At 44.2% G+C, this 72,089-nt stretch overlaps 2 protein-coding genes and 1 long non-coding RNA gene across 3 annotated transcripts in view; 2 read left to right on the forward strand and 1 right to left on the reverse strand.

Annotated features, from left to right (window-relative positions):
* The first annotated feature begins 10,731 nt into the window (after window positions 1–10,731).
* LOC136452434 (uncharacterized) lies at window positions 10,732–28,231 on the forward strand. The gene is made up of 2 exons (XM_066453050.1): window positions 10,732–11,179; window positions 27,876–28,231. Exons 1-2 carry the CDS (start codon window positions 10,912–10,914, stop codon window positions 28,040–28,042), a joined length of 435 nt encoding a protein of 144 aa, XP_066309147.1. The 5' UTR covers window positions 10,732–10,911; the 3' UTR covers window positions 28,043–28,231.
* Window positions 28,232–34,039: 5,808 nt separating this feature from the next.
* On the forward strand, window positions 34,040–35,906 carry LOC136452435 (uncharacterized). The gene is made up of 2 exons (XM_066453051.1): window positions 34,040–34,893; window positions 34,998–35,906. Exons 1-2 carry the CDS (start codon window positions 34,489–34,491, stop codon window positions 35,868–35,870), a joined length of 1,278 nt encoding a protein of 425 aa, XP_066309148.1. The 5' UTR covers window positions 34,040–34,488; the 3' UTR covers window positions 35,871–35,906.
* A 33,232-nt stretch (window positions 35,907–69,138) lies between these two features.
* The window catches only part of LOC136452437 (uncharacterized), a 5,151-nt gene continuing 2,200 nt past the window's right edge, over window positions 69,139–72,089 (reverse strand). Inside the window, exons 2-4 of the long non-coding RNA XR_010758834.1 lie at window positions 71,133–71,231; window positions 69,695–69,746; window positions 69,139–69,243 (exon numbers count right to left, since the gene is read on the reverse strand). This is a non-coding gene — a long non-coding RNA (uncharacterized lncRNA). The remainder of the gene's footprint in view (window positions 69,244–69,694; window positions 69,747–71,132; window positions 71,232–72,089) is intronic.

A 72,089-nucleotide genomic window follows, 5' to 3' on the forward strand; every position in this document is an offset into this window, starting at 1 on the left:
ATATGTCTAGACTTTTGATAGAAGGACATTGGGGCGTCCATTCTCTTCCGAGCTACTACTAGTAGTGAGGGATCCATAGCTCATCGGCGCCACTAGTCCCTAACCAGTTTGTAGTCCCTACTCGCAATACTCGAAGGAGCCCAGCCCACAGTCGGCATTGAGCAAAGGTGTAGTAGCTCCATTCCTCCTCCAACCTTCATTGACCATTGATGTATGTGCTCCTGGAGATGTGAATGGGAATGCATGTGGCTTGTGTGTTGGCTATTGAGTAATCCATTTACTTGATGCGTGTACTGTTCCAGTCTCCAGATCAGGCCACGATGAAGAGGAACGCTAAGAAGGCCATGGAGAAAGAAGGTGCACAGAAAAAATTCATTTAATAAATTATAAATAGAACAAAAAAATTTGGGCCACCTGGGACTCGAACACGGGTCTTAGGGGCTAAGTTGAGTGGTCTTAACCATTGCGCCAGTAGGAGGAGTTTGAAAGAAATCTAAAAGTTATCCTACTTAACACCTGCTACACCACATCACTGCCGGTTTAGGGAATGACCCGGCAGTGATGTACCCCATCACTGTCGGTTTACAATAAAATCGGTAGTGATGAGCTATTTCCGAAGTAAATTAATAATTTATTAAATAGAACAAAAAAATTTTGCTGCCTGGGACTCGAACAAGGGTCTCGGGGGCTAAGTTTAGGGGTCTTAACCGGATGTGATAAGCGCCCAATTCAGTGCTGTGCACATCTGTTTAGAGACACTTTGACGTGTTTGCTATGATGTGCCTGATTTCTCACACTTTAGGGCACTTGCTTTGAATGCTGGTGATATCCCCGTCCTAGAAGCAAGCGAATGGTTTGCGAGCTACAATCGTGCGGATGTGGTAAAATGGTACTTATACCTGAGTTGTGGTTATTTGTTGTTTATTATTGTAATAACATTCTCTAATTTTTTTTCTTTTTCTCCGCATGCAGATTGCACTCCAAGACCTTACCTATATTGCATGTGGCTTGTGGGCCGTTATAGACCAAGCTATGGAGCAACTCGGGTATGATTGGGATTTCTGCAATGGTAACCTCGACCAGCTCACTATAGAAGAACACCAGTACTGCATAAGGATTACTAACAGGGGCAGTGGTCTGTTCAGTAGGTTACATCTATGGCTGACCATTCTTTCGGTATTGTGAGGCACGAGAGAGTACACTCATATGGGCATTGGACTTCATCGATACAAGGGGATACATAATCCGTAACATCAATTACCATATATGGCTACAGAGGCATGTTAGTGTGCTTGGCCCAATCAAACCCGACAGTGATTCCGATAGTAATTAATGTTTATTAGGTTGTTTTCAAGGTCATAGTTTAATTGGGTTCTAATTTTAATTTGTACGACTTTGTGTGTTTAATTATTGTCATGCATGTAATTCGTGTAATATTTGTTGGGCAACTAGAAATATACATTCCGGTGTCATATTCATCTCAAACTTTTTCTTAGACTTCCACATGTGCCACATGTGAAGGAAACACCTAGTTTGGGATTTTCCGGAGATGGTTTGCTACATTTCTAAGGTTTAATTGAATTTCCGTGCGACGACACCAGTTTACTTATAGGTTGAACTGAGTCTACCCACGAAAAGATTCCGGAATGGTGCTAAACTTTCACACAGGCTCTAATGTGCCCTAGGGACAAGAATTTTATGGAGGTGGATGACAAAATCTATTGGGTCCAAGATGAAATTCACCCTCTTTTGTTTCATTTGACACAGAGAAAAATATAACAAATAAAAACTGATTAAAAAACCTAAGATCTTATGTGGGGTCTTCATTTGGGTGTACATGCTTGCCAAAAAAATTCTAAGCCATTTCGACATAGGCGGAGTATACATGCTTCACAGAGGTACATGTGTCCTTTCATCGAACAATGACTATACACATAGGTTATCAAGGTTTCTGTGGTTCATACGCATTCCGGTGTCATATTGGTCTCAAACTTTTTCTTAGGCTTGCACGTGCCACGTGTGAAGGAAACATCAAGTTTGGGATTTTCCGAAGATGGTTTGCTACTTTCTGAGGTTTAATTGAATTTCCGCGCGATAAGACCGTTTAATTATAGGTTGAACTGAGTCTACCCACGAAAAGATCTGGAATGGTGCCAAACTTTTACACAGGCTCTAATGTGCCTTAGGGATAAGAATTTTGTGAAGGTGGATGACAAAATCTATTGGGTCCAAGATGAAATTCACCCTCTTTTATCTCATTCGGCATAGAGAAAAATATATTAAATAAAAAAACTGATCAGAAAAATCTAAGATCCTATGTGGGGTCTTAATTTGGGTGTACATGCTTGCCAAAATTTTTTTAAGCCATTTCGACATAGGCGGAGTATACATGCTTCACAGAGGCATATGTGCCCTTTCATCGAACCATGACTATACACATATGCTATCAAGGTTTCTGTGGTTCATATGTATTCTGGTGTTGTATTGATCTCAAACTTTTGTTAGGCTTGCACGTGCCACGTGTGAAGGAAACATCAAGTTTGGAATTTTTCAGAGATAGTTTGCTACTTTCTGAGGTTTAATTGAATTTTCACGCGACTGAGACCATTTAATTATAGGTTGAACTGAGTCTACCCATGAAAAGATTCCAGAATGGTGCCAAACTTTTACACAGGCTCTAATGTGCCCTAGGGATAAGAATTTTGTGGAGGTGGATGAAAAAATCTATTGGGTCCAAGATAAATTCACCCTCTTTTGTCTCATTCGGCTACACAGAAAAATATAATAAATAAAAAAAACTGATCAGAAAAAACCTAAGATCCCGTGTGGGGTCTTAATTTGGGTGTACATGCTTGTCAAAAAAATTTCAAGCCATTTCGATATAGGCGGAGTATACATGCTTCACAAAGGTACATGTGTCCTTTCATCGAACCATGACTATACATATAGGTTATCAATGATTTCTGGGGTTCATACGTATTCCGGTGTCGTATTGGCCTTAAACTTTTTTTTAGGCTTGCACGTGCCACGTGTGAAGGAAACACCAATGTGGGATTTTTCGAAGATGGTTTGCTACTTTCTGAGGTTTAATTGAATTTCCGCGCGACGAGACCATTTAATTATAGGTTGAACTGAGTCTACCCACAAAAAGTTCTAGAATGATGCTAAACTTTTACACAGGCTCTAATATGCCATAGGGATAAGAATTTTATGGAGGTGGATGAAAAAATCTATTAGGTCCAAAATGAAATTCACCCTCTTTTGTCTCATTCGGCACACAGAAAAATATAATAAATAAAAAAACTGATCAGAAAAATCTAAGATCCTGTGTGGGGTCTTAATTTGGGTGTATAAGCTTGCCAAAAACATTTCAAGCCATTTTGACATAGGAATACATATGCTTCTATTTATTCAGTATATAAAAGAATTTTTTTAATATATATAAATATCACTGTCGGTTTAAAAAAACCAGTATTGATGAGAATAAATCGACAGTGATACTGGTTATCACTGTCGGTTTATTTTAAAAACCGACAGTGATATATAAAAAAATAAAAAAATTGTGCCAACCCTCGGGTTCGAGCTCGGGTCTTGGGCTGTAGAGTTCAGAGACTTAACTGCTGCGCTAGTATAGGATGTGTGCCAAGGGTTATTTACTTTTTCCTTTTGACCTTTAGGTCACTTAATTAATTATAAATAGAACAAAAAAAATTGGGATGCCTAGGACTCGAACACGGGTGTTGGGGGCTAAGTTGAAGGGTGTTAACCGCTGCGCCAGTAGAAGGAGTTTGAAACAAAACGAAAAGTTATCCTACTTAATACCTAACAGCTACACAACATCACTGCCGGTTTGGGGAATGACCCGGCAGTGATGTACTCCATCACTGTCGGTTTACAATCGAAACCGACAGTGATGGGCTATTTTCCGAAGTAAATTAATAATTTATAAAATAGAACAAAAAATTTGGGCCGCCTGGGACTCGAACACGAGTCACGGGGGTTAAGTTGAGGGGTCTTAACCGTTATGCCAGTAGGAGGAGTTCGAAACAAATTGAAAAGTTATCCTACTTAAGACCTAACTTAACACCTAACTGCTACACCACATCACTACCGGTTTGGGGAATGACCCGGCAGTGATGTACCCCATCACTGTCGGTTTACAATCAAAATCGACAGTGATGAGCTACTGGTATAAAAGAGGCGCGGGTTGAAATTATCCAAACTCATTTCAACCCCGCGCCATCCCCTCCCCATGCGCCGCCTGAGCACCACCCCACATCGGAGCAACGCTCCACGCCGTCCACCGCCCCACGTTGGAGCACCGCCCCACGCCGTCCACCACCCCAAGCCGAAGCACCGCGCCGTCCATGCCCTCGTTCCTCGTCCACGACACCGGCTATGCCCCTCCTCCTCCACGCCTGCGCTCCCACCACCGAGGCCTTCAGGAGCGCGCGGACAGCTGCTTTCTCACCCCCACGGTGAGTGCGCGGCTCACTGCCCGCTATGTGTCCGATGAAATGTCCCACGGTGTCCCACAACTGCTTACTTGAATCAGTAGAGGCTTTTCATTTACCAAACACACTGTTAGTTAGACCTTTCCCAGTACTAGAGTACTTCTATAGTTCTGTGGGTAAGGAAAAAAAGACCAAGACTGACATTTTGGGCTTGGTGTGTTATAGTATAAACAACCATTTAAACTGTATGTGTATGACAGCATCGGTTATTAAGTGTTAGTGCAGGGCTGCTGGTTAGGACACTACCCGTTTCATGCTTCATTTATTCACTCATGGACTAAAATTGTGAAATTATGCTGCAAGCAGGCAGTATTCTCCTGATTGTTCTCCATTTGGATGGTCACTTGCTGCTTATGTGGACTTTCAGGCTGCATGACCTTACATTTACAAATACCTAACATATATCCATTGCCTTGAAGAGCAACCAAGATATAGCTGACTATTAAAAAAAGACTATTGCTTTTATTTAAATCAGAAAAGGGTACAAGATGGTAATTAAAGAGCACTAATATCGTATATCATGCTGCCTCCAAATCATAAATCACAAGTAGATCCCATGAAGCTTAGTCTTGGGTGACATACAAAATTTGTGGTTAATACCACTAGCATGGTCCTGAGGTTGTTTAGCTTGGAAATTACTTAGCATTGTCTGATTTAGACAAATGACATTTCCCTACCATTAGGAAGCTGCTTTATATGTGGATAACTGAGTTGGTATTTGGTTATAAGGAGAGTATCCCAGGAACAGGAAATATTTGACATTAAATTAAAGACAATAAATTGGCGTGTAAATAAGGAAATAAAGTCTTGAAACATTAGGCTGTCACCTGGCTTCTCTTTTTTGTACTTATTTTCAAAACAACGTTCATTCTCGAAAAGCATCTCTCAACTATTGCCATAGTGACAGGCAATACTAGAAAAGCAATGCATATAATAAGCTGTTTTACTTCCTCTCATGATCAATGATTGCAAAGTGACTTTGCAGCCCTACAAAATTTTCATTTGAAATGTCACCTGGATTGCTTGGAGGATGAGTAACATTAAATAGATTTAGTTTGGCCATATAACGTGAATAATAACTCTTGTTCAGTGAGTTACCATTACCACTTATCACATGCCTAATTTACTTAAATGTATAGGCAACCATGGCATGGTATGTAGTGCATGTTGGTCACATGCTTGGAATTTATCGAACCTGGGAAGATTGCTATGCTCAAGTCAATCGCTATCCTGGTAATTTGCACAAAAAGTACAACACAGAAGCTGAAGCTTTGAGGGCCTACTATAGTCATCCGGCCTACCTTGCAAACCATGGGCAACCGGCCTACTATGGTCCAATGAATGCAAACCATGGCCATCCGCTGACACTGGAGATTGAAGAGAAGCCACCCGCCAGAGATGTAAAGATTAGGAGAATTGCTCCTTGGTCTTACAAAGATGTCATACTTTTATTTATGGCGATGGTCATTGCTTTTCTTATTTGCAAGTTGATATAGGTTTAGTTTCATAGAACAGTAGGTGGACTTTGTTGTATGTAGTCAATCAAACAATGAATTTGTTCTAGGTGAATATATGCTATTATTTGACTTTGTTGTATATGGACTTATTATTAGACTTTGCATTAAACATATTATATATATATGAACATATGCTATTAGTAGTTGTCCGCAGCCAAAACTAACCACGATCGTGTCACAACCATGACTCATCGTCGCCTGTTACCCCATCCGACTCCATCTTCATCAGCCTCGAGAAAATAGACTCCTCCTCCATCTTCATCAGCCCCAGAAAAACAAAATTCTTGTCGTCATCCTCCTCCTCGTCCTCCACCTCAGCCCAAAACAAGATCAAGGATATCCTCGTAGTCGTAGAAAAGGTCATTGGATTCGATCGCTAATGCTCCCAAAGTGGACCAACAAAAAAGAAAAAGACCGTTCAGTGGCAGCGTTACAAACTTGATGGAAGAAAAATTTACAGCACACATCTCGAAGGAAGATTATATTAGTTTCTTCAATCTCTGTGCCTCACTGCCTCCATTTTTGTTGAAGTCCGAATTCGAAAGGCAAACACATAATCAGTACGCTACAACAAGAGCTGATGAAATACACAATGAAGATTTAAGGAAGATACAGAAGTTCATCGAAGACAACCCTGATTCAAAAATGGAAGAGGCCACGACCATCTATTATGATGTACAAGGGACGACAATACCGGCAATAAAGTATGAAAGGGGTAATCTTTTGGTTCCCGATGACGAGTATAAAAATTTGACAACATATATGTGGCAGTTGCATGAATATTACATGGCTCAAACAACAGAGACGGAGGACTTTGGTTTTGAGGTTATTATCCGTTCGCCACATGTTTTTAATTATCCCGAAGAAGAGAAATTCGATTCGAGTGGGAGTGCTTGTTCCAGCTATACCAGAAACGCTCTCTCGATACACAAATGTTGACGCTGTGGACTATGTAAGTACCCTACACGCATGATATTACAATTAACTACTCTCTTGGGACACAAATTGTTAACTTTTGAGCACTTTCCATGATTTTATGTAGGTGTATAGCAAAATTTTGTATTCTAAAAAGTAAATGGGATAACATAGACTTCTTGGACCCCTTGCGAGTCAATGAGAAGACATGTCTAGGCCTCCATGGATATGACGTGGAAGACCTAAAACAGAGATTGATTGTTGTTTTCGACGAATTCAAGATAAAGAACAAAATCCACATACTTCTAGCCTACAACTGCGAGTATGTGTTCTCGACTTTTAATTTTATGCTTTTTCGTTAAGATTATTCGATAATTAGGATTCTGTGATTGCAGTCACCATTTCGTCTTCATTCGTGTTAATCTTGCCAAAAATCTTATCGAGGTGTGGGACTCAAAGAAAAAACCATTTCATCATCTAGATACACTGGTGACGGTGCTGAATTAGTAAGCAATCCTAATAACATATTATTTTCTAATCACACATACCGTTTTCTAACGTTTCTCCTTTTAATGTTGATCAGTGTCCGAAGAAGACATATCGGTGGGACGCAGGTCCCATTCAAGGTTGTTGAAATGGAGGGTAAGTATCTAAAACAGCCGGCGGGAAACAATGAATGCGGGTTTTATGTAATATGGGCAATGCTTCGCTACATCGGCGGGAAATCAGAAGAAGCCGATAAGTTGGTGTGTATAATTCTCATTTTATTTATGTCTGTTAATCATTAAACAAAATGATTTACTGATTCCTCTTTGGATATCATCTTTTTTGAATGACAGCGCACCAAATATAACAATGAAAGGCTGTTAGACATGGAGATCATCGCGCTGCAATCGGAGCTGGCAAAATTCATCTTAGCCGAGGTATTAGAAAAAGATGGAGTATTTTCCATTGCACAATCCTTGAAGTTCAAGGACCAATATGGCCCAGAGCGGCTCGCCAGATTATTGTAACAAGTCCGAGAATCATGCTTTATCTTATCGAATAATTTCTTTTTTATTTTGAGGGATCGAGACCTTGATAAGAACATTTGAACTGTTACCGTAACATTTGTAATGTTTAATATTGATGGACCTGTCGTCTACGTATCGTATATAAAATGAAATCCGATTCCATGAAAAAATATAAATTAAAATAAATTATAAAACAATAAAATGCGAACCGGCCCTTACTACCGGTTAGCAACAAACCGACAGTGTTGTCGTAACCATCACTGTCAGTTAGCAACAAACCGGCATTGTTATCGTAACCATCACTGCCGGTTAGCAACAAACTGATAGTGTTGGCTTGTCGGCTTGAGCCATGAGCCGACAGTGATGGTTACGACAACACTGCCGGTTTGACCCATGAACCGACAGTGTAGGCTTGCTCAACACTGCTGGCTTGAGCCAAGAACCGACACTCTTGAAGCAATCTTCACTGTCGGTTGGGACTACAAACCGGCATTATTATTTAACTGGACACTGCCGGTGGATCCAGGAACCGACACTGTTGCCTGTAGATCAGTGTCGATTTTTAAGAACCGACAGTGATGTCAACCCCCTATGACTGTCGGTATATCACTGTCGGTTTAAAATCCGACAGTGAAAGAGGTTTTGGAACCGACAGTGATGTCCATATCTAGGATAGTGCTGAGCAAGTATGTACGTACACGTGCCTCAATTACCTCCGATACGTACGCATGAACAGCGGTGCCCGAAAGGAAAGCAGAAACTACTACTCCGATACGTACGCGCGTGAACTGTGGCGCCAGAAAGGAAAGCAGAAGACGTGCACGACCCAGCGGATCAGCGCGAGCGCACAGATTGAAACTCTTCACCCTCAAAGCAGATTCGCTGACGTGTCATGTCATTTCATGAGAATAAAACTCCTTCAAACCCGTATTGAGACTGGCCTTTATCAACCATCGTCGACGACGCGTCTACTTGGCTTGACCTGCTTTTAAGAACCTCGTGCCATTTTTCTGGTGCCTATATATGGTTCCTTGGCCCTTTCCTTTTTTTATGTCGGGTTGCTCATGGTTCTTTCCCATTCTTTGAAATATCTTTTGTTCCTTTGGCCACGTAAATAATCGTATTAGACTTCATTCTTCTTGATGAAATACATGTGCTGCACGTTTAAAAACATAATTTACTAGATTCGTCCTTAGAAAGTCATTAATGTATTTTCACATGTATTTCTTCTTGCTAGTCAAATTGTCACATTTTGTAATCTTGTGTAATTGGGATACGACGCACATAGCGCCCGGACGCCCGGCTTCAGGGGTGCATCCGGACGCACCTAGTCCATGTAACGTTTCGATCCCGACCAATCTCGTTCGATTCGGATACAATATGGACAGAGCGTGGCCCGTCCTCCCGCTCGCGTGCGGCTCGTCCTCCCGCCGCGCCGCCCGTTCCCTCGCCATCCCGCCGCACCGCCCATCCCCCCGCCGTGCCCCACGGGACCACCCATCCAATGCGAATAGAATGAGCACGCCCCCGCGTGCGGCCCGTCCCTCGCTGCGTCGCTGTGCCTCGTCACGTCGCCATCCCCTGCACGCCCGTTGCCCTCCACGCCCCATCCCCACCGTGCTCCATCACCCCGAATGTCCAATGAGAAAATTTTCCATCCAAGGATCTGTTGCAACACGGAGCAATGCGAGATGCAAACATCAAAAGTATTACTTGTTTGCAATATCAGAACAAGTCTACTGTAACATCAGAAGAAGACGATTGCAACAATAAAAACAAAGCGCAATACGAGAAAGCAACACCAGAAAAAAGACTAATGCAACAAAGAAGTATTGCTTGTTGCAACATTAGAACAAGGCTACTGCAATGCAAGATGTAATATCAGAAACAAAAAAAAACTAATGCAATAAAGAAATATTACTTGTTGCAACAACAAAATAAGGCTACTGCAACAGAGCTCACTAGAACTCTAGCCACCGCCGCGTCCCTCAGATCTAGAGGAAGAAGAGGTGGAGGAGGAGGGCTCAGATCCAGAGGAGGAGGAGGAGGAGCGCTCAGATCTAGAGGAGGAGGTGGAGGAGGAGGGTTCAGATCCAGAGAAGAACCGACCTACATCGTCGGAGCCGCCGCCATCGTCCTCGTCTTTGGTGGGAGGAACGGGAGCCGTGTTGCTGGAGGCGCGGGGTACCAATGGAGTCGCGGGAGGGAGCGCCGGCGAGCGGGCGGGGCGGCAACGAACTGGGCGCGGCGTTCGTCCCGGCGGGCAGGGCGGCAGTAGAATGGAGAGGAACGACTGCGGAGTGAGCGAGGAGAGGATAAGGAAGAGTACAGGAGACAGCGTCTGGGAGACGGCGTGCGGCAGGGGCAGGTCGGTTCGGCGCGGCTTTGGGTGCGTCCGTTCCCATCCGAACGATCGTCATATATCATTATCGATTGGGATAACAGGGAGTCACGGCGATCTCATGGACTATCATAGCTCTAGATCTCTCATCCCTGACCAAATCTACTTCGAAGAATGAAGGACAAGCTTGTTCTCTCTTCTCTGCAATGCTACTTTCAACATAAACAGTCTGATTTATATGGTGCTACCCTGGTAGTGCTCATCAACATAGTAAACCATGCATTAGCGAAGTGAAGCGTTTGTTAGAACGATTCAAAATGCCTGATTGGATGGCCTATTTTTCTATATATAGAATAGAGTGTGACGCCCAGTGTCCACGTATCAGCATCACTAACATTAAGGAGTATGGACCCATGCTGACATGCTTTGGCAATGGCGCGGGCACGGCGGGAAGATGCCAGCGACACCTGCGCGAAGCCAGCCAGCTGCTAGCGCGACGCAGCACAAGAGGCTTCTAAGACTCCATAGCCATAGCACGCCACCATACCGCACACGACGACACAAGAGTAGTGCGCATCCACTAAAGAGGAGATAGAGAGGGAGGAGAGAAGATGCACCGGTCATCGAGCTATTACCTGCAGTCGTCCTCGTCGTCCGTGTCGCCGTCGGCCGGGGCGGCGGCGCCTGGGCTGAGCTCGACGGCGGGCGTGATGGACGTGGACCAGCTGCCGACTTATGACCCGCGGTCGGACTTGGCCAAGAAGGAGGCCTTGGATGCCTCGCGCGCCGACCTCGCTCGCGCCCTCGTCCATCTCATCCCCGTCGTCGTGCTCCTCTGCGGCCTTCTCCTCTGGTCACTTTCCAATTCCGATGTCCCAGGTAATGCATCACTGGACTGTTTCACACTGAGGTCCTGTTTAGAATTCGGATTTTTTTTTTCTGATCCTGCCTTTATTTCTATAAAACTAAACTGATTTCTATGATTTTTTTGTGCAAATCATGTGAATTTTCTGCTTTCCAAACATATCTAAACGATTTGGATATCCAGAGTCCCGCTGCGTATGGTCCAATGACAGATCTAGTTTCCGGACGTCCTAGGGCTAGTGTCCAGACGTCTGCGCCTGCTGCGCCTACTCGCGCTCCCGCATAGGCATGCTGCTGCGTTCGCCCGACGCTTGCGTCTGCTCACGTGAGGGCCCGTGCCACGCCATTTTCCACCACTACTACAAAAATTATTTTTAGGGGCGGCTGGTAACCCTTTGTAGAGGCGGTTTGGTCAGCCGCCCCTACCGAACCGTCTCTACAAATCATGTATTTGTAGGGGCGGTTCCCAGGCCGCCCCTACAAATCGATTTGTATGGGCGGTTGGTGATTGAGCCGTCCCTACAAATTGATTTGTAGGGGCGGCTGGTATTACGAACCGCCCCTACAAATCGATTTGTAGGGGTGGCTGTAGTGCTAGCCGCCTCTATAATACCTATTTATAGTGGCGGTTCAATCTAGAACCGCCCCTACAGTACGTTTTCCCGCAAAAAAAAAATCAAATTTACAATTCAAATTCGACCAGAACTGTTTGTTTCCGCGTATTCCATCCAGCGTTCGCGTTGCCGAACGCCCCGCGACCAACGTTCCGAACACGACTACAAGCACAATAGTATTATATAAACTACAATTACAAGTCCAATTCGTAAGGATATATATACAATCCATCATTTAATATACAAATTCCATAAACATTGTTATCAACTTCCTAGAGCTAGCCTTTCAGTCTCACGAAGGTGTTGGTACTGAGGATTTCTACCTAAGTCAGACTCTCGGTCATGGTAGGCGCCTTTGACATGTACAATCTGGTCCAATATGAAGTTGCAAAGGTCCTCTAGTGCTTGCTCCTCAAGGGTTGGCTGCTCATCATGCTCGGGGCATCGGGCTGCACTGTCTGGTGTCCGCGACATTATTTCGCGCTTTGTTCTAATAGATGCAAGAAAGTGTGCTTTAGGTACGCGAGAAGGTATAAGAAATCAAAAAGGTCTATAAACCAAAGTAGTCCTATAAAACAACAATATATAAAAAAATGAGAAGCAGCTGTGGTAGAGGCCTCAGAAACATGTCAAACATCATCTGATCTTGAACTTGGAGCATCAATGCATCATAACAGAGAAGAGAGGAGAAGGTAATGTAGGGGCGGCTGCTAATGATGCCAAGTTCCTCACAAGTTCTTGATCATCAGCTCATATTCCATATAATGTATGGACTTGGACGATTTCATCATCGACAAAACAAAGGAGAGGAGAGGAGAGGGGAGATTTGACAAAAAAAAGTAGGGCTTCCAAAACATAGAGGATAGGAAAGGTGGCAACAAATAGAGGAGATGGGAGATTTGGCAAAAAAAAGCAGGTGCTGCTTCCCAGAAAAAGCAACATGACAATGTAAGAACATCATATGATTAATATCTTCCGAACCTGATAAGCAGATCGAACAATCAGAAGTAGTAGACAGTAGTAGTAGAGAAGTAGTAGAAGTAGCAAAAAAAGCAACATCTGCTTAGAAGAGGAGAGGAGTAGAGTGGAGTAGAGGAGAGTAGTAGTAGAAGAGGAGTACAGAAAAGACAACAAGTACAGAGAAGATTAGTAGCCACCGGCCACAATAATATAAACAAACAAGTGCAAGGCTGCAAGCATACAAATGACAATGTAAGAAGAATAATATAAATGCAAGGATTATTTCTACTCAGTAGATGTTTATTCCCCAAAAAATGAAACTGGATGAATCGAAGTCCCACTAATTAAACAAACAAGTGCAAGGCTGCAAGCATACAATGAAAGAACAGCTAGGATTAATGAGCTGTTGCAAATGGCAGGAAACGAGTACCAACAGTTCACAGATGGGAAATAATACTATTAAGAATGTATAGAAACATCATTGCAAAGTGCCTTAGGTCTCAATTAATAACCCAAGTTCTCATCAAAGCTACTAATCAGTCCACAGATACCATTAGGAAATAGTGCTAATTAGACAGGGATGATGCACTAAGGGGGTGTACTGATTATTAGCTAGCAAAAATTGCAAACAACAATCGTAAGTAAGGTGCGGCTGCCGCACCTAAGGGTGCTCCTCCTGCGCCTAAAAATCTAACATCATTGACCTAAGGCACTTTGCTCAGTGTGAATCAAAATGGGCTTGAACATCATGTATAGTTCCCATTACTGTAGGCACTTTGCTCAGCGTGTAAAAATCGAAATAGCCATCATCATGTCCAAGATAAGCATTAACAGCTTCTACAATTGGAAGCCTGTTTCAATTTTGAGCAGCAAGCAGCAAGCAGAGCGGAGCAGTGGTGGATCCAAATTGGGGCATCCAATTGTACAAGCATGCCCAGTTGTACAAGCATGCCCAGGAGTAGTAAGAGGAGGAGTAGTAGGAGTAGTAAGAGCAGTGGAGTAGTAGTAAGAGTAGTAGTGTAAGAGTAGTGAAGTAGTAGTAAGAGTAAGAGTATAAAGTAGTAGCAAGGACAACTTAAGTATTAGTTAAGTAGTAGTATAGAGTATCAGCAGCAGTTAAGTAGTACAGAGTAGTAGTAGTATAGAGCAGTGGCAATAGTTATGTAGTAGTAAGAGAAGTAGTAGGCACATATCCAGTTAACTTTGTAGTAGTAGAGTAGTATAGAGAGTAGTACGAGTAAGAGTAAGAGTAAGAGTACAGACAATAGCATCAAAGCAAATACAGTGTATGTATAATACGAGAAGAAGCTGATGCAAGTGTGCAGCCAACTGGAGGAAGAAGTTGCAAGTCTACCAAGAAGTGTTGATGTTGCATCAAGAAACAACCATGAAAAAGAACCAAAAAGACAGAGAAAGAGTGGTAACATAGAAGGACTGATGGAGATATCTTATTCATGTAACTTGCTACTAGCAACCTGCTGGTACATAGCTAGGGTAGTTTACCAAGAATTGTTTAGTTGACTAACAGTAGTTAGCTTGGAGCTTTAGGCTGAGATACAGCAACATATGACTTCTTAATCTAATGCTATTTTTTCTATAATGTGTCAGTGATCCATTAAGTTTGTTTATAACTTATTAAAAGCAACCATTGTTGTTATTACATTACTATGGACAATAGAAGATTGAGTCTGTTAGTATCACAAACATAATTTATCTCTCACAGTTACAGTTCAAATATAAGTTTATAACTTATTAAAAGCAGCCATTGTTCAAATATAAGTATTTATGTCTCAATCCCTGCCATATCCGAGCACAAGGTTTGAAATGAGGGATAGAGAGGAGCAAATGATTTATCTCTCACAGTTACAGAGTGGCATGTGCTAAAAGTAGTAAGCATCAAGACAGTTGAAAGTATGCAGTGTAAGTGCCATGGAGCCCAATCAAAACCAAACACAAAACATAGAACTTTGACATGCTAGGTGTGGAGGACAATCACCTAAATCAAAACTGTCAACTAATACAGTCAAGCAAGTATCATAGTCCAGCAAGTAATACAACTTTACTATCATAGTCCAGCAAGTAGCACAAGTTTTCATAAAAAAAATACAGTCAAGCCAGCATGCTAGAACAATGCAAGAACCTACCACAAATCATATTATGTCATACTGCAAATAAGAAATAACATGTGTACTTGCTGATAAAAAACAAATAATTAAGTTTTACTATAGTATATAATCCAGGAAGTCAGAACAGATCATTAAAGAAATAATTCTGTACTCAAGTAGTATGCTAGAATAATTCAATGATAATCCAGTGGATAGTCAAAATGCACAGATCAGGGATAGTCCAGGAGACACCCACCACCCGCAACATTGCAAATATCATCATCATAACTAGCACGCAGCATACCTTCGTCACCGGTGGGCTCAGCTCCTCCAGCAGATCGAGATGTGGCGGGGACTAGTGGAGGCTAGAGACGAGGTGCCGGCGACGCGCACAGGTTGAAGACGGCCGTCAACCACCGCGTGAAATAGAGCTGTAACAGGTCCTGGGGCAGGCGACCTGCACCAGGGAGCGGGCGGGCATCGGCGGCGAGGTCAGAAACCATAGGGCGGGGAGGAGCAGGCGTGCGGGTGCGGGGAAGGAGCAGGCGCGCGGGGGCGGAGATGGGGCGCACGGGTGAGGGGAAGCGGCCGGCCAGCGGGGGCCAACCACCGGGGAGCGGGTGGGCATCGGTGGTGGGGTCAGAAACCCTAGGGCGGGGAGGAGCAGGCGCACGGGTGCGGGGAAGGAACAGGTGCGTAGGGGCGGAGATGGGGCGCGCGGGTGAGGGGAAGCGGCCGGCCGGCAGGGGCCAACCATCGGGGAGCGGGCGGGCATCGGTGGCGGGGTCAGAAACCCTAGGGCGAGGAGGAGCAGGCACGCGGGTGCGGGGAAGGAGCAGGCGCGCGGGGGCGGAGATGGGGCGCGCGGGTGAGGGGAAGCGGCCGGCCGGTGGGGGCCAACCACCGGGGAGCGGGCGAGCGTCAGCGGCGGGGTCAGAAACCCTAGGGCGGGGAGGAGCAGGTGCGCGGGTGCGGGGAAGGAGCAGGCGCGCGGGGGCGGAGATGGGGCGCGCGGGTGAGGTGAAGCGGCCGGCCGGCGGGGGCCAACCACCGGGGAGCGGGCGGGCGTCGGCGGCGGGGTCAGAAACCCTAGGATGGGGAGGAGCAGGCGCGCGGGTGTAGGGAAGGAGCAGGCGCGCGGGGGCGGAGATGGGGCGCGCGGGTGAGGGGAAGCGGCCGGCCGGCGGGGGCCAACCACCGGGGAGTAGGCGGGCGTCGGCGGCGGGGTCAGAAACCCTAGGGCGGGGAGGAGTAGGTGCGCGGGTGCGGGAAAGGAGCTGGCGCGCGGGGGCGGAGATGCGGCGCACGGGTGAGGGGAAGTGGCGCGGGCCGGCGTCGGCGGGGAAGGGGCGTAGGCCGGCGTCGACGGGGCATCCTGACGGCGTCGGAGTAGAAGAGAGCGCCCAAATGAAGACGACACCCGTGCGCCCTCGTATATATAGACAGGATGATTTGTAGGGGCTGTTTTTGATCCAGCGCCCCTAGAAATGCATTTGTAGGCGCGGTTCCTGATCCAGCCGCCCCTACAAATGCATTTGTAAGGGCGGTTCCTGATCCAACCGCCCCTAGAAATATATTTTTATTTTTTTTAAATTGTTAATTCTGTATTATAAAAACAATTGTGTATATATAAAACAATTGTGACCAAAATAAAAGTAATATAAAAACAATTGTGTATATGCACAAATATAATATTTTGTATTATTATATATATGAAGAAATATATATATATATAAACGATTGTAGTCAAAACAATATAGAAAACAAAAAAAAAACAAAAATTATAAATTTGAATTTTAAAACTTCGACTACAATTTTATGACTTTAAATTAAATAAAATGAAAATGTTGTAAACATAAAAGTTGTATAACTCATTGACATGTACACCTTTTATTTTGGTCATCTTGTCATGTGACTTTGTTTGAACGATTCAAATTTTGAAAATCAAACAATTTCAACTTGAAACAATATTTTGAAAGAGTAAATGATTTCAGATGAAAAACTCATCAAGATCTCCTACTTTTATTTTGGTCATTTCTTCATTTCATAAAGTGTTAAGTGATTTCATAAAGTTTTAGTAGTAATAGAGTGGATGTTCAAATAGAGTCATCTGGATGTTGCAAAGGGTAGTCTCACATACATAAAATGTAGTCTCACACACATACAAAAATATGTAGTCTTACACACGTACATAAATATATAGTCTCACACGCATGCATAAATGAAGTCTTACAAACACACATTTACACAAACACTCCACGTTTAACAACTAGCTAGCCCGCTGTAACGACTTTTCCCTTGACACCTTTTCGTTCCCATGGCATTATGTCTTTGGGGAGGTTCTTTTCCACAACACTGATCTTCTTAGGAAAGTCTGTGAATAGCGGCATCTCATCGTAGTTATTGTAAGCTTCAACATCGTCCACGCCATCAACTCCAATAATGTGCTGTTTTCTGGAGGCAACCACGTGTTTTGTCTTCTTCTTCGGGGGGAGGTTACTTTGTGGGTCAGACATATAGAAAACTTGTGCGACACATGAAGCGAGCACCCAAGGGTCATCTTGGTAGCCTAGATTCTCGAGATCCAGGACTCTCAATCTGATCTCGTTCAGTTGGTGTTGTTTGATCCAGCAGCATCGAAATAGGGCCACCGTTATATCCCTTCCATAGTCAAGTTCACATATCTCTTCAATGATGCAAAAGTATTAGATCTTTCGCCCTAATCCATCGAGAGCCTCTATTCGAACGCCGCTGTTTTGGTTAACGTATACCCATTGATGTCATAAGCATTCCAAGATGTCACTTGTCTCGATGGCCCCTCCGCCAACCTACTGATGGTAATAGAGTCTATGGTTTCTCCAGGCGGTATGTTTTGGTCCTTCAACCATGTAGTTAGTCGTTGCTTATGTTGTTTCATGACCCAATCATCCGAACGGCCATTTCTCTCTACCATAATGATAGCCAAGTGTTCATCAATATACGGTTGCATCAGTTGTGTACTCTGCAAGACACTGTAATGCGCCCGACTCACCTCTTTGTAATCATGGTCGATGAACACTTTTCTACCACTGGTGCCCTTCCCAGCCAGCCTACCCTTGTGACGAGAATCGGGTTTACCAATCTCTTTCTATACTTTTAGGTACTCTTGAGAGCACTCGACGACTTCTTTAGTACTGTAACCCTCTATCATGGAGCCCTCTGGGTATGCTCGATTATGCACGTATCGACTTAGAACCGACATGAACCGCTCATAGGACCACATTTTATGCAAGTAGCAAGGGCCAAGCGCCTGTATTTGATGAACCATGTGAATCATGAGATGTGGCATTATATCAAAAAAAGCAGGAGGTAAACACATCTCCAGTTGGTTTTGTGTCTCCGCCACAAATTCATGTAGGTCACTCAGCTCTTCCTTGCCAATCGTCTTCTGTGAGATCTTCGAAAAGAAGTAGCACATGCGGGTGATGGCCATTTTTAAGAACTCTGGCTTTATAGCCCTAATTGCAATAGGTAGAAATACTGTCAGCATCACATGGCAATCGTGAGCCTTGTAGTGTGTTGTTGACAAGTCCTTCATCGACACTAGCTTCTTCACATTTGCTGAAAACCCAGTCGGGACTTTGATCCCTCTCAGGAAAGTGCATATAGCTCTCTTCTCATCTGGTGTTAGGCTGAAGCACGCCGCGGGCAGAGTGTATTTTCCATTAGCCTTAGGTACTGGGTGAAGCTGTGGCATCACGTTTAGCTGCACCATGTCTTTCCGTTCTTTCAGACCATCCTTTGACTTGCCTGTGTCCATCAAGGTAGCAATGAGACTCTCAAAGACATTCTTCTGCACGTGCATAGCATCAATGGCATGGGGGACCTCCAAGTCTGGCCAATAAGGCAGATACTAAAAAAAGATCAATTGTTTCTTGAAAGGTACGCCTTCGACAGGAGGTGTGCTTCTATCTCTGTTCGTCCCATCTGGATTCTTCTTTCCATAGATGACACGTATGTTTTTCACCATTCTGTACACATGTTCTCCGTTATGATGTCTCTCCGGAGGGGGTTCAATCTCCGGGGCGTTGTCATAAAATTTAAAGAATAATTTGCTGCGGTACTTGTGACTTATCTTTAAGAAGCGTCGGTTCCTTAGGTAAACTATCTTCTTGGATGCATCCAGGTACACCCATGTAGTACCATCCAAGCAAACCAAGCATCCCGTCTTCCCTTTGATCTGTCCAGACAAAGCAAACAGCGCGGGGTAATAATTGGTATTAACAAATATGATTGCTCTACATATAAAGTCCTCCTTTCGGAACGCATCGTACATCTGCTCCCCATGCCTCCATAGCCTCTCCATTTCTTGCATCAAGGGCTTGAGGAACACATCTATATCAATGCCTGGTTGTTTAGGGCCAGAAATAAGAATAGTGAGGAGAAGGTACTTTCTCTTTTGACACAACCATGTTGGAATGTTGTACATGGTCAATATCACTGGCCATGTGCTGTGGTCGCTCATCCTCTCATTGAAGGGATTCATTCCATCGGTGCTCAAGCCAAACCGTACATTCCTTGGGTCATCGTTGAATTCTTTGTGCTTCTCATCAAACCTTTGCCACTGACTACAATCAACCGGGTGTGCAATCTTATCATCATCCACCTTGCGCTCATCATCCCACCATGTCATGAGTGCGGCTTCTTTAGGGTTTAGGAAGATACGTCTCAAGCGGTCGGTCACTGGCAGGTACCACATTACCAGGGCAGGAATTCTTCTCTGCTTTGCATCGTTGCCTAATGGAGTGTCCTCTGGGGGCTGAGATTCTTGTACCACCTTTTTGGTACCCTTCTTATTCCTCTTTTTCCCCGTGGAGGGTTCGTCCCCACCGTAAAGGTCATTGTTCTTGTACCGGCTGGCCCCACACCGGGGACATTTATCCAGTGACTTGAACGTTTCACCACGAAAAAGTATACAGTGGTTGGGGCATGCATGGATTTTTTCAACCCCCATTGTCAATGGACTTATGACCTTCTTTGCTTGATATGTGTTGGTGGGAACTGAGTTTGGTTGTGGCAGCACCCATGACAGGAGATGCAATAGATCATTGAAACTACAGTCTGACCAGCCGTACTTAGCCTTCAGGATGAGCAGCTCAAGCACAAAACGTAGCAATGTCCAATGTATCGGACAACCCTTTTCAACACCATACACAGTCTCCTTCGATGCTTTTGTCACCCTTTCCAAATTTTCTAGACCTTTCGGGCTATTTAGTAAAATCTCTGGTCCAAGGGCTCAAATCATGTCGTCCAAATCATCTTCATCCCCGACACGTGCTCCACCATCATTATTGGCACCACCATCGTCATTACCATCCCAACCACCTGCATCACCACCTTGTTCATTGCCAAACTCGAAATTCATTCGTGCATCAAGCTCTGCTGAATATTGGGACAGGGATTCTATTGTTTCGTCGTCGTATTCCTCCTCATCCTCGTCGTTAACAATAACCATTTCACCATGATGAATCCACACTGTGTAGTCCTCAACAAATCCTCGCATAATCAAATGTGATCTGATGATAGTCACATCTGTCCATGCCATACGGTTCTTGCAATCTTTACATGGGCAAATAATTGTATCCTTATTCTCTTTCAATGTCGTTGCATGTTTTTTTGCGGCTTCAATAAATTTATCCACCTCTTCACGGAAACCTGCCTTGAACCTTAACGAACCATACATCCAAGAGTTCATGTACTCCATCTTTTACAACAACAACAAAACAAACATTAAAGGAGTACTTCTTTAGATATATATAAAAATGAAACAAATTAATAATTACTTGAGAATAATTGTATATACTTCAGATATATATGAATATAAATCTAATATAATTACATGAAGCATACAAACACACCATGGTAAAAGAAAATTAATTAACGGCCCATTTATCCATAAATAATTAAAATACATATTTATTGATTACAATAAATAATTTCAAAGACAACAATTAGCAACAATTATACTTTACCCAATATCTTTCATACAAACCCTAGTCCAATTTCATCAAACATAAATTTACAAAAATGAAATTAATAAAAAAACCAAACCCTAGATCTAGATCCACATGCACATAAAACATCCATAAAACTAACTAATTGTTCACTAAAATCAAGAAACATGGACCAAATAAGGGTATGATCTTGTTCCCCTCCCTAATTTATCCTAGTACATTTAAAAGTTGGGTCTAATTTGCTTCATAAATAGCTCAAGCACCATAGAAGAGAGAAAAAAACAAAACTCTAATTACTCACTAACCAACCATTAAAACTTCAAAAAAAAGTATGGAATAACATTTTCTTACCTTCTACAACCTCTCCACCAAAGGATTTGAGACCAAAACCTTCCCCCTTAGTAGAGCAATTTTTGGGAGGTGCCCAAGACCTCCCCACCTTTCTTTCACGGGTTGGAGTGAGTGACCCGAGGAGGAAGAAGGTGCTGCATCTGTTTTATATGGGGGGCATTTGTAGGGGCGGCTGGTGATTGAGCCGCCCCTACAAATCAGTGCTATAAATACGGGGCCATTTATAGGGGTGGCTCAATCACCAGCCGCCCCTACAAATAGCATTTCCAGAGGTGGCTGGTGATTGAGCCGCCCCTACAAATCAGACCCCATTTGTAGGGGCAGCTCGTAACAACAGCCGCCCCTGCTGTTCCATTTGTAGGGGCGGCTGATGTCTGGGCACCCGAGCACGCCACTGTAGGGGCGACTCCATCACCAGCCGCCCCTACAAAAAAATCGAACCGTTGCTAAAAATCGTTTTTTACGTAGTGCACGCTTTCGCGTGCCCATGCAGAGCCGCGTCTCAACCTGCGCCCACACCGTTTCCCGTGCCTATGGCTCGTGCCCCCTCCACATCCACACGCATGTAGGCAGGTCTAGCGGCTGCAGTAGACGACTACGATAGATGGGCCCCACTGCAATATGTGCAACACCAAATCTATTTTTGCAACATTTAGATGAAACATTTGCAACATATGTCCGAAATAGTTAAAACATTTGCAACGTATGTCTGAAACACCAAGAAAACACGCGTGTAGCCATTAGAAAACATATGCAACATTCAGATGAAACACTTGCAATGTGTGAAACATATGCAACATTCTGATAGAATACTTGCAACATATGTGTGAAACATATGCAACATAAAGATAAGAACACTTACAATATACGTTTGAAAACGCAGATGAAACATTGGGAACATACCTTTGCGACATACTTGTACAACCATTGCCACATATGCAATTGTACAACCATTGCCACATATGCAACATCCCGATCTACTTTTGCAACATCCATCTAAAACACTTGAAACATATGCTTGCAACATGCGCTTTTAGCGCAATATCACCTTGCTGCTTGGACGAATGGAGCTCATCGTTGTGGAGCTTGACGATGGCGCAAATTGAGGACGGCGGCGACACATCGAGCTTGTCGATGTGCCAGCGGAGTGGCGAGCACTGTGCGGGCGAGGACCACCTACGCAAGGCCGTGAGCACCCCTGGCGAGCAGGAGGGCAGGGGTGAGCACCTGTGGCTGGCACGACGTGGACCCACGGGGGCAGGGCGAGCACACACTATGTAGGGCGCGAGAACCACAACTATACCATGAGGCCATGTGATTGGGAGGAAGGCATAGGGCCGCCCGTGGCAGTGTGGAGTTCACGCGTGGGCAGGGATGCTGAGCAGTGTGCTGCTGGCCATGGAACGAGTGGAGAGGATGACCCTCCATGGTGAGTGGAGGAGATATTTTTGAGATAGAGAGCGATAGAGGAGCCGTGAATGAGTGGAGTGGAGAGGATGACCCTTGGTGGGAACTGGAGGAGATATTTTTTGAGAGAGATTAGAGAGCTGGCGCTGTTGGGCCATAGCGCATAGGCCCGTGAAGCGCCATGTCTGTACTTCCGAACACCGTGAGAGTATCATTATCAATGGTCTAAGGCTTTGTTTAGATTAGCTTGCTAGAGCTCTCTCTTTGTCCATAGAAGAATACAATTCTAGCACAATACTAAGTTAAAGTATCTTAAGTTAGAATAACTATATAAATAAAAATATCAATATTTATAATATTAAATAAGTATTATTAGATTTATCATAAGATATATTTTCATACCATACTTATTTGGTGTCATAAATATAATATTTTATCTATATATTTGATCAAACTTTTGTCACGTAACTAAGAATGCACTTAGAATTGCATTCGTTTGTTGACAAAGGTAATTCTTAAAGATACTAAATAAAATTCTTAAGGATACAAAAGAATCAGCTTATGGTCCAAGGCTTCTTTTGCCGCATCTCTCCACTCTCTCTCTCTCTCCCTCTCTTCGCTTTCATCGTGATAGGGTGGGGATGGCGATTGGAATTGGGATAAGATAAGGAGATATTGTATCCTAACCATCCGTTCTTTACACCTCATTTAATCCTAGCCATTCATTCATTTTCCTATCCCTATCCCACCCCATATCCCAATATCCAAACGGCAGGGTTTGTCCACAAACTCACAGATAGGCTTAGTTTCTACAAGTTATTTGTATAACCCATAAAAATTGAGGGCTTATTTGGAATTCAGGAAATTCATAGTTATTTCTACATTCCAAATATATCCTAAGATTATTTGTGGGTTTGCGAATAAAACCGCTTGCATCTCTAGTCGCCCTCCGCTACTCACTGCTTGCCACCTTGGAGAAAAAGGTTGCCACCAAGAACAATTTAGACAGTGTCGTTTGCAGGCTCTACGCCTCCAACTCGAGAATCATGTGGAGCCTTTCCTAGCAACACATCCATACTACATAAACATTATGCCAGACACAAAGGTGACAAATCTAAATACAACCAGTCGGAGGATTGGATCTAGCCATAGAGGCCCTGGATCGCTCGCCGCTGTTGGATGCCCATGGCCACAATCACCACCGGAGATCCAAGGTCATGCATGGACCCAAGGGCTGAGTTACCTGTGGAGGACGACAAGGGTAGGGCGCCACGTTAACGCGCGACCGTCGTGCTTTAGGAGAGAGCGCGACCCCTCCGCGCCACTGAGACACTCCACTCCTCTGCCAGGCGCCCAGAGCCCCAGACCAATTTTCCGTTTTCAGCAGGTGTGACGTCAGCTGAGACAAACAAAAAAAAAAGCACAACAATTTCTTTGAACGGCTATAATTTTTGAATAATGTATTTGTTTTTAATTCCGCCTGCACCAGTGTGTTCTACCTTATAAGACGAACAAAACTAGACCTCCCACTTACCTATGTTTCAAAGAATTTTATTTCAGTAGCAATTTATGTATAAAAATTTGCTAGGAGATTTATGAAAGTTGTTGCTACCATGTAATACTAACCTTCCTACTCCAAAAATATAATAAAGTTTTTACATGGTATGCACAAGCTCGCGGGGCAAAAAAATCACAAGAAGTTACTACCATGTAAAATTAAAGTTGTTACTTTAAAAATATACTAAAGTTATTACATATTATGCATAAGCTTGGGGGGATATCAAAAGAAGTTACTACCATGTAATACTATAATAGTACAACTTGTGTTGGGGTGTCAAATTATTTAAAAATATAAGCTATTGCACAAGCTGAGGGGTGGGGGGCAAAATTATTTTGTGGCAACTTATGTGTGCAATGACTATCTTTTTGTGACAACTTATACATTATAGGTGATGTAACTAATATGCATGATTTAGGAAGGCATTCAAACCTAAAAGGGTGACTGAAATAAAACTAAAAAAATAAAAAAAAATTGACTGAAAACTGAAACTAAAAAAACACCGGAAAAAACTGAAAACCTAAAAATTAAAACTGAATTGAGAACAAAAATAAAAAAGGAAATTAAAGACTGAAATTACAGAATGAACAACGTGGAAAAGTGATCAATCCGATATCCATCAATTTCTGGAATCTCATCACATACATCTCAGTACAGACAGCCTTGGACCGACACAGGCAACAGGCTATGAAGAGCTAGTTCTAAAGTTTGAATGTGGTTGTGCGTCGGGTGGTACTTCATCGCATCCCTCATGGGTTTTCCCCAGAAATGGGTCAGTAGGCACACTTTGACCCTCCCGTCCCAGAATCTGATATGGATGTAGAGGTTGCACATACGGTTCCCGATGCTCAATCTGCCCCCAATGAGGTTGTTGGAGATGCTTGTCGGACTCATGATGTTGTGGTAGATCCTCCTCATGAGATCCCTTTGACATAGAATCATCCGAGTAAGTGTCTTCTCCGCATCGTTATTGGGAGCTTACCCCCTTCCTTACATCCATTTTCTCATTCTTTCCTCGTATTTCTACTTATGTTGCAGGAGACATTCCTGACAATGTGGATGTGCCCCCTGTTGCTGCGCAAGTGCTCTATGGAGATGGATTCCGTGGCTCCAATAGTGTTGAAATTATAAATGATTCGGAGCCATATGAGATGACAAAGGCTCTTGATTCTGATGATGATCGTCCTGTTGGAGAGCTGACGGAGAGTGACTTTGAGATGTTGAGGCGTATCTTTTCTGGCTGCCATGATCCAAGAGTTCACGAGTTCAACGATCTTGCTTATTTCGATCAAGCGTGTGCACAAGGACGTGATGATGAGCTGCTAGAAGCTCTTGAGGCCTGTCCTAACATGGTAATTGAGAAGGGTAGGGTATTCAAGGACCTCCCCGCATCGAAGAGGTGGTTGTAGGCGTTTGCAGTGATACGAAAGAGACCTTACAAGGTTTTGCATTCATATGCGGAGCGTCGTTACACAGTTGTGTGTAACAAGGAACGCTACCCACGGAGGGTTTGTGCAAGAAAGCAAAAGGTCACCAGAAAGTGGAAGATCACAAAAGTTATCGAGCCACATAATTGTGCTGACCATGTGCTCACACTGAAGCAGTTGATGGAAATATTGCAGGGAGAACCCAACATAAAGGTTAGGACAATTATCAGTACCGTTGAGACGTTGTATGGAGGTTATGTGATAACTTATGGTAAAGCTTGGAGGGCTAAGCAGCGAGCGTGGAAGATGATATATGGGGACTGGGAGGATGGGTATGAGCAGCTGCAACTAGTTTTCAATGAAAACTATGGGTTCGCTAGGTGGGTGACGAAGTGTAGGCTCTGACGAAGTGTATGAGGACACAACATCAATTCCTCACCATCTTGTTAATGCGGCACTGACGAAGTGTAGGCTCAAAAGCAAAATTGGAACACATCTAATACCTCTGCCTATACGTGTCCTCTTCATCGGATTTGGCTACCTTGCAAGGATCGCCACAAAAGCACATGGGCACTGGAACACCACTAGGCAGAGGCAATGGGTCGAAGGCATTTTCGGTCATCCGGCCATATCTATAATTTAACCAATTTCGTTCTAAGAACCGAAAGCAATTAACATTAAACCCTAAACCTAGGGTTTCCCATTTGATCCACAACAATGAACCCATAATATAACAACATGCATTGAGGTTACCTTGGTTTGCTAACTTTTTCACGCCTTGGCATCCTACGGTTGTATAATACAAATATTAAAAATTGCATGAAACCCTAAGCAATGACGATTCTTAGGTTGAAAAATCCGACTAATATATACTGAATCGATGCGAAAAAACCAGGAGGGGAGCGAGGATACCTTGCTCTCGAAGATCTATGGATCAAATCAAAGTTTCTAAGGTCCAATATGCCGATTCGTGAGGTAGGGCAAGTGGGGAGAGCAAAAACCCGAGAGGGAGGAAAAAGAAGAGGAAGAAGCCTCGACCAGGAAGGTTGGGCGCTGAGGTAAAACACCACCTCGGCACCATAGATCTTGGCGCCAAGCTCGGCGCCAATAACCCCGGCGCCGAGGTGGCTACCATGTCACCGCCACGTCTGCGTCAACGCCGGCATGGCCGAGGAAGCTCGGCGCCAAATGCTCTGGCGCCGAGACATGTAATATCGACGCCAATAATTATGGCGCCAAGCTAAGAGTATAGATTTTGAAAGCATACCTCCAGGGGCATATTTGTGACAAACTTTAAAAAAAAGGGCCAAAATAAAAATGGGACGAAACAGCAGGCGACTGGCCGCACGTTAGAATTTGCGAAGGGTAGGCATGGATGTTAAAAATTCTATATTGGCCCTGTTCGGCTTACCCCATATTCGGCTTGTTTTTTCAGCCAGAACAATGTTTTTCCCTCAAAACAATTCAGCCAGAACAGTGTTTTTCAGCCAGTTTCAGCTAAGATTCAGCAAGCCGAACGGGACCATTGACTAATGGGCTATAGGAGTATTAGTGTATTACATAAGTAGGGCCTAGGCTACATGTGTCTCGCCTGCAGCACCCCTCTAGGGCCGGCTCTACTTAGAGCATCTTCAATAGTTTTAAAAAACGAGTATTCCATGTGGCGAAAAAAATCGAGGGCTAATTGTTGCCATTGTCAATCATTAATAATAATTTACCTAAAAATATAAAAAGCAGGCCCAGAACTCCACGTCTCCGCGTCACGTCCATGTACGTGTTCTATGAGCTTCATCGAACACATTCATGGCTGAGCAACCCGACACACTAAATTACACTAAAACCTCCAAAACAGAATCTCCATTATTGCTTGGTCTGTCTTCCAGTATTTCCAAATCTAAAAAGTGTCTAGAGATCCAATTTGGTGAACTTCCTAGCTAGATGGCAGGTGGGAGTGACGGCAAGCTCCGAGGGGAAAAAAAACTATGCTAGGGCGCACCAATATTGATAGGGAGTAGTAGTCGTCCTTGTATTATTGTGTCATTGTTAGTGGATGCCTCTGTTTTTCTGAACATTCATAGCGGTTCGGATGATAGTTTTTGCAGCTGATAAGCCGACTGCTGCTGTTTTATTGTGAGAGAAAAATATTATACCATGCCTGATAAGCCGGGCTGATAAGTTCAAGCGAACACGGCCGCCGCAAAGAGTAGTTCTAAATTTTCAAGTCCATTTTCTGAAGTTTATTCAACCATTTTGTTGCCTAACAATTATGTTGTCTCACCTATACATATGCGACCAGATGTTGGTGTCCTGGTGGAGAAAGGAGACGGCCGTTTGGGGGTTGCCCGTGTCATGATAATGCCACAAAACAGTGGAACTGCATCGAGCTGGAAAGGATCAGTTACGATGAGCGCGACCGAGGAATTGGATCCCATAGACAAGGCTCATGGAACAAAGAGAAGGTAAGGTTGTTGTTGAGAAGCGAAATGGAGCGCGGCAAACAATTTAAACCACGCATGCGCTTCAGGGTCAATAAATAAGAAGAGGCCAATATAATAGGCCATAGCATGTTAGCCAGTTTGCAATTTACAAAATCTTATTTATCTCCGTTCGTTTTTTTTTTGTTCTGTTATTTCCATTGCCGGTTCGAGTTTGAGTAGATACATAAGAAATTGCTCTATCAAAGAAAATATCATTTTTTTGAAACAGAGCTTTCATTACTCTTGGCTGGACACCAACTCCTCGAGGTATTGAGGTTCAGCATCCCAAGTAGCATGAGAGCCACTAGGCAACATACAACCGAAAGACGCTAGTTCATGAGCCAGCTTATTACAGACTCGAGGACAAACGAAAACAATACATGATACGAACTCAGATGCCATTAGCTACTTTATTTCGGTGATCAGATCCCCAAACGGGGACAGGTGGTAATCTATCGCCTTCCAGGGAAGTCTTCACTGTGCTTGCGTCCGTCTCAAGGATAATGTGCGCTATTCCCACCGACGCCGCCATCCCCGGGCTTTCCAGACTTCCCAAGAGCTCGGCATGGAACGCGTTTTGGAGAAACATCTCCCTTCCCGCTCCCACCTTGTGCACGGCGCCCAAGTGGTTTCTGATGATGAACCCCCAGCCTCCTTCACCGGTCTGCATCAGGAACGCGCCATCAGAATTAAGTTTCAGCACCCCATCGCTCGGCCTTGTCCACCTGGATGTCTGACGGGATTCCGACAACAGCAGTTTCAGAGTCCTCTGATGCAGTTTGTCAGACAACGCCGCTGTTATGTATGCCACTTCCACGCCTGCTCTTCTTTTTCCCTCCTCCCTCCATTTGTTTCGTTCATCCCACCATAGCCAAAGGAGGAGAACAACCGTGCTCTGTGTCTTTCTAGTTTCAGCACCTTCTCCATCATATCCATTGCCGTCTCCGCTTGAGCAAGGTCACACCGTACCACTTCCAAGTTCAGTGCTCGCCATGCTTCTTTGACGTTCTTGCACTTAAACAGGAGGTGGCCGCCATCTTCGTCAAATCTCTCACACATGCAGCAGTTTGTGTCAATTTTCATACCCTTTCTCTGTAGCACCCTCCGGAAAGTCAGGGTGCTGTGACTCAAACGCCGTAGGAAATGCTTCACCTTTGGCATATAGTCCAGTTTCTACAATTTCTTCCAGAAATCTCCCCTTCCTTCAGCTCCGCACCCCCCCCCCCCCCCCCCCCCCCCCCCCCCCCCTCCCCCCCACCCCCTCTTCAAGCCTGCTGATTTCGCCTCATTACCACTCTGTGCACCCGGTATGCAGATTTAACAGAGAAGCAACCCTTACTGTCCTAATGGCAGGCAAGGACATCGTCCATCTCAACGCGCACCGGTATAGTTCGGGTTAGAACAACAGTAACTTACTGAGTAAGCAAAGTCGGTGCTCTCTAGGTTCAAACAGATGATGAAGTGGAAATTTGTACAACTAGAACTAGTACATTGGATGAGCTGACTCGTTGTCAGATCGATACACTGTCTATCACTAAAAGAGAATAGTGCTGTTTATCTATATGTCTACACTATAAACAAGCCAAGCAAGCTAGAGACATTGGATACCCACCGTGATACGGAAATAATCTCCGTGCACTCGATTAGATATGGAAACCATCTACGGAAGCGCGTGGAGAAGAAACTCACGTAGATGCGTGGGTACTTTGTGGGCGGCTGAAAAAAAGACAGCGAGGGCGACGGAGAGGTTTTGCATGGCAGGAACGCGTAAGTTGCGTGGACGGGGGGTGCCCATGTGTTATAACACAACTCATTAATACATCTTAAATTCAGAATCTATATTATTGCTGGACAGGAGTTGTTTCAACTCATATGAGAATGGGTCGATGAATTCGGAATGAATCCACATTTACCAAATTTTAATTCTAAATCCGGATACAGATACGGATATTATCGGATATGGATACAAAATAGATATCTCAAATTCGGATTCATATTCCGATATCTACTAGATTTTGAAGATAATGCTTGTATATGATTTTAGTAGAACAAAATTATTTTGCATTTAGAGAATATAATTATATAGCACATGGAGATAACGACAACTCATAAAATATGTATTTAATAAATATTTCAATAGTTAAATATGTCAAGAATCAATAAAACTTGAAATAAATATTTAATAACAAGTAGTTTAGAATATATAAAAATAATTTCATCAATGCATCAATAAGTAAAGTACTTAAAATTAATATGATTAGCCAGTACTTAAAATTAATATGATTAGCCATATTAAAATTAACCTTTACATCATAATGTTATTGGCCATATACATAAGTTTTAAATAGTTTAAACATTGCATACCATTTGCTATATTAAAATTGATATCATTTAGGGGCCGTTTGGATCCTTCGTTTGGAGGAATTGAAATCTACTTAATAAATTAGGCTATTTGGCTTGGAATTTGACATTCCACCACTTTTCAAAGTTCAAGTATAAGCCTATCTCAAATTCATAAGGTCGGAGATAAAAATTGATTCTATAGATCACCATTCTATGTTTCTATTTTGCAACTTGTAACACGCTCTTCAACTCGTCCCCCATACGACAGAAATGCAACACATAAGTATCTCTTTTCTATAGCCAACAATAATATACAAATATAATCCATATACAACCATATTAGCTTAATTAATATGTGTCTAAATTATAATTATTAAAATAAATTCAATTCCAAGGATCCAAACGGGGCCTTACATTAATTACTAGTCATAGATATAAGTTCTAGATGTTTTACAGGGTATTTTGTTGTTCATGAATACAAATATTGTCGAATATTAAACATCTTTCTTAATACGAAAATCAGATGAAGTGAATACGGTTGTATAGTATCCATATTAGAATTGAATACGAATACAGATATCCATATTAACTTAAAATGAATACGAATATCAGATCTTTCAGATATTTTAACACCTGGATCCATCCCTAGGATACGAAGGGCGCGAGGGCACCGTGAAGTTAAAATGGATTGGAGGAATCCCTTTTTCGCTCTTTAATATTAAAAGTCATATGTGTCTTTCTTAAACTCAATCTTTAAATTAACATTTGGAGAATCATTTGAATAAAGAGTGTTTTTATATCTTTCCATCATCCAACAACTTTTCTACATTTTATGCGCATTGTAAAGTGCTAGTCCTTATCTTTGGCTAACGACAAATCCAAAATAGAGGATGACAATATTTTAAAGATCTAACTAAAGAAGTTGTTGGAGAAAAACTATTCATATCAATTTAGAATGATGTAAAGAGCTTGAAGTTTCTTTTAGATATAGATATAGATATGATATAAATGTAGATGGAGGGTAGTTGGACGGGTATGACACTTGCCTAATGTCATGTCTGGGCCTGTGGGCTGGCATAGTTTGGCCTGATTAATAACCGGGTTGTACATTTACTAGCTTGAACTTAGTGCTTGTTTGGCGCCACTCCCAAGTGCTCCGGCTCCTCCTCCTGCCCAGGTACTGCAGCGTACTGGAGATAATTGTAGCACTGTTCAAAACGACTCCGGCTCTAGTCAAAATGCATTAAGAAACCGCTGGAGCCGGAGGAGCTACGATTTGAGGCTCGAGTGGCTCCTCCCGGAGCCATATGGCAAACAGCCCTTATAGTCTTACACATTTCTAAAAACGCTAATGCTTAAACGTGTCCGCCTCGCTGCTCCGGCCCACGACGCGCGCTCGGTGCCCCACTCGCTCCCTCCCGACGCGCACCCCACTCGCTCCCACCCCCACCGCCCCCTCGTACTCGGAATCGCACCACCCGCCCGGACTAGTGTTGCCCTCTGCGTCCGCGCGCTCATCCGCCTGCTGCCACCACTGCCGAGGCCTGTGCCATTGATGAGCTTCGCACAGGCGATCGCCGCGTCACTCTGTGGCATCAAACTCCGCGTCGGCATCGAGCTCTGCATCGACGAGCCTTTTTGCAACCGTATGTTTCACGCATTTCAGATGTACGCTTCATGTGTTTCATCTGTATGTTTCATGTGTTTTATCTGGATATTACAAAAAGATCTGGTGTTGCATATGTTGCAATAGCTTCGCACGTATGTTTCACATGTTTCATCTATTTCAGGTGTATGTTGCAACGTATGTTCCAAATGACGCGTCGACGAGCCTTTTTGCAACCATATGTTTCACAGGTTTCTGTTTCATATGTTTTATTTGTATGTTTCATTTGTTTCAGCTGGATGCTGCAAAAAAAATTGGTGTTGCATATGTTTCAATAGTTTCGCACGTATGTTTTAAGTGTATGTTTCACATGTTTCAGATATATGCTGCAAATGTATGTTCCAAATGTCAGCTATTTCAGCCGCATGTTGCAAAGTGTTTCATCTGGATGTTGCAATGACTATACAAATATGTTTCAATATTATATTGTATATGTTGCAACGGTCAGACGGATGTTGTAGAGGAGATGAAATGTTAGGACGGGGAAGGGGCGCGGCCAAGAGAGAGCATGGCGGGGGACGGGGCCGCGGCGGGGGATGGCGCCGCGGCGTGGCGGGGAAGGAGCACAGCGGGCTTGACGCGGGGGCGGCGGGATGGGATCGAGGCGCGGGATGGGTCGCGGGCTGCCGGACACTATCGCTGTCGCGGGATTTAATGCGAGCATAGGGTGTTTGATGCGACGGGGGTGCAGGTGTCAGAGCTGTGTGTGTCTGGACGGAGGCGCGCCCCGCCCTATAAAAAAAAGAAAAAAAACTAACTTGGTCCTCTGTCGTGTCGGCCTGTCGGGCCGGACTATACATGGCTAGACGGGCCGCACGGCACGGCACGGGCACGGACACGGCCAGGCACGACACGGGTAGGCACGGCACTACGCGGCACGGTAGCTTAGCCCTGCCGTGCCTGATAGTGCCGCCGTCTTAGCCCAGGCATGGCACTACGGCCTCTTATCCGTGTCGTGCCATGCCACCGAGCACGGCGGCCCACCATGCTAGTGTCGTTCCAGGTACTATCGTACTTTGGAGATCCCCCAAATTCATAGCGAGCACGGCAGCACAGCTTGAAAAGAAAACTTAACAATCACAGATCGAGAAGGGAAATAGATCGATGAATAAAAGAAAAATCCATCAAGGAACACAAATCGAGAAATCCCCAATATCTTTCTCATAAATCCACACATCATAGGTTATGCCGGGGCTGCCGATGCCGCCAGGAGGCCGAGGCCGCGCCGCAAGGCCACCGCCGGGAGCTCGGGGCCGCCGCCACAGTGACGGGGTTGGGGCCTGGGTCGCCACCGCAGTGCCGGGGCTGGGGCCGCCGATGCCGCTAGGAGGCCGAGGCCGCGCCGCAAGGCCACCACCGGGAGCCCGGGGCCAGGGCCTGGGCCGCCGCCGCAGTGACGGGGTTGGGGTCTGGGTTGCCTCCGTAGTGCCGGGGCTGGGGCTGGGGCCGCCGCTGCCAGCTTCACGAGCGGGAGGCCGCCCATGCCGACGCGCCTGCGCATCTCTGTGTGTGAGAGAAGCAGGGAGGGTCGGGGAGAGACCAAGAGTGAGAGCGCAGCTGCGCAGGAGAGCTGGAGAGGAGAGTTAGCTAGGGTTCCATGCACACATTTCTTTATATATGCCACTCTTCGCTCATCTAACGGTGCTGGTGGCATCCAACGGCGGGGAGGAATCGGGCCGCTGTCGTGCTGGCCCATTATCCGTGCCGTGCCCGTGCCGGTATTGCGGGCCGGTATCAAGGCCTAGGCACGACACTACGGCCGGGCCGTGCCAGGCACTGGCACGATGAGCGTCGGACCGGGCTGTTTCTGGGCCGTGCTTCTTCATGTCGTGCTTGGGCCGGCCCATAGTGGTCGGGCCAAATGGCCAGCTATAGGCCGGACCATCGATTTAGCACTGTATATAATCTCCCTCGCTGCCTCGCAGTTCTCCCGTGTGCTCTTGTGGCGACTGATTGGGCGGCCGCCGGCGCCGTGCCCAGGCCCCTTCGCCGGCGATGTGCACCCGATACACGCACCTTTCTTTTTCCTTCCGTCCCTGCTGTGCGAAACCGAGCAGCCCAACCCAACCTATTTGTATTCGCCTCTGATACCTATTTGTATTCGGATCTGATTTTGATTCAATTATAAATGTAATAGTAGTATATATTATGCCTGCAAATTTTTTTTCGTTTTCTTTTTTGCCAAAAAATAAAATCGGCGTACATGTCCGTCCCGGCCTACAACTCGGCAACCGAGGCGGAATTGGAGCCCGCCGACTCGGCGATCTATATATCTCCACCCAATCCAGGCGGTTCGGCTGCTTGGAGATTTCTCGCGGATTGTTGGGGATACGACTCCAAGAACTTGCCAAGTAGTAGTACAAAGGAGAGGGAGGGCAAGAGCGGGTGCGCGGCGGCGGCGGCGGCGGCGGTGAGGCCGAGCGATGAGGATCAGGAAAGGGAACCCGGTGGAGGTGTGGACGCAGGAGGCCGGGTCGCCGGTTGGCGCGTGGCGCAGCGGCGAGGTCACGTGGGGCAACGGCCACTCGTACACCCTGCGGTGGCACGACGGCGACGGCGAGGTGTCCGGGCGCATCTCGAGGAAGTCGGTCCGGCCGCGCCCGCCGCCCGCGCCGGTGCCGCGCGACCTGGACGCCGGGGACATGGTCGAGGTGTTCGACGACGACGACTGCCTGTGGAAGTGCGCCGAGGTCCAGGGTCCTGCGGCCGCCAACGACCGCCACTTCGACGTCAAGATCGTCGGCGCGGCCAAGGTCCTCACGGTCCCGGCGCAAAGGCTCCGCGTCCGCCAGGTGCTCCTGGACGACGTCTGGGTCGCGCTCCACAAGGTAAGGCCATCGCCGTCTCTCCCGTGCGCGTCAATAATAGATCGATTCTATTACATCTGGAGAGCACGTTTCCTGATATGTCGCCATGGTTCTTTTTCCATCAGGATAACCATGTCGCCGTCCAGAGCGCGATGCAGCCTCGTGCCATCGTCGGCATGGGCGTCGGCAGAGGCAAAGGCGGCTACAAGCCCATGGCGCCAGGCTTCACGCCGTTCTTGCAGAAGAGGAGCTTCGGCATGTTGGGTTCTGCTTCTCACACAACCTCCCATGTCAAGGGATTTGAGGACAATACCAAGAGGCTTAAGCAAGAACCCATCCCAAACGTGTGCGTGAACAACAAGCGGGACGAGATGAGCGGCGAAGATTGTGACAACGACGTTGGGATAGGCATTAATCCCGATGATGATGATGACCATCAGCAGCAACAGCAGCAGCAGCACGAGCGCAAGGACGACAAGGAGGAGGAAGACGATGACGACGACGACGACAGTGATTCCGACTCGTCTTCAGATGACAGCAGCAGTGGCAGTGACAGTGACAGTGACAGTGACAGCAGAACCAGGAGCATCGACGCCGGCAAGGATTGTCCTGCAGCTCCCACCACCATGCCTTGCAACGTTCAGAAGGCCGGTCAGCTGCAACCCGTCAAGAAAGAACAACCCATCATCAAGGAAGAACAACCCGTCAAGAAAGAACAACATTGTGACGACACAGCTGAATCACGTGAGATCAAAAGCGAGCCACTGAAGCATCAGACGATGGGGGCGACGACGGTGCGGGAACACATCCACCATCTGGAGCTGGAGGCCTACGCTGCTCTGATGAAGGCGTTCCATGCGTGCGGTAACGCGCTGAGCTGGGAGAAGGAGGGTCTGCTCAGTGACCTTCGCGTGCACCTCCATATCTCGAACGACGAGCACCTTCAGGTGCTCAATGTGATCTTGAACCGCAAGAGGAGAACTGGAGGACCTCGCTGATTTTGAATAATAAGCACACCTGTACTAGTAGGACCAATATGCATCTTCAGTCACAATCTTGTATGTCTGTTTCAGTTATTCAGTAGTTACATGCCCCTACCTGCATGAGAAAATGATATGGGCAACGACAGCTCCAAATTTTCTAGTGAAGAACTAGGTTGGTTCGATTGCTCTTTTGAATTGAGAGATTCTGGGCCACAATTTGTCAGCGTACATACAACACATCTGTATATATATACTCCCTTCAGCTTAATAAAAGAAGTCATTTCAGACAAGGCTTGAGTAAGCATTGAGAATATAAATCTTGAATAATTTATAAGTTGTTGAGTTTGGAAATATGAAAACCATAAGAATATATTTGTTTTGAAAAATATTTTCATAAAAATATACATATATCACTTTTTATTAAATATTTTTATATAAATAAGAAGCCAAAGTTATGTTTTGGAGACCGTATCGTTGTCCAAAACGACTTCTTTTATCGGAGTATTCTTTTTAAAAAACTAGCAAAAATGCCCGTACGTTGGAGAAAATGCGTCATCCAGAGCCTTGACATTTCTGTGTTGTTTGTCTTTAAAACTATAATTTTTTTTATTTATATCATTATATTTTTATTGGGCTCGACATTATAGTAGAAAACATACGTAAATAATTTTGAGTCAACATATTTTATTCTACTTAAGTAATCAATCGCATGTATGACATTGGGCACGAAGGGTCAGGGGCGCCCGTTTCACTTCTATTTCCTATTATAACATCAAAGAATCAATAAATGCAATTGAGCGTACTACATACCAGAGAATTTACTTAGGGTATAAACATTTCATCGTGCAACTTTTTTAAAAAAACCGATCGAGACAATATGGCTCGGTCTGAAACTTGGCTTGTTCGGCTTATTTTTTCAGCTAAAACAGTGCTTTTCTCTCACAACATTTCAGCCAGAACAGTGTTTTTCAGCCAATTTCAGCCAAGTTTCAGACCAGCTAACGGGGCCAATAACACACAATTAATCAATAGGAAATATCACTAGTGAAGCGGTTTTTATTTACTTCAACTCTACAAGCAGCTCCAGTGATAGACATGAAGCTGTTTTGGTGAAACATTTGGCAAAAAAAAAACTCCTTATGCTAGGTAAAAACTATAAAATGCCCATCATACCCTTTCTTTTCTTTTCATTCTTTTTCTTTTTTTTTCTCTTCTTTGTTATCCTCATCCACTCACACCTGAGGCCTCCAACTTTGTCTACTTGAAGCCTTGCCAAGGCGTCCACGGAGCCTTGACAGGCTGATGGTCACAGCACCCTAGTGGCCACATAGCCCCAACGCGACCACGCCTTGGCAGTTATGCGACGGCACCCCGGCGGCCGACCGGCCTCAAGCCCCAACAACTCGAAAGCCTCATCCGTGTCACCGTCTCCCCGCCCCACCGCGCATCATCGTTGTTGCTCATCCTCACCTCGGTCTCGCTTACGAGTCATGACGCCGTCTCATAAGGTCACGCCACTGTTGCCTGACCTCGTCGTCGTCTCTACGCCTTATGCCATCGTAGTTCTCGTTCCGACCTCAGCATCTTTTCGCGCCGCCTCGTCTGCGACGATATGGTACCTTGTGTATATGGTTTAATTGGTGTCCAATTTAACCTAATTTGTATTCAATTTATTGAGTCATTGTATATATTGTATTCGATTTGTCATGTTAGATTCGTATACGGAAGTCCACGTTGGAGATGAGGCCCTTGGTATATCATCGATTGCGGAACGGAGTGGAGGATTAAAGCGGGAGGCAGAACAAAAATTTTTAATGGCTGAAGTTTTGTCTCTTTATTATTAGATATAGAAAAAAGAGTATCGCCGATGCACTCTAACCGGACTTAGAAAAAATGGAAAAAAGATATCAAAACAGAAAAAGAACTGTGAAAGGAACAAATTTCATATCCGATGGACTCTAACCAAAACTGGAAATAAACATAAATAAAAAAAGACATCAAAACAAGACTCTAAACGGAGCTGAAAAAAAGACGCAACTTGAAAAAATAGAAATAAAAAAATACATCAAAAGAGGAAAAAGACTCTAATCGGAAATTAAAAAAAGAAATCGACACATGAAAAGCCTCACGTCTTCTCGTACGTGACGGATAGTCAGTAAGGAAAAAACCCAGAAAAGTCCAAGAAGAGAAATTGAGATATTCTTTCTTATTTGGATTATGATTCCTATTCACTGCTCAAATAAAGGACTCTGTTTGGATTACGATTAGGATATACGTACGAGCACGGGTTATATATATAAGTCTGGGTGAAAAAAAAACTTTCTATTATCAGGTAGTTAGAGAAAGACGGACAAAAAAAATAGGCTAAAATTTTACTTGTTTATTACCAGGTATAGAATCTTTGGGGATATTTTTGGTGCCCATGCTTGATCAACAGCTTTTTTTGTTGGTTGGTTCGTTTCGTTGCTGGTTCATGAAGAAGTACTGCTGGCTAGTTTGTGTGAGAGAAAAATACTGTTCCGATTAAAAATTTACGATCATTTACGACAAGCCACAGCCAAACGAACAGAACTGTAAGACGATAGTTTTTTAGAATTAAATCTTTTTATAAGAAAGGAATCCTTCCGTCACCAAAATCAGCAGGTAATAAGAGGAAAAAAGATCCATAGCATAATAAGGGCACTCCCAAATCTCGATGCAGAAACCACTTTAGTTTCTATCCCTATTAATGATTTTGTCACCCAAGTATTTTAGTGATGTGACGAGCATTTTAAGTAGTGGATGGTGTGCGGGCCTCGTGATGCTCACGGGATGGTGTGCGGGATGGGGAACGCCTTCACGTTCATGGCCGGGCAGTTGGAGCTACGCTGCCACCGACTCCGTGCAGGCGCTGTCGCTGGTAAGCACGTTTTGAGACATGCTCTTCGGCGATTACCGATGGAGGCCGAATGGAGAAGTAGTCGGGAGAAGGCCGGACTCCATGGTGGCTTGCGTGAGACGTGGAAATATCTCGAAGAGGAAGATAGGTGAGGCGTGGATGAAGCCACAGAATGAAGCCAGCCGCAGGGGATCGGAGGAGAGAGAGAAACAATCACGAGAACAATTGCTGAGTTTTAGTGGGTCCATCTGAAAAATACTGCATTAGAGTGTAGTTTCTAGTCGCTGTGTCTTATGACGTAGAAACTACTCCATCCATACTTTAAGGTCGTTTTGTACAGTATTTAGCATACAAGAAGTGATTAATTAGGTTGGTTTTTCTCTATTTGCCTTTATTAAGGGTGGAAGGAGAAATTGCTCGAAGAAGGTTTCGGCGAGGGTCTCCGTAGAGCCCTGAGACTCGGAGCCCGGAGTTTATTCCGGGATGGTCCGGAGGGGCATCCCGGGGCTCCGGCCTAAGTGTAGCATGTTGACGGCTGACGAAAGCTGGATGGCGACCTAGTCGGCGAGTAGACGGGCGCAGTCCACCTGGTCGGCGAGTTTGCCCCTCAGGGCGTGTTGGTAAGCGGTGGTGGCGTTGGTGAACCCGAAGGGTAGGGCCGTAACCCCTGCAGTTTTCCGAGCAGCCTCCGCTAGATCTAGATCGGAGGGTGGCCGGCGCTGAACCAGAGTGTCCAGAGCCGATTCGGCGATGGAGAGACAATCGACGAGCTTCAGTCCGACCCGATCGATGGATTCAATCAGATCGTCGTTGTTGATCTGCCTCCTCTAGTAGCGAGGAAGCGGACGACAAGTCGTTGCTGAAGGAGACCTCAGAATCGGCTCTGAGATCGGATCTGCAGTTGCAGGTGCGGGGGTGGTTGGCGCAGAACCGATCTGCCCTGGCCCGAGGAGCTCTCCGACTCTGTCAGCATTGATGACCCACGAGATGGATCCACCCGTGAAGATCTGGCCAAGGTGCGGAAGGGACGAAGAGCCTACGGAAAAAGCCATCTTATTCAACAAGGAAACAACACGCACACCCCTACCTGGCACGCCAACTGTCGACAGAATATCATCGGCAGTCCTCCAAGGGGTATCCCACGAAGATAGATTGATCGGCAGAGGAGCGTGAGATCAAGAACAAGAAGGCAACAGAGACACACGAGTTAGACAGGTTCAGGTCGTCAGTATGACGTAATACCCTACTCCTGTGGTCTGTTGGTTTGTATTAGCTATCGTATGATATGCCGTGATTTTGGAGGGGGTCCCTACCCGCCTTATATAGTCTGGGAGGCATGGTTACAAGTCGGTTAGATCTGAGAGATAACCGGAAAGTAATAACTGATTACATGAATCTTGGGATCATACATATCCTAACAGATCTCGTAGTATCTTCTGGATATCTTCCTGGTGTCTTGCGGGAGGCACCGAGCAGAGTCGTGCCCCGCAAGGCTTCGTCTTGTGGGCTGGACCACCCCTAGGGGCACTGCCCATGTGGCCTGCCGTGGGTATCCGGGGTCGTACACCCCACATTATGATCAAGAGCAAGTTCACCTGGTCGTCTTCATCTCACTCCATTCATGGATGAGAAGGGCATCCGCTGGCAAATCTGCTTTGAGAAGGATCATTCAACATCAACATTCGACCACGCCAACATCCAGCTTGGGGGAAAAGCATACCCCATGTATCTAGCTAAGTATTTCTTTTCTTTTGGTTTTACTACTAAGTGAGTTTGCTTCATACTAAAAAAAGATGCATAACAAATTAAAACAAAATAAAAATTTATCTTTATAGTAGATTTCTATTTCGGTAAGGTGTGATCTAAAAAATGATAAAATAAAATAAAAAGTATGTGTCTAGATTTCTTTAAAGTTTGATTTTTAAGAGCTCAATAAATGGACTCTAAGGATAATCTCTTGCAATGAAAATGATGAATAGTTTCTCTATCGTAACTCCTTTTAAGTACCTAGTTTTTAGCCTCGAATTCTCCTGAGTTTTTGATAAGACTGTTTTGATATAAGAATTTACTATGAACTTGAAACTCGTGGGTAGCATATGCTTGATCTAAGTCTAGGTAATTGACAGATATGATATGAGAAGGTCTGAGCTGCTATTTATCCTATTCCGAGTGATACTAAAGTTCTAGAGATTTATATTTTGAAAAACATAAAAATGCTACATGATGAGTCCTATATGACAAAGCTTAAATTCCTACCAGAGCCATATATGATATTTAGAATAAGAAAACTTCCACATATATGCTGCTTGTTTTACATTGAGTTTAGTCAAGCTTTGTTGACCCTTATGAGAGGTTTGTTGTGCTCTTAAAATCAAGATCACGTACACACCAGCCACATATGCACTACTCCTACACTAGGGGTAGGTGCAAAAATATGGCATTCCATTTAGATCCAGCCAAAAATGTTTAGTCCTACACCGGGAGTAAACACCAAAAATATGTTTGATAGGATATCCAGCAAATAAATGCTTCAAGTTCTTGTTGCTATCTCTCAAAAGTTTTGTTGCAGAAAAGAAGCATTGAGCTATGCAAAAGTTATTCATGAAAAAAAGAGAGAAAAGAAAAAAAATGGACAAGTGTCCAAGATATTGAAAATAATGGGTACTCAGATGCCCGCCTAAAAAAAGAGAGAGATGAATAAGATAGCCCCTGTTCTCTTGCAAAAAGATTTTCAAAGTTCCAAAAGAGAGATATGTTTTCAAGGAGCATAGTACAAATAGGTTAGCCACCATATGTATCCATCATACATCCACACACATGCACATCTTGATTTGATTGTATGACTCAACTCTCTTTGGATCTGAGGTTTGACTTTATAATATATGTATTGCAAGTATGCTCTTTCATGTTTTTTCCACTCCTATGAGCTCCACATAAGCCTTAGTTGTAGGAAGAGAAATGCATAACATCACTATTGCCTTGGTGAGGATCTACGAATACCACATACATTGAGACTTGAGAGTGTCATACAATGGAAGCTCTGAGTTTTATTTTAAAAATCTATAAAAACTCCAGAATAATGGTTGAGTAAAGAACTTGAGACATAGTGCTTGACTTGATCATTCTGTCTTTTAATTGCTCAAGACCCAAGTGAGAGCTAAGAAGCCCCATGGTTGAAGGTAATATGGGTAAGTTTGAAATTTAGATCGGTTCATTCTAAATTCGAAGGAAAATTATTGTTTGAACGCATATGTACTTTCAAGGAGTGAAAGCATTGACACAACTTTTGATCCAAGTTTAGCTTTGCTAAGGGACTAGCAAAGGTTAAGCTTGGGGGAGTTTGTTGATAGTAGTTAAGAACCATTATAAACCATCAATATTGCATGAATAAGGGCATAAATATAATCACCAACGAAGGTCTAGGGGTTTAAACTAACAAATTCCATGAGTTTTGGTGAATCTGTATTTTCTGCAGGGTTTATCTAGAAAACTATCAAGGTGGACCAAGATGTTAGATTTACTCGCACTTATCCATAGCGAAAACAGCCCCAGAAGATTCCAGAAGACTCAAGAGGACTCCACGCCGAAGTGGAGGGCGTGGCGCCGCCAGGTGGGGTCGGACAGCCCCTAGGGCCCACCTATCATCCCCCCGTTGCTATGTCGGTTCTCCATCGTCTCCTAGATTGCATCTACGCTGTTTATTCAAGTCAGTTTGATCTGAGGGCACAAAATTGATGCTTCGGCTTATATATACTAGCCCCTACCACCTCCCTCAGGCATTGAAGTCATTTAAGAAGACAGAGACCCTAATCATCCTTAGAGCTCCACCATATTCTAGGGCATAGCTAGTTAGGCTAGGTCTAGAGGGAGGCAAGTAGTCTTCGCTTGGATTCCTGATCATGTCAAGAGCATGGTTTGGTACAATCTTTGTTCCCCTCTCTCTTTTGTATCTCTCATTACTTTTATATGTTTTCTACAATTGTTATGACAATATCATTCATATCATTTATATTCCTAATTATCATGTTCATCGTCTACTTTGATTATATGCTTAGTATAGTTGGATTATCAACATATTCATGCATAGGTTCGTATAGCTCTCACTCTGGTGTACATGGAGTGATTGGTCAACATTGTGTAAGCGTGGAGCTTATACGTTGTTTACCTATGGATACACCCTATATTCTGGGTCATGTGGTAGATCACAGATGTGACACTCCTATTGAGTCCTTTGTAATCCACTTCCCGAATATAGGACAAGTAGGATCTAGTTATGAAGGAAGACAAGCTCTGTTCTTAATCTTCCTTAGTAATATCCCTTATGTGTAGATATGAAGTTGATCTTAGCCATGATTGCTAAGTGTAATTGCACTAATCAATATATGCTTTGACTTATAACTAACAATGACTTAGGAATTATTCCTCTAATATTCTACTTGACCATGCTAATGCCATAGAAAGGAGTACTTTGAGTGATCAATGATTAGTTATTATGCACCATTCATATATATATATTTACCTATTGACTTACCCCTGTTGTGAGTACAATATTGGTTATGCTTTACTTCTCCATCAATAGTATAAGTTATCAATACATGTCCATGCAGACCTTCCTTGTGGTAAAAATATAAATAACGATACCTGGAATACTCCCGGGTGAAGTGCTACAATGGTATATTATCTGTGTGCTTGTAGATTCCTTTCATTCATATATATCCATATATTCTTCCTAGTCACATAAATTAATAAAAAACTACTCTAGTAGTAATACTAGGTAGTACCAACAAGCATCTCTGGCATCATCACTAGGGATGACAACCTAGTAAAGTAATGTTAAGAGATGTAGACATATATTAGGTGGCTACTAAACAAGTGACAAGTTAATAAATACCAACAGATAACTATGATCATTCTTGGGACATGTCTTTGTATCTCTATGTCTTCCACGAGCTTCGTGTTCACCATGGCCTACAAATGAGGGTTGTAGTGCTTGCAGTGCATTCTAATTTTTACAGTAGGTGGTACATTGCTTCTGTAGTTGTTTATCAAGTTCTTGGCCATCGAAACTACCTTGTTGCTGAAGATCATCTAGGACCCTATGTGTTTGTTGCGGTTCATTCGAATGCAGATCTCCAGACTTTGCTTTCATATCGCTATGAGTTCCGTGGTGTAGAAGTATTTTCTCATCGTATCTGTTATCTTATAATCCGTCTGAATGATCCAAAGATTGCTGGAGTTCATGCAGTTCCTTTCAACTGAGCAGTAGCAACATGGTCAGATGATGTTAACGTTTAGTATCTATGGCATTAGAGATATCACTACTATAGATTGACTTATCACTATCGCCACTTTGACTGTCATAGTGATAGAAGCGACTGCGTTATGCTTCCACCACCGGTTGTACCCACAGCAAGGCCTCCTGAGGAAGGAAACCAATGGTTGAAACTTGTAGCACCCATGGGTTAACAGTAGATGCGGTAGTGGTATTTTCTTCATTGCATGAAAAACCAAGCCGACTAGATAGGTGTTCTGGCCGTCGGCTCTACACGACCGATTGGTCTACTGATGGTAGTAAATTCAGCATGAGTTATTTTCTTATTTCCCAAGTACCCACAATATAGTTGCATCACTATTCCACTTCTCCATCTTCAAAGTTGGTGCATTGTTCCTCTCTCCATTGCACGCCTCGTGCTGTGCCGCTGCCACTTCCCGCACGGCCAGCACATTATTCCTCTCGCAATTTGTGTGAGCCATTGCATGCCTCGCGCTGCGTCACCGCTAGATCCAAAGGCAAGGGTATGCTTTCACACTTCACTGATGGATCTTTGTCGGATTATTTTTCTCTTTAGTGATCTCATTACTGAGGAAGCTATCATCCTACTACATAATGATTATCGTAGGCTCTTCGAAATGGAGGCGGCCTCCAACAACAGGAATGCACTGGCCAGCCTCATAGAAGATATTGTTCTGGAGATCCTCTGCTACCTCCCCGCCCGCTCCTTGTTCTCCTACAAATGTGTCTGTCGCTCCTAAAAGTGCCTCATCTCCGACAACCGTCTGGTGCTATCCTAGACTATGGTTGGCTTCTTCTATGATAGTGAGAACGACAATCGAAACTTCACCCGCATCTCTGGTGTACACCCCCTCCTTCAAATTCTTGCCCTTCAACCCTGATAGTATAGCTGTCTTAGATTGCTGCAACAGCCTCATCGTATGCTGGTGCCTTGGTGCTAATGGATACCGCTATGTTGTCTGCAATCCAATGACCCAGAAGTTTAATATACTGCTACCCAGGACCCATGATGTTGGCCATTCTATTGGTGAGGCTCGCTTAGGGTTTGATCCGATAGCCTCCTCGCACTTCTATGTGATTGAGTATGTGGATGTCGATGGCTTGTGCGTAGGTGTGGAGATCAAGTCATCTGAACTGTAGCATGGATCTATAAGGAATTTGAATGGGGCGAGGATACTAATATGACATTTTACAGACAACCAACTATGTTTCTTAACAGTTGTCTACACATTATGGGGCACTCTGGGGAGTACTCTATGATACTTGCCATGGATATAGAGGGAAACCCATGGAGGCAAATTGATGGGTCTAGTGGTCTTCAACACTCCATGCATCAAGCTCAGGGTCACTTGTGTGTATATACTATTGCTGGTCCCAATGATTCCAAGCTTTCAATCTGGATCCTTGAAGACTATGGTACTAATAATTGGACATTAAAGCATACGGTCAGCACACAGATCCTATTTGGAAGGATTAATATTAGATTTGGTTTCATGGATTGGGTTGCTGAGTACACAGTGATTACAGTTCACCTAGAATGGAATATGATATTCTTTGCTGGGAGAATGGAACAATCATCGCTTATGACATGGACCATAGAAGAGTTCATGTCATCCCTACCCATGTATTTCGGTATGTCAGACGTAGCGTTAAAAAAGAGTTCAACTGCAGACCATTCTATCTTCCTTATGTTCCCTCATTCTTGGAATCATTAGCAGAGCAATAAATAAAGCTGATTTGATGTATCTCTCTATCATGCATTTTAATTGGACCAATGTTGTTTGCTTGTCTATGGACATGTTAATTTCCTCAATGATGGATATTGTCATTATTTCAGCCAAACTAGTGTGCCATCTTTGTTTTATTTGCAAATTGTATTATTTATTTGGTGCACATATGCGTTACAGTGGTGTTACAATAATATTTCAACACCAATTGCTCCTTTGCTTGGCTTTCAATAGAGGCACGTGGTCACATGTACTGACTTCTACTTGAATTTTTATTTAATTCCTCACAAAAAATGTGACGCGAGACTTGATCGGATGAACTCTGTTATGTGATGAATATGGAATTAGACATCAATTCTCGGTGGTGTGATAGCTCCTGTCGCTGTTTTATACGGTGATTCAGTATTAGTAGCGCGAAGAGTATAAGAAGGGGGTATGCGGTGTGTTGCTTTCTCCACTCTAAACTTGCAAAATTTTGCAGTTGATCTTTCTCTTTCTTTCTTCATCTGTCTCCACAAGCATGATAGGCCATAGTGACTCCGAGATCGAAAACTCATATTCAGATTAGTCTGAATTCAAAGAGAACGAGACCGAGATCCTACTCGGCCTCTCTAATGGAGGCATTAGGTTTCGTGGTCGTGGCGAGGGCACCTTTGTGTGTCCTTTTTGCCGTGGCAAGAAAGTGCCTTCATGGAGTCTTCGCAAGTTGCTGCAGCACGCGAATGGGAAGTCTCACAGAGGAGAGGGGATCTCTAGGCCAGAGCATAGTGCTTTGGCCAAGTATATCATGAGCAACGATGCCATGGCCCGCGACCGTGATCTTGGTGGAGTTGTGGACTGTGGTAGCAATCAGGTGGTGAAGGCTCGTAGGGACAAGCGCCACACGGCCAATAGGGCTGACAAGGAAGCACTACAAGGAGAAGGTACTAAAGAAACAATAACTCTGTGTGATGATGTTTTTTGTGATTAACCTTATTTTAATTTTTTATAAGTTACTATGAAGTTCCTATCACCGATCGAAACTAACTATATATATTTTAATTAATTAACACAACAGACCACGCATCGCATAGAAAAGGGCCCCTACTACAAGCCTGGCAGAAGGCCCGATGGAGGGTCATCTGCATCCTGTTGAAGCTAGTCTTGTAGTAGGATTTTATTTTATGTACTAAATTTTTAGCGTAGACTATGTATGTTTTATTTACATGAAATATGAAATGTTATTAACTTATGTATGTTTAGGATCTTCCTTATCTTTGCTGCGGTATTTATTTTGTGTGATGGAGAAGCAATCTTCTATGACCTGTAGTGTGATGGTAGCTCCTGAGCACCTTAGATTTCATGACCGTATCTCACGTCCGTCATTAGGTGATATTTGTAACACGCAAGCACCACCGCCGGCAGACCTCACCGCCGCTTCCAGATGGTCATGATGGCACTGCTATCGTCAATTTCCAAGCCAGCCCAAATCTCCCACACATATTTATGAAGTTTCGCTCAAATTTGCATTGCCATGGCCCTAACTTTAGCTTACATAGTTTGCTTCCCCACCCTATCTACCTCTTCCTTAGTGCTACTATTCCCCATCACCGCCGCTCACCGCCGACAATCTAGTGCTCTGCGCCATGGCATCGGTACGCCTCACCGCCCCGCATAGATCCACCGGTGACCAAGGTGGTACTCACTGCCATGCCCACTTGAGCTCACTGTAGCAAGATCCAAACACAAGGGTAATGCTTTTGCACTTTCCTTATCCATGTTTCTTGGATTTTTATTCCCCTCTTCAATCATGTAAGTAGGAAGCAAGCTTCCATCTGATTAGTGTGTGTTTGCTGCTCCAGCAGATCCTTGTCAAGCTGGAGGAGGTCCCCAACAAAATGAAGGGAGCGGGCATCCTAATAGACCATGTCTTGGTCCTCATCCTCCTCCGCCTCACCACCCACTCCTTGTGCAGCTGCAAGTGTGTCTACCACTCCTGGAACCACCTCATCTTGGACGCTGAGTACCGAAAGGAGCTACCCTAGATTGTTGCCGGATTCTTCTATCTCACCTAGAAATGCAAACGCCACTTTGCTAGCGTCACCGGTGAACACCCCTCCTTGTTCTTCTTGCCCTTCCCCATTCATGATGTCATCATCTCATATTGCTACAGCGACCTCATCCTCTGCTGGTGTTTTAGGTGTCGCTATGTTGTTTACAATCCGACGACTAACAAATGGTTGCTACTGCCAGATAACCTCAGTTCTTGTGGCTAGGCTCGCTTGGAGTTTGATCTGACAGTCTCCTTGCACTTCCATGTGTTGGAATATAGGAAGATGAGGGAGGGTGAGTCCGTACGTGTGAGCATCTACTCATGTAAGAGTGCAGCTTGGATCTTTAAAGAATCTAAATGGGGCGACAGTATTATAGTATCTACGTATGTAAGAAGTGTGTTTCTTAATGGTTTTATGCACTGGCTCGAGTTCTCCTAGATCATTGCTGTTGATATGGATGGAAAGACATGGACGAAAATACAGAAGCCACATGGTGACGCAATCTCCATCCATGAAGCCCAGGGTTAGTTGTGTTTATGTAGTGCTGATATTTACACTATGACTCAATCTAGATCCTTGAAGACTATGGTAGTAATAGATGGACATTAAAGCATATGGTGACCACACTGGAGATATTTTGACAGAACAATATTGACTTTGCTTATGAGGTTTGTGATGCGGAGTACAGAGTGATTGTAATTCAGCTTGAATGGAATTTGATTTTCCTTGTTGGGGAGGATAGAACACTGCTTGCACATGACATGAACCATGAAAAAGTTCATGTCCTCCCTACATGGGTCATCCGCTATCCTAGACCTACCTAGAGTCTATGTATCAACGGACCTCACTATCTTCCTTATGTTCCCTTGTTCATGGAGTCATTAGTAGAGCAGTAAACGTGCATATGATGTATTTTGTTGTTAGGACATGTCTTTGTTCAGGTAGGGAGTTGTTTTGAGTCTATATGTAGTCCAATTTTGGCTTGGTCACTATACCAATGGTATGTTGAATATTATTAATTATTAATTCTGTTGCTTTGTATTGTGTAGGTTTTAGAGTCTCATGCTTTTGAACAATTTTCCTGCAATGGCTATGGGAGGAAGAATAGGGGTTCCATCGTGCATTGGCTGCCAAGCTGATCAAGGAGTGCCAATCTAAAGGAGCGGAGCACATCTAGCTTACACAAGTCTATAGGGAGCAGAACCTTTATTATGCTATCTATGTACCGCTTGTGTTAACTCATTAGTTGACATGGTTGTTATGTTAGTGTCGAGCATTGTTATTATAACAAGTACTCTTTGTTGTGGACACGATGAATAATTTGTAATGATTATATTTGTATGGTGTGTGTTCAGCAAGTTATTAAGGCCTAGCTAAATTAGTAAATACATTGTGAAAACTAAAAACAATTCTGTCACAGTCGGATGTACGGGCCATTGGTTGTTTTATCATCACCACCGGAATTCTTCTGATATGGCAAGGGTCAATAGTGTATCACCGCTGAATTGTTTAGTAACCTGATACTGACTAAAGGATTATCACGAGTGGATCATACTGCAACATGACGGTGATGATGCCCTATGACCAGGCAGTTTATTTGTTGAAGCGACGGTGATGTTTGCCTCAACATAGGCGGGTCATGCTCCAATGCAACAGAAACAAGGACCTGATCATGGACGGATCATAAGCCAACACGGCGGTGTTAGTGTACACCTACACAAGCGGGTCATGCTTCAATGCGATGGAATAAGGATCTGATCATGGATGGATCATAAGCCATGCGGCGGTGTTAGTGCATATCCACATAGGCGAGCATGCTCCAATGCAACAGAAGTAAGCACCTTATCATGGATGGATGATAAGCCAAAACAACAATGTAGTGAACATCCCAGTCAGTCTTAGATAGCGACAGCTATGGCTATGACTATCACTGCTGATAGCTTACTATCGAGGCCGAAATGGGACTATGATAGGGGTTACGATGTGGCTATGAAAGGTGCGAGTATAGTAGTGTATGACCTTGTTCCTTGTTTCTAAAATAGATGTTAATGGGAACGGGGATCCTGATCTTCCATCAGGTAGTGATAACTATCGTTGTGGCGGAGAATGACACACCGATCTGGCTTCAGATCGAAAGATCGAACCCTATAATCTTAGCACTACAACTCCTCTGGTTATCAACCGAGACACGAATCCCATTGACTTTGCCAAGAAGGCTAATCCCTACTTGCACAATGAAGAACACAAGCAAGAACAAGAAAGAAAGCAATTAAATTGCAGATGAATGATTAATCTCACGAAGTTGGGGTCTCACAAACCGATGAACGACGAAACTAGTCTTGATAGATTAATCTAAGCAAAACCTAAAACCTAATGATGGTGGCGGCATATGATTATAAAGGTCTTAGGGTCATCGCCTACCCTGGACGCTCCCCCTAATAGGCCCAAACACGATACACGGTCCAACGGACCAAAAGACGGTGTCGTAGCACCCTGGCAGATTCTGGATGCTAAATTGTTTCAACGATTCCTGTTGATTCTAAAGGTCTTTTGTTGTGAGACCACTTGTATTGGCTTCCTTATCAAATTAGCTTTCCAACCATATGTGGATTGTTGAAAACAGAGTCCGGATGCGTCCTGGGTGACTAGTTTAAGACAGACTGGTCTTGGAGGCCGAGGCAAACTCGAAATCATGTTGGACCGGGCCTCCGGTTTCTATTGAACATCCTTGCTGGTCATCAATGCCTCCACCTCTTCCTCTAAGTCCCTCATGACCCTCTCCAATGTTCCTAAGCAAGATAACATCATTAGATAGTAGTCTACTCTCAAAAGTATGAAAAGGATCACTTAAGAACGAGCTCACCTCTAAATTGAGTTGACGTATTCGAGCCCGGGTCATTGGACCTTGCATGATGGTTGGAGGATCAACGGGTACATCTGAAGGAGTGATCTCCTCATTGAAACATCCTCAATTTTCCGCGAAGGGAAAATCCACAGAATGAATTATAATATGATGAAACCAATAGTTGATTCCATTATATTATTATATATCAGTCGATATCACAGTCATACATCATAATATTACAAGAATACAAGATATTACATCTCTGGGAACACACCTATTACAGAGTTAATCTAGCGGAAGACTATCGAGTGAAGGCTCCTCCTTCACAGGTCATCATCAGAGTTGGCGTAGTGCAGCGTAGATTCCCTCTCCGAACCAAACTTGAGCGTAGGTACGAGGCCTTCTAATCCTTCTAACGTCAGCATCTCTGAGAAGCAGGAAAATCTGCACACCGCCAGATGTGTGCAGGCCATGGTCAGCACCAATGAGCTTTAGTGGAAAAGATAAAACAAGAGGATCTGGCGATCCTAATATGTGGCCGTGGTTTGCATCCTTAGCGTATGAGAAGCAAGTAACAGTAGTAATGTAATAATAATATCCAGTTTTTAACACATTCCCAGCCACACACATCCACATCCATCCATATCCATCCACCATCCCATCCCAACCATAACCACACCACCATCACCACATCTCATCTCACACACTCAGGTTGACAGGCCGACTCCCTCTCGGCACTTGTCTCAACGGCCCACAGCCCCTGGCTCACGGCCAAAAAATACCCCAAACCTTAGAGGGAGGAAAGAAGGACTCATCTCCTATCTAGTTTAAGCGAAACCCAGGAAAGGTCCATAGCCGACAAATCAGCATATGTATCGATCGATCAACCAAACACTCTGTAGAGGTTTTACATACCCACAAGATAGCCATCCTCGACGGTGCCCCGTCTAGGTAGATTTCGGCCGCTTGCTAGCCTAGAACTATGCCACCCTACCTCTCAGCCCTGGTACATCCCAAGTCTAGTCTGGGATGGCTGATACTGTGAGTCGTAGACAGAGACGGGGCCCACCAGATGTCAAGAGCCGGTCCACAAGGCCTCCTAAAGTCTCGGAAGGGTGTGGGGGGAAACCGCGCACCCCGTACCTCCTTGCACATGTTCACCTAGCAGTAGTGGCATTGTTCTACCAAGTAGTCCGGCCGTCCCGCACCATATAGGGCAAGTGGGAAGTAAAGGATTCCCGGTGAGTCTGAGTACTAGTAAGTCCTTAGGGATTGACCAAGCTAGAATGTCTTCATCAGGGTTTCCAATTACCGTGCCACCACAGCACCTCTACCCCGGGCTCCACCTCTCCAACGTTCACACCCAAGGCCACCTCCAATTAACATTTACCCATCACAGGTATTCCATATCCAAGTGCCTAGGTAGCACCATTTGGCAAGACTCGCCTAAGGCTCGTCGTTATTCCAGCTCGGTCGACGCAACCCTCACTCTCCACGCACCCAAGACACATGCAGCACGCTCACACACCACCCAGTCCGGCACCCATAACCAAACCATTCCTAGGGGGTTCACCACCAGCATCACATCCCCGATATAATGCGAAGTGGAGTTAATAATAAGTATAGTGGTGTAATATGCAAGCAAGCAGGCAAGTAAGCATATATAAGTGAGCGAATGCACAAAGCAGGGTGACGTGGTAGAGTGGGTTGCATCAGGGTAATAATGGCTCAGGTAGTAGCATGCATCAAAGTAGTAGTAAGGAACAATTATAAAGCGCTAGCAGTTCTAGATATTATGCAATGTCTAATAGGATTGTCTAAAAGAAGGTGCTGCCATGACACCTGCGATGTAGAGGTAGTAGTGGTACAGTTCTCCATTTGTTGGTGTTCTATTAGCGGGGTCACCTCCTCCTGCGTTGACTCCATTCCGCAGTCCTTGTCATCGTCCATGTTCTCTTGGTCCGATCGTCAGCTACTCCGCGAAGCGACACGCAAGGCAAGAGAGCACTCAATCACTCAAAAAGACGACAAGATGCAGGAAAATCCAATAACACCAGCGAGGCAATAAGAGATACACGGCTTAGCCCTCTCGGTGGTTGTCCGATTTCCTCAGGCCAAAGAATCACAAGTGGTGGTTTGCTAAGCACAAGCTTAGTCATGGCCAAGCCGGTATGGCTTTACGATAAACGGTTTAAGCCAGAGCTTACCCAGAGCAAACACCACGGCTCACGATCTTTCAATCCCGTGTCATTGACTTGACGAGGATTGGAAGTCGAGCCCCAAGAAAGAAGAACGACGGGGTTCGGATCTTATAGCCTTATCCCGTAGGTCACAATTGGACACGAGTAGCAAACAAGAACAATTAACACTATTGTAACTTGGCTCCAATGTACTTCGGCTCGCCCGCTATGGTAGAAAGCGGTAGCGCAAAGAGATTGGACATCAGCGGGTTCTCTCGATCCTCACGACATAATAACGTCGGGAACCAACAAGAGAGTTGCTCAGCAAAACAAAAGAAGTGGGGTTAGCTATACACATCCATGTCATGTTCTCAGACACATCTTCGGGAGAGATGGCTCTAGACGGCCGATCAGGTCGACACGCACGGGTCCGAGGTACGACATAGACTATAGCTTCGCTAACTAAAAAGAGATAGTCCGGTCTTTGATCCAATCGCCATGGACAAGGTGGGATCGAACAGAGCGGGCTAATAGGGCAATAACAGCATAAAACGGAGGTCTTCTCCTTCCGGCACACATGCCACGACAGAAGACAGGGCATCGGAAGGAGCGACAAACACTAAGTGCGCAGACCACTCGTAGGGTACCCGACCTGGGTGCACTAGCACTGAGATACCTCTCGAATCTGAAGCGGTGCGGTTGTCACCGCGAGAATCGGAGAAATGTGATGGTCAAACGGGGTACAAGCATACAAGGTCTTGAGCATGGAGAAGCAACTAAAAGCAACTGAGTGGCGTAGCTCCATGGTCATGGCGAGGCGAACTCGCGGCCACACGCTATACCAACATGTGTTGGCATCCATCGTTCCACGATTGTTATCTCCCAGGTCATCTCCCACAGGCTAAGTCGTGAAAGGCTCGATGTGAGCGGGTGATATCCACATCGATATTGATATCGATATCGAATCCATCACGACCATGTTCAAGGGCTGAAGGCAGGAGCTAACACTCGTGGTACTATGAAGCCAACTAAAAAGCGACGGGTCGAGTTACACTCGGCATCACGGTCATGGCGAGACGGATCCCGCGATCGTAATGTCCGAACGAGGTACGATCCCTCAGCCGGCTCGAAGGCTCGGCACACAGGCAACAACACCAACAATCAGCAATAAGAACCAAACACGACCGAAGATGCAACAACTCGACACGACTGAGGAGTAGCACATTCTATAGTTGGGGATAGGCAGACCTGCACAAGGGCATGGTGTAGATAGATATAGATAGATCAAGATCATGTATTGTAAGTGGATGAATGAGTATAAGAATAAGCGAGAAGGGGCTTTCGTCGGTGGTCGGTGAGATCACCGTCGTGGTCGGAAGGCTGGCCGAGGTGGTCGAAAGGCTGGCCAAGGTGGTCAGAGAGCTTTGCCGACGTGGTCGGTGAGATCGCGGAGGTGGTCGGAGTGATCATCAACGTGGTCGGTGAGATTGCTGAAGTGGTCAGAAAGGTTGCCAACATGGTCGAAAAGGTTGTAGATGGCTTTCCAAGGTCTTAATAAAACATCGACTATGATTTGGTCACCCGAAGGTTCAGAAGGTAACGTGGCTTGCCCCAGAGGGTCACGGTTTACATCTGGCCAACTATGGCCCACTATGGCTTGGTACGGCTTTAGTTATCCAGTCTCGTGGGCTACGGTGGGCCGTGGTTGGCTGGTCATGGCTATAGGTGGCCAAGGGTTGGCTACGAGCATCGAGTCTTTGGCCTAGGCAAATATCATGGCCGTCAGGTGCTAGGGTCCCACGGTGGCAATCCAAAGTTAGTCTGTGAGCTGCGCGAACGCGAGTGAGCGCAAGCATTGTGATGGCTTACCATTTGGAGGGGTCAGAAATACTCAAAGATGGGTCCATGACGTAGGGCTTGATTTTAGAAAAATTATGGAACTAGTTTCATAATTTTAGGAGCTAAGATGAATTTCCAAATGTGGCCAAGAATTTCTGAAAATCAGAAAAAGGATGGAAAGGGGCAGGCTTCCGTTGGGCAGCTTCTCCCTGCTGGTGGCCCACGGTAGGGGCTCATGCACGGGCCACAAGCCAGAGTGGGCTGGGTTGGCTTGCTAGCCGGCCCACCCATGGGGAGGAAAAAAAAAGGCCAGCACCTGGGCTCCTGGTGCTGTTGTCGGCCCATGAAGAGAGGAGGCCCAAGACTTGAAGCAGAGGAGGCCATCGGCTTTTAACCTACTGGTGCTCGGTGGCTTGGGGCAGCGCCGGCGTGCTGCGTGCCTGCGCGTCGTGCACGCTGGGTGGCGGCAGGACGGGGACAGGGCAAGGACGTGGTCGCACGGCTGCTACTCCATTGATACGGCGTCGCACGGAGATGCGCTCACCGCGGTGGTCATGCGCTGCGGTCGCTATGACGTGAGGCAGCAGGCCAGTGTCGCGAGGCGGTGCTGCAGCGCTTTCGGTGCTCGGCTCGTCGTGGGTGGCGCGCCAGCGCGGCGGTCACGGCTGCGCGACGAGGAAGGGCCCCTAGATGGCGGAGGCTTGGTGACGCAATGGTGTACGTCGGCGTTCGCTGTCCGCGTGGTTGAGGTCATGGCGAGGACGGGCGACGTCGTGTGCTGGCGTGGACGCGACGAGCGCGGCGACGGCAGATGCACGACGCGTGGGCACGACAGGCAGTGCAGAGCCGAGTACCGCGGCGCGTGTGGAGGCGCCGGGTCACGGGTGTGTGCAAGGCCGTGCGGTGATGTGTGTGCACTGGCTGGCGTCTAGTCACGAGGCAGCCGTGCATGGCCGCGGTGGTCAGCTAGCTGCGTGCACGGCGCTATGCCGCGAGGCTGTGTTCCATGGTATGAAGAGCAAGGGCGCAGGATGCTCATGGTGGTCCGGCGAGGGCGAGCACGGGGAGCAGAGGGATCAGCGGGGCTCACCGGGGGCTTGGGGCGGTAAGATAGCGGCGTAGCGATGAGGCGAGGCCGTGATGGGTCGAGGCCACGTAGGGAGAGCCGCAACGCTTCTGTAGTCGTATAGGGTGGTGTCCTCGTTCCAGCGACTCCGGCGGCAGACGGCTTCGGCGTGCTCTAGTTCCTCTTCTTCTTCCTTTTTCCTCTCTCTCCTTTCTTCCTCCTTCCTCGAGGCAAATGGTGGAAGGCCGCAAGGCAGCGGCGTGTGGTTTGGGAACCCCAGGTTGCTCTAGTGTGGGATTTATAGGCGGTGGCGCAATGGGAAGGGGTGCGGACGGCTGGTGATACCGCCCAAGGCGATCCGGTGGTCGAGGTGCTCCTGTTTGTGATCGCGGGCATCGCACGGGGTCCAGTTGACAGCGAGGGGCTCCTATTCATGAATGCGGGAAAGATTTCAATGGGTGCAAGGCCGCGGCATCATCACGCCTCTGCCGCGGCAGTGGCGAGCTCTAACAGGGTCACGTGAATCGCATGATCCGTGGGACCCACGGTGGCGACGTGGAGGGCGCGGAGCCAAGCGAGAGGCGCGAAGGCGGGAACGGGGTGCCATAGAGGTTGCGTGAAGAATCTGCGGATGCGAGGGCGAGTACGTGTGCTCTGTCTCTCGTGAGGCAGAGGATAGGGAAGGTGGAGATCATGACAGGCGGGCCCGCATGGTCAGTGACTGTGACGGTGTTTGCCGTCTCCTGGGGGCGGCTTGCCCGATGTGGTTACGGGCCGCATTCATGGGCCGCGGCATTGTGGCCGGCCTAGCGCGGGTGGGGGATGGGGAGCAGGCATGTCCATGGGCCGCAACAGGCTGATTCGGCTGGTTCGGGCCGGATAAGGGAGGAAAGGAAGGGTGAGGTGACAGGCCAGGCTGGGCTGGTTCGGTTTCTTGGGCCAGATGCCCCTTCTTTTCTATTACTTGCTCCATTATATTTACTTCCGAGAGCTCTAGGTTGGTGTACATGCGTCGCCTATCGCGTGATCCCCTAAGTGGGGTCCACTAGGGTCTACTACGAGTCTCGGAATTCCATGCCAAGGGTCGGCAATTCACGGGCATTGACTTATAAGGAAGGTCGATTGGCTTATGAGTTAGGTTAAGGAATTCGAATGAGGTTCGAAAGTAAGAAGGTGAATTGAGAGAGGAAAAGGGATTCATAAGATATTCTAGAAGGGATCAACAGGATTTGCTACGGACTTGTGCACTCCAACACAAAACACTAAACCAACAAAAGAACTCTGGCAAACTCCTACAAGTAATTCTATATGTATGGAACAATTTATTTATAAATTGTTCTTTGTTTGACCTAGCATCTACATGCTTCACATATTTCAGGAAAAATTTTAAATAGTTCGCATTTTTGGTTTTCCGAAGAATTCCGGGTTGTTACACTCATCATCCTCCCCCTCTTGAAACTGAGTCGTCCTTGACTCAAGCTCATCTTCTTCTCCCAAATAAGGCTTCAAATCTGCAATGTTAAAGGTGGGACTAACCCCAAACTCGGGTGGCAACTCAAGTTTATAGGCATTATCATTTATTTTCTCAATTATCTTATAAGGACCAGTTGCTCTTGGTATTAATTTAGACTTACGCAACTTAGGAAATCTATCTTTTCTCAAATGTAACCAAACAAAATCACCCGATTCAAGTTTAATTTCTTTTCTACCTTTACTACCAGCAATTCTATACACTACAAGGTTTTACCCCTGATGCAACGGCCTAAAAGCGTTGCAATATACAAAAAATGGTTGCGATAGACAAAATTGCAACACTTTTTTTTGTTGGCAGGCGTTGCCATAGTAACCATGGCAAAAGCTTTGCCCAATGACTCATTTTGGTGTTGCAATAGGTTTTCCCCTATTGCAACACCAAGGAGTGTTGTTGCAACGCCATGTAGTGTTGCAACCCATAGTATAGGCAACCATCATGGGTGTTGCAATAGTTACTATTGCAACACACCCGGTGTTGCCAGAAATACCTATTGACATGTACCCAAAGTGTGGCAATAGGTGCACTAGCAACGATATTGGGTGTTGCAATAGACCTTACTGCCACGCATCAATAGCATTGCAATAGATGGACCCTCTATTGCCACGCTATCTCGGTGGTTGCTATAGGTGGAACCCTCTATTGCCATGATAAATATTTGGTTGCTAGAGGTAGCCTCTCTATTGCCACACTAAACATTGTGGTTGCTATAGGTGCAACCATCTATTGCCATGATAAATGTTTGGTTGCTAGAGATTGCCTCTCTATTGCTATGATCAATACTGGTTGCTATACTTAGACCCTCTATTACCACGCTTACTATTGTGTTGCTACAGTTTAGAGACTCTATTGCAACGCCCACTGTTCCATTGGTATGTTGTTTTTTGCAACACCGTTTGTTTGTTGCTATATCATATATTGCAACGCCAAATTATTATGTCAATAGTCCATGTTACAACGCTTTGGTTACTTCAAACAATAATTGCATGCCGAACAATAAATGATGAAAGAAGCATTTAGACATCCATTAATCCAAAATATGCTTTGTTCATACAAATCATTAATGAAACCATCTAATATCAAACTTAGTCGATAACACACGCACAGCTGAAACACATAAGGTATCCGACACACACTAGCTAGTTTCAACGCATCAAAATGTAATGAACTATGTCTAACACTTGTAACAATGGTTGGATTGACGTTGACCGTCCCATCAGTTGTGCACTCCACTTGAACTCAATCTTGGTCCTGAAAAAATGAAAAAATTAGTAACATTGGTATATTATGTGACCTCAAATTAAGTTTGGGTTGTGCTGACAGAGATTTTCCTTTTCTACTGCACAAGTTCAGCAGATAAGTATATAGTTTCAGTTTTCAGCATGGTACACAGAAGCATAGATAGGGTAAGTTTTTAAACATTCAGTTAGACAAAACTTTATGTTTATTCAGACAAGACAGTTTATAGAATGGGCTGCACCCTAATTTAGTCAGATTTTCGGAGTTGGTCAGAGAATGCCAATGCATTTATATTTAGAATACAAAATAGATTATTTTGGTTATACATTCAAAATGATGCAAACATTATATTTCAGAAAGAACAGATTGCATGAAGGCCAAACATTACATCATTAATCATGAACCCTATCTTCATGGTGAAACAAAGGCCAATAGATTTTTTTTGCTTTGCCAGCTCCAATCTAATTCCAATGATGTAATTTGCTAAGAAATAGTAATGAATTATTTTCGAGTTGGTTCTTTTTAGAGATGTGAATGTGAGAAACATGACAAAGGAATATAGGTAGTCAGAGAAATAATGTGAGCAAAAGTACAGAAGTTATAGCATATAAACAATATATCTAGTATTTCTCATTTATGATTTTTTAAAAATAATTCTTGAAGACTGGAATTTCTTGACCAACTTTAACAGAAATGAAGGAAAAATAATTTCCTTCAGTAATTCCATCGAACAGGTTGTACACACAAGCACTACAATATGAGACATAGATGTAGTATGTGCAGGTTGCATGTATTTACCATGTCTGGGATGTAGTCAATGGCGTCCTGTGTTCCGAAGCTCCTCATCAGTTAGCTGTGAGTTTAATACCCTCCCTAGCTATATAATTTATCTTTACTTAGCGAGACCTAGTTGTTCAGCTCTTGCACCTCCAAAGTCACAGGCATAATGTGCAGCCATAACCTAAAAAGTATAGGTCAATTTGCAATGTTTTGGAGTAGAAATTCTTTCAATATAGCACAAAAGATACACAAAATCTATCCATAACCTGTGCCATAGCACTCTCTTGAGCTCCAAGAAAATTCTTTTCAAGGCACATTGATAATGGAAACTTCATCTTTTATGGAGTTGATAGAAGTGATCCACATCAAAAAAATTCTTTGAATGAGCTGCAGCTAGAAAATAGATGTACCAGTACAAAAAATAGCTCCAGCTCAACAGGAGAACACGAAATATATAGTTTCAAACTCCAGAGGCACCTTGAGTCCTTCCAAACAGGGTTCACTTCAAGATGTGAGATGACAAGAGTAGCATTAAGAATCTTTCAACTGCAATGGCATCACATATCTAAATAGAATAAAAAAAAGAGTTGGCTGATCTAAAGCCTGGATTAAGTAAACCATCTCATGCCTAGGAAATCATGCATACTATCAGTAATTAGAAGAGCATACCCCCACTCTTTGTTGGTTCAATCTACCATCAAGAAATTTTTGTCGCGCCTTTGAGGAACAAATTTTTTGACCAAATGATCTTACGATCGAATAGTCAAGAGTTATTGTGATAGGACTTTTCTTCCAACAACTATCACATCAGTTTTGTGGACCATACATAAAGCATTAGCTTGCTATCTCAAATGGCTCATGTTGAGCTGACGTGGAGGGGGTAGCTCTGTAACACCCTAGGTATTTGTCACCAGTTAAGCAATGGGTTTAAACTCAACCATGGCATGTTAAGTGGTGGTGGAGATGTTAGGTCAAACATATGAAAATGAGCCACCACTTAAACTTGGACCATGCACCATTGCTTACATGCTGCCCTTTCTAAAAAGTATGCTTGAGTAATGCTAGATGTACTTGTTTCATGTGTCTCGCATCAATATCCATCTATATTGATCCATGGAAAAGTTTTGTAAAGTTTGGAATCAAGAAGTCACACGAAATGACAAGTTATGTCCTTGCCTAAATTGTTTTATAAAGTGAATGGAATTCTAGATCATCAACCAAACCTTGAAACCTTGCCCAAATGACTCTAATTGAACTCTACAACAAAAGTCATGAAGGGTTCGTGTTGAGCGGAGGACAAGAAAATACCTCAATCGGTCTAAAACTCGGATTTAAGCTTTACCGTGATGCTACTTTGACCTATGTTGACCAATCACTTACATTGCTTGCATGGAGTTGCACCTTAAATAAAAGTTGAATTTTGAGTAGAGTAGAACAAACTTTGTTTTTGGACCAAGAGCCAGATCAACTTGGAACTAAGGCGAATCGAGGCTCAAACGTTGAATCGGCAGTTGTTTTTGGTACTTAGAATTTTTCTAAGTCTAGAATTCATCGTCGACTCATCGTCGACATTGGCATTCCGCGTTCTCCAAATTTTGTTAAGCAACTTGACTTGACCCCAAAATAAAAGTTGGAGCTAAGTTCATGGAAAAGAGCATGTAAAAAGATGGCACTAGTTTGACCTCGTTTTTACCCTCAATTTGAATTCTTACTCATCGTTGTCAATACGCCGACACCATCAAGTTAGGGCTTAATTTACTTCTAATCCATTGCTCAAATGGTCATGGCCCGTTAATGAAATTCGTAGGTCATCATGTGGACAAAAAACTTGCTTAAGGGCCCATGACTCAGTTCGGACTAGAGCAAGCCCAATAACGTGATCCAACCGGCCTGCTCCGGCACCTGCCAACCGCTCGGTAGAATGCCCAAAGGGGGAGCGCGTGGCAGCCATGCAGAGCTCACGTCCCACCATTGCCGACGCGTGCCCATGCATCCGTGTGCTCATGTTTCTCCTCTCTCGGACGCAGTAGACCGATGTGGTCACTCTCCCACTCCCTCTCGCCTTCCCTTGCGCTCTGCCTCGTGCTCTGTTGCTGCGCGTGGCTGCGTCTGCCATGGACGGCCAGCAGAGCTCCCTGCTACCACTGCTCCCTTCTTCATCCTCGTAGCCGATCACCGCACAGCCAAGTACGGTAGAGCCTCAACCGTAGCGCAACCACAGCCCTCCTTCATTGCCAGCCGGCCAAGCCCTAGAGCTCGCCCCACCTGCTTAGTTCGCCGGTGCCATTGCATGTCGACGGTCGTGTGTGGCCAGGCCACTGCAGGTCGCCGCGGGCCGTGACAAAGCCCTAAACCAGTGTGCATGGGACCGCGCGTACTGTGCCGCCTCTCCTCGCCCCGCTCCGCGCCGGGGCACGCGACCACCATGGCCGCCAATGCTAAGCATCACGAGCGCACGTGGACAGAGAGCCATGAGCCTCCTCTGCCCTTGACGCTAGCCCCAATGCTTTCCCCTGCCAGCGCCGTCCCTCCCGCGCCACTTCTTCAGCCGGAACTACCACCGCAGCGTTACCGTTGTGGGAGCCATGGCCGCCGTGCCGCCTGCTCACGTGGCCAGCGAGCCTCGGGTCACTGTGGGGCAAGCCGATGGCACCTGCGGGTGTGCGCGGGTCCCTCGGTGCTTCCCCGCCACTCGCTGTCGCCGGCGAGCCTCCTCCGGCCGGCACCGGTAAATCCCCCTCCACCTCCTCTGTTTTGCCCCGGGGAAGGACCTTGCGCTTGAATTAGAGAAAAGGGAAGCGCCGTTCTACGAATCTGTGACTCATGTGAATAGTGCAGTAAAGGATCTATTTGTTCGGATTTAATTTGTAGAAACTTTAGGGTTCCCGATGCGAGATTTACATCCCTTTTTCTTTGATTTTGCAGATTTGAATGATCAGCTTTGAAAATTCATAGTAATTTGTAGAAAAATCGTAAAATAGTAAATGAGGACTTTTTGGAATCCTTGCAAAATTTTCTATGCAGTAGATCTATAATATGGCAGGTTTTAGTTTAAATATTTTGCTGTAAAAATAGATGTATGTAGTTAGGTTCTTAATACTAGTTATGTCTTGTCTTTTTCGTAACTGCAGTTGTTTTGCTCAAATAATTGTGAAATTTTTGTGGAGTGCTACTAAGGTTATTATTGATGTCTGGTAAAAATTTCAATATTTTAGGCTTGATAGTTTAAGATCTATAAAAACAACAAATTACTTGTATTGCTTTGCTCCTATTCTGAATAGTCCTGCATGTTTGAATTAATTGGCCTAGTAAAGTTATGAATCATGACTTTATGATAATACATGAGTGGTAGTACTTTTATTAAGATTTTCAAAAAGCTAAATATCATGATTTTTGGTTAAGTAGATCTTGAGTTATACTTGCTTAAATCTCTATGGCTGTTTCTGCCCAAACCCAGAGAGGGTTTCCTTGTCCTTATTGTGGGGCCTTCTTAATAGTAGAATTAGCTTTAGGTGTTTACAACAAAGTTGTTTAGAATTTGATAATATTTCTAAAAAGTCTAGAACCACATTTATTGGACATGTATAACTCCATTTATAGTTGTTTAAAGTGGCATGTTAGTTTCTATCCATGTTTTAGACAGAGATGCATTTATTGGATTAATTGGCCTTGTTATCTGTAGATTCATATTAAGATGATAATAAGAAAGTTGTAGATAACTCACTTAAACATCTTGTGTTAAATTTTCATAGTATTTGGCCAAATATTTTGTGAGTTATGACTGTTCTAAGTTGGTCTTCAGAAATTGTAGTTCTCTGGAATTTCTGGACCAGATTTGGTAAATGTGACTGTTTGACCCTTTTAACTTGGGAATCATGCTGGGATGATTAAATATTAATTGTATACAATTTCATAAGTTTTCCATATTGTCTTTTTGCATATCTTTTGGATTAGTACAACTCTAGTTATAAGCTTGTGAAGTTGCATGGCAGAATCTGTCCAAGTCTGGACAGAGGTGCTCAATTATGCTTGATTGACCTTGTTAATGGTGGAATCATCTTGTGATGATAATAAACATGTTTTATATAATTTAATAAGATTTCTATAAAGCTAAGGTTCATGCTTGTTTGATGTCTGTAACTCCAGTTATGCCATTTTGAAACTACTACTACTTTTCTGTCCTAGTTCGGGGTAGATCTGAAACATTGGCTTATTTGACCTAATTAGCTTTGGAATAAGCTTTTGGTGATAATAACAATATTGTAGGAAATTTCATTATGTTTCCAGAAAGTCTAGGATCACCTTCTTTGGATGTTTGGATCTCCAGTTATGGGTGAAACAAGTGTTATCTGTGCTGCTATCCAAATTCTGTGTTGTGCTTTATAAGTTGATTGCTTTCACCTTGCATTGCCTTATGTGTTGCTAAGTGTAACTCATGCCTTTCATGGTGTTAAATTAAGTTACCTGAGATCTTAAATTGTGATAGATGTTTTCAATGGAATAGCTTAACTCAAGTTATCTGGTGTATCATGATTGATATGCTCACTATCTTTCTATAATAGATTATGTGATGCATCTCGTATTGCCGTTCTTTTATTCATGCACTTGCATCTTGCATCTCATCTAGGTACGCTAGATGAACCACATGAAGGACGTGATGTGGAGCCAAACCCAAAGACGGTGTATGGTGGACCTATCCCGAAGATGGAAGGAATGAACAAGTGCTAGGATGGGAGATATTCGCCTAGCGAGTGTCGTCTCATAAACACTAACCTAGTGTTGGATTCCGGGCAAGCCCCAGAGCATTCTAAGTCTCCCATGTTTTTACAAATATCTTGAGTATCTTTTATTATTGATGATGCATTAAGTATAGGAATTGGTTGGAACCAATTGTTGTATTATATCCTTACCTTATCCAGATAAAATCCTATGAATCCTAATTAAGTGTAGGATCAAATGATGCTTAGCTATGCTTAGACCGGTAGAAGTCGAGTGATTTCCTGTCACCTGCGAGATGTAGGATGAGCTCTGGTCACGGATGGCTATATTTGCTATCGTGGAAAAGAACCATGTGTTAATAATGAAAAGAGACCAGATGGGATGATGGTAGTGCAGCAACAAGGCATGGAGGTCTTGGGTGTGAATCTACCCCCGTCTATGTCGTTTAAGGACTAATTCGCTGTACGTCCTCATGTCATGTTGAACGCAACCTAACACTTAGCTGGCCGGATAAGTCGTTCCGACCGTGAAGCCTAGTAGTTCGACTCAGGCCGGGAGCACGAGCAGTTGGTCACAATCTGGATGGCAGTAAGGATGTGCGGAGAGCCATTGGCGTAAGCCCAAGGGCGGGTTAAGTCACCGAGCACTCATGGCAGAGTGGTTCTCTGATTTTGCGGCACTGATCGTACTCGCGACTCTTGAATTGTACCAAAGGTGACTTGTTTGCGACCCTGACGGAGGAAGCAGGGTTTGTGTTTGGAATACCCCTCCAGCTGGATAGGAATCGATTCGAATCGTTGTCTCTCCCGGATAATGAGAACTTGACTGAGCAGCGGCAACGTAGATTCACTAAATTTAAAGATATGGTTAAATGATGATGATGATGATGAGCCATGAAATACCTGCTATGGTTATTATTGTTTGCAACTTAATCAAGTGGTTGATTAGTATAGGTGCTAATATAGATGGTAGGAAATGGCTAAAAGTCACTGCTAGTACATGTTAGTAATGCTAATGATTACTCAAGCTTTTATGCAAAGAGGTTGTCCAGCAAAATCCACTGATAAAGCCTTGCATAATCCTTGGTGTCACTTTATTTCTGGTTTATGACGGATAAGTCTAGCTGAGTACATTCGAGTACTCAGGGTTTATCCCACCATGTTGCAGGTGAAGTTCTCGGCCTGTTGAAGATGGTGGCTAACCGCCAGTGGGCTCGATGATTCTATATTTACTTCTCATCTATATGCTTTTGTCTGATGATGTCACTTATGCTAGCAATGTATTTGGAACTTATATTAATATAATCATTTGAAAGCTATGTTGTTTTCACTAATCGGTTTTGAAACCCAAACTCGTACTATTATTTGTGAACCCCTTTGTAATATTATTTCCACTGCAACTCTGTGTATGTGATGTGTATTTGCTTAATCATGTGATCTTGGTTGTGATGTTGATTTACCGAGGTCCTTCGTGACACTCGGCAGACTATCAGGTTTATATGAGTGAAAGTATGTGTGTGTCAACGTGTTAGTGGGGACAACCATACTTGATCTTGTATAAATTGGGCAGTTCTGTAACAAGCTCCTATGAGCGGCATGTAATTTGGGTGGAAAACCGCGTTGTTTTTATGCTCTATACATAAACCTCTTTTCCCTATCTTAATAAAAGGCAGAGCTCCTGCTAGTTCATTAAAAAAATGGCTCATGTTCAGGACATAACTGTGAGTTCAATCTTCTAGGCTTCTAACTAACTATATGGAAGTTTAAGGTAGTCAAGTGGAATAAAGGAACTGTATAATCATAGTTCTAACTATGCAATTTTCTTATACCTCTTAGCACGAACCATGTGTTTCATGCAGCAATCAGAAGGCAATCCAACTAATTATCTTAAATATTCCTGCGTATATGTTTTCTTGCCAGAAAGTGGACTTAATTGTGAATTACCAAGCAACGTAGACCTTCATTGATTGTATATATCACTTCAGTAGTTATCGGTCAAAACAACAAAGCGGCACATATATTTTGCATCAAATAAATTGATCAATAAGTAATTAATTTGTTTTGAGATTTTACCCCCAAACAAAATTAGCAGGCATGGAAAATGGACCATACAAAATTATTTTGATATTATATTGTCCCATATTGACTCATCACCCCCTATTGTCAGCATTTTTGAAATGTTTCGACCAATGTGGTGTGGCAACTACCTTTTCCTACCAAGTCAAGTGACACAATAAACCTGTGAAGCAGGTCAAAGCATTAGGCAGTTAGGCTTCTAGCATGGACATCAAAGGACTATTGTTCAGGAAATGGAAATAAACAAACCTTGCATATATACACACCTCTATGTAACCTAGGTTCTCTAGATCGAGCTCCTCCATGATCAAGGACGTGTACTCCTTAGCCTGCTCCTTGAGCTTCAACAGCTTGTTTGACGACACACTCAGAACGATTAGCTGGGAAAAATAAAAACTTTTTAGGCTGACCACAGACTCAAGATCAAATCTAATTACCTACCGCACAATGAAATTACATGCATAACTCACCCTATCGAAGTGATAGTTACGGCAAAACTCTACAAGTAATACTGACATGTTACTTTCAATTAGTGTACTACTAACTCAGTAACTCAGTTGACTATTAATCAAGTGGGCTCAACTTGGTTTGATTACCTCTTGCACTTCCTCCCTCGTGATCCTACCATCCACTTTAGTGCAAGATTTCATGGGGGTGTTGCGCACATGTCAAAGAAGAATTGCATACAAGAACACTTACTTTCTTTTGCCTTGCCAAGCATACCAAAGAAACTCTAAATCGTTGCCTGTATGTACACCTCAAAATGATTAATAATTAACATACAAAATGGACCAAACTATCTTAGTTCAGTACTTCAGTTTCTTACCTTCAGAATGCCCAAAGAAACATCGACTACTACAAAACAAGGATATTGTATCACTTTCTTGTAACATATTCATCAATGTGTTCTAGCGAAATTTTATAGTAACACAAAATAGTGTGTTACAGACTTCAGTTGTAACACAAAACACTTTTTTTTATAAAAATGTGTTACTAACAATAATTACAGTAACACAAAATTAATGTTACAGGCAAAATGTTACAAAAGCGTACTATGTTGTAACACATAAATGGAACATATAAAATATGTTACAAATATATGTCCTGTAGTAACACAAAATAATGTTACAGTCCAAGTGTTAAAAAGAAACATATACATGTGGACCTTCCTATTCATAGGTGACACGAACATCGCACCTAGGTGTCATCAAGACTGTTAGGCAATCACGTCGTGGTCATCACATGAGAACTAAGTAGCAATAAGTAAGTGATTAAAAAAGTTAGTCCAATGCCAGAGTCTGTTGTCAATTTATTAGGCCAACTCAAGACACTCTAGATGCCAGATCACAAGAAGAACAAGTACAACAGAGAAGGGAAAAACTGAAAAACAAAAAAACAAAAATGTGTAAATAAATGTGCATAATATTGATATTTTTTATGTTGTTGCGCAAACCCACTAACCTACCACTATATAGGTTGCAATTGTTAGATACTTATTGCAACTATAATCCTTAGTTGATGCAATATCATGTTACTATTGCCACTGTTTTTTTGTGTTGCTATAGACTAATGTATTTCGTGGACCTTTCTTTATCTAGGGCCCAACAACGTTAACACATACGCGAGCATCCCTTCTTTGCTCGATCGCCACAAGACACCTTTGTTCGGTGTCTAAGACTGTCTCCAACAACCGTTACCTAAAATACAAGACACATTTCACGTTTGGGTAGCGCTACAGGTAAAGGGTTCAATACCCATTTTTGGTCTTCTCCAACAACGAAACCCAAAAGAGAACCCTTTCTGCAAATGGGTCTCCAGGAGAGATGATACTCAGATTTGGGTTATACCTCTCCTGATACCTAAAATGGATCTTTCATATAGGTACTCTGTTGGAGGCTATAGATATTCTGTTGAAGATCTATTTTAGGTTTGGGTCTCCTGTTGGAGACAGCCTAAGGCCCAGCAACATTAGCACATACGTGAGCATCCCTTCTTCGCTGGATCACCAAGAGGCACCGTTGCAATTCTACCAATTTGGTTGCAATGGGTAGAACACCATTGCACATATGTTTTTATATTTTCCTTCGGTACATACATATACGGCTACGGATTGTCTCGATTGCTATATGGCTACGGATTGTCTCGATTGCTATGGAACCAGTCAGGTGCGAATAATGTTGATAACAAATATCTCTTAAGATATCAAGTAAAACAACATGCATATGTATCACTTAAAGTAATCATTTGATCGCTCCAAAAAAGCCCAAATTCCAACTCAAAGTACTTAAAAGAAGCAGCACATGGCACAGACACATTTTTGGGCAGTCACAGTCACAGAACATAAATAGACCAGTCATATCATCATTAATTTATTTGCATTTCCTCAGGTTGGCTCACCTCATTGTTCTAGTGGTGCTTAGCTTTCAAGTGGTTCCAAAACATGAAGGTGTCACGTTCAGTAGAGTATACATACAATGCAGTGACTAGTTAGGCACAACTAAAAAATCATAAGTAATATATATAATGCACGTGCACCCACACAATAGCAAAAATTCCATTAACAAGTTAACAGATATATCACATAGACTAAAGTACTTGCAACATACATAACATCAACATGGTCTTACTAAGCTGAACTAATACTACTTTACTAGCATTTTGATTCAGACTCTCAAAGCCATGAACTGCAGCAGCCAGTAAGCCATCCTGTCATGTCCAAAATGAGAACCATATCATAGTCAAATAACAAAAGTGATGCAGGACTCTGTCAGCAACTGGTTAGGAAGTTCATAGTGAAGTAGTACATGGTTAAGAAGAGGAAAACTCAGAGGAGCTATCTTTTTATAAAAAAGCACACCACGTTCTAGCTCCTTCCTGCACACACGCCATTCAAAAGGGAACACTCCATGTCACAAGAGGAATACATAGTGCAGGAATTTCTCTCTCTAGCAGTAGCACTACTTCTATGCATAATCCTACATGAGCACATCCAATTCAGAGCTGATTCTTGTAGCCACAACGCCCCAAAGAAGATAATTACCTACTCTGTTCCAAACCGGTCAAGCAATGCCAGGAGCATCATGGGAGGCAATTAATGTAAGCACTTCTTGCGTGGAAATCTGTTCAAAGTGAGGTAGGCAGGTTATCAGGGGTTCGCGTTCTCCGGTGCAGCCCTTCTCCATGCTGCATATGATGGGAGGCAATGTAAGCACCTATGCCTTCAGACATTACTTGCGGCTAAGACATTTCATCATCTAGCAGCTCCAACACAAGTTGATAGCACATAAAAAAATAAAGGCAATAAAACTGTTAAGTATTAAGTAGTAAGGATTATACAATACCATATGTACTATTTTTGTTAAAAGGATGGTCAAATGTGTGGAAATGATTTGATAGATTATATTCAAAGCATGCCTGATAAGAAATTTCTTTTTTTTTTTCAATCCTCGATTGAGGAAGCTAACAAATATGTGGACATGATTGATAGAATATATTCAAAGCTGAATATAATCAGTTTGATAAACATGCTTTGATTCTGCACTGCCACCTACTTATTCAGTGTCTTCTCAGTCATTGCTAGTGATAATTCGAGTACCAATAAAACTTCACTGGGTACTAATAATTCGAGTAGAACCTGTAGGCTGGAGTGGTGCATCCTGAGGAGGGAGGTTGTGCCTTGTCAAAGACTGGGAAGGAGAAAAAACAGAGTCCATCCATTGTTCATTCAGTTGAGCACATGGACTGAAAAATAGAGAACTTGAGAAAGAGTCAGGACCAAAAAATAACTAATGATGGTGATGAAGGACCGGAAACGGCGACCAGGAGTCAATGGGAGCCTCAAATTTCTTTTGAAATATTTGGCCGCTGTCTCAAAATCAAACCCTAAAAGCAAACGCACGCAAGATCAATTTGTTCACAAGCCAACTGGTGGCTGGATACCTCCGGTGATGATCAAGAAGTACGGCGACAACCAACGAAAAAGAGCACGCGAAGAAACAAGTGAAAACAGCCAACTTTAGACGGGGGCGGACTGTCTGCGGATCAGAGCCGGACTGTCTGCAGTCCGAACCCCGGACAGTCTGGAGTCCAATCCCGGACTATCTGCCGTGCAAATCTTGAAAAACGACTGAGGAGAAACAGTTCTGGACTCGGCCGAAACTGGGAGTGCGGACTGTCTGGGCCAACAGGGGCGGACTGTACGCGGCCTGAAGAACGCGCAGATGCAGAACTGAAACGAGCAGAGGCAAATCAAGCGATAGCAGGCGAGCGGCTCCGGGCAGGGGCATACACCGCTTGGCTGAGAGGGATGGACGAGATGCTCGACGCCTGAGGCCTGCTGCTGAACGCTCGGCCACTGGTGAGTGCTCCCTGCCTGCTGGTGGTCACCGAAGACAATTCCAGTGGCTTGAATCAAGACCTGGTGCACCACGATGTCAAGCACAGGGCAGAACAGGAGGGAGAGAGGCTAGCTGCCAGCCACGAGCACCCACAGCAAGAACCGCTCAAGTGAGCTCGCTTGGTGCCTGAGCACTTAGCGCTGGTAGTGCTGCCGCTGGGCTGCTGGACAGCTGCTCCTGCTCGATACAGTCACAACACACTAACAGACAAGAAGCAAGAACGATCAGAAGAAAAAGGAGCCACCAAAAATCTGATGAAAACCAAGCTAAACCTCCATAAAACGCTCCCAAATTTTGCACAGATGCAATTCAACCTAGCACGAACCTATTCCCCAAAAATCATTGCCTGGGATTGACCCAAACTACAGGAAATTGAGATCGAACTCAAGAACGAAAAAAGGGGAAAAATTGGAAACACAATGAACAAATTTCATAGCTTCGATTTAGGAATCCCCAAGAACAACTGGAGGATCTGGAGGATTCGGGCCTCCATTCCCAATCCAAAATCACAGGTTTGTTACACAAATTTGGAATTTGTGAATCTCTCTCACAAGAAAACCTAAGGTAGGAAAAAACATAGGGATCGCTCGGTCTAGGGTTCAGATGCATGCAACATGAACTTGAATTTATTCGGATCAGATAGCATCATCAGATCAGGAGTTGATGACGACGCACCTTCAAGCAGCGATCCACGAGGGAGTGGCGGAGTCAGTCGAGAGTTTCAGCTCGATCTCCACCAGTCCACCTTGCCGAGCGCCAAACTGCCCGCTTCGCCTTGTGAGGAGGAATAAAAACGACAGAAAAAAAGTGGTCATCCGACTCCGCTTATATCCCCTTCTATTTCGGTAATGGGCGGTGGAAAATTTGTGTGCGAACAATTCCAGAAAGTGGAGGGAAACAGTCCCCGCCAATAAAGAAATGGTAATTCGGTCACACTGTTTGATAGGTAATTTGAGTTAGATTGGTTTTTTGGAGGGAAGATTTGGTTTCGGTCATATTTTAGGAGGGAAGCTAAGATTCTTGTTTTAGGTGGAAATACATAGCATTTTTTACAAGAATAATGTACGGATCAAATTAACTTGGCCTGGGAGAAAACATTGCAAGCTAAATTTAAGGATGTCCAAAACATATTCTAAAATAATTTTAAGAAAATCGAATTATTTCAATTTTCAGCATAATAAACTGACATATCCAAAACTGATTTCCATTATTTTTACCTATCTGATTCCAGATCTAAATTAAAAAAAATAGAATGGATATCCTATACGATCTATGTCTCTAGATAGAAGGTAAACGTGACTAATTATATTGATTTTGTAACATTAATAATGTATAAAGAAAAGGAAATTTAATTAATTTCTATATAACTAAGAAAACAATTTGACATTTCTAATTAAGTTAATATAACCAATGATAAATAATTAATTTCCCCACATATTATGCTAAACTGAGTTTAAATTAATTGTTTGAGGCCCTAAACGAATTCAAATAAAAAAGTTGTGAACTATAAAGTTTCATAACTTTTTGAGATATACAACTTTCATTTTACTAGTTCCTCCATCTGAGGTCGTTTACAATATTTGAATTTCATATTTAAGAAATTCAAATGTAGTTTTTCTTGACAAGATGATT

Source organism: Miscanthus floridulus, chromosome 5, assembly GCF_019320115.1.
Source record: "Miscanthus floridulus cultivar M001 chromosome 5, ASM1932011v1, whole genome shotgun sequence".
Classification (NCBI taxonomy): Eukaryota; Viridiplantae; Streptophyta; class Magnoliopsida; order Poales; family Poaceae; genus Miscanthus; species Miscanthus floridulus.

What these genes read in the sequence shown, in the direction of transcription:
- LOC136452434 (XM_066453050.1), top strand. Translation starts at nt 10,912, where the DNA reads ATGCACCGGTCATCGAGCTATTACCTGCAGTCGTCCTCGTCGTCCGTG. An exon ending in TTCCAATTCCGATGTCCCAG is followed by an intron (nt 11,180 to 27,875) that starts GTAATGCATCAC and finishes ATATGCGACCAG; the next exon opens with ATGTTGGTGTCCTGGTGGAG.
- LOC136452435 (XM_066453051.1), top strand. Translation starts at nt 34,489, where the DNA reads ATGAGGATCAGGAAAGGGAACCCGGTGGAGGTGTGGACGCAGGAGGCC. An exon ending in TCTGGGTCGCGCTCCACAAG is followed by an intron (nt 34,894 to 34,997) that starts GTAAGGCCATCG and finishes TTTTTCCATCAG; the next exon opens with GATAACCATGTCGCCGTCCA.